Here is a 72,089-nt window from a genome sequence, read left to right as displayed (position 1 = left end):
ATAAAATCTCTCTAAGGAAGTCAGAACTACTTGTGTGGAATTTCCCTCCTAAATTTCAGAATGGAACAAAAATAAAACTAAAAGCATCAATGAGCAGGACAGCGGTGAACAAGCTTTAAAAATACTCTACAGGAAAACAGCACAAAAGCGAGACAAAACCCACCAAATTAGCTAAATTGAATAAACAATTTCAAAACAGTTTGTGAGAACATGCCACAGCTGGTGGTGTCATCCTGAGTCATATAATGGCTTATTAGACAAGTTGCTGGGGCATAGCAGAATGGAGCAGATGTACTGGTAAGCCTTGATGTACAGTGCAAGAAGACCAGAAGAAAGCTCTGGCACAGAGCTGCAGAGAAGCTTTTGCATGTGCAGGAGAATCATAAAAGCTCTTGTGAGGAGAAAATACCTTGACACTTAAATCTGCTTTTCCCACAGAGCCTGAACTTAACTGTCCCAGCCCATGGGAGGTGCAGCCAGAGCAGGCACTGATTTGCTGATACCTACCAGGTGCAGGTTCATGCCCTGCAAGTAGGAGGTGTGGAGGGAGTAAGTCAGGAGTGCATCACCTTGGTTAAAGCCCTGCTAGCACTTGTTATGGAATGACCAAGCTTCACTTAGATGAGATCCACTGCTCATTCTCACTTCAGCCTTATTTACCCACCCTCATCTTTGATGATGAGGGTCTTGTGCTTGGGCAGCTGAGTCCAAGAGATATTTGTGCACAGCCACATATGCCTGATAGATTTATAGAAGCTCACTCAGCCAGGCAAACAATTCATCAAAAATACTAAGAATGGTTATTTACAAGAATTATTAGAAGATAGATAAATAATATTTCAGTAAAAGCGGGTTTCATTTTCTCATGAGCTCTTCTCCAGAATCATTTTGCAGTAATAAATAAAAGAAGCCAAATCAGCTGTCAAAAAAGCTATTTATTTCTACCTGCATGTGCATCTGTTCAACTAATAAAGACATCACATGAGTGTCTGACCTTGTAAGACTTGTCCTAGGAAGAAACACAGGGAAATTGCACATAAATCATAAGTTTCTGTCTCTGAAAGCTTTTCCTCATTCTGAAAGACCATTATTAAAGTCAAAAACTGAGCATGGAGACATCATATGATTCAGGTTTTGAAAATTTTTTAACAAGTATAAATAGTTGCTTCTGTTATGAAGCCTCAGGTGCAAAAGGCACACCAGCTCTGTCTATGCTCCACTGCCAGCTGATTGCACTTTTATCTGCAGGCTTCCCATTCCTTAGGCTTTGTAAGTGCTCCCCACAAAACCTCCCTATTTTGTCTCAATGGAACCATAAGCAATAAACCCCCAAAATATTAAATAACACAATCTCCTCTCTGTCTTCCTAAATGTATGCTTCTGGATGGGAGGCAAGTTTTAGAAATTCCATTACCAGCTTTATTGTAATTCCATTACCAGCTTTTTATTGTAAACCTTCTGCTAAAGGCTGTGCTAAATTCTCTTGCAGTCTATATACAGGATGCATATAACCTTACACTCAGGATTTTCTGTTCCTGGTGTTATGTGAGGCTTGCCTACCCAACACTTTTTCTTATTACTGCAGAGTGAATTAGAATGCAACTTGCAGCATATTACGAACTCTGCACCAAATCTTCACGTGGATCTTTACCTAATGATGTATGCAATATATATTGGCTTGCAGTGAGAATTATGTCTCCCTACCATCAAGGGAGAGACAGATCCACCTGATGCTGAAGCAATTAACTTCTAAGATGTTGCTGAACCTTAAGGACATTAATATTGCAGTAAGTAATAATTACAGAACAGCTAGGAATTAGTTTGTTGAAATATTTCTATTTGGTATACTTGAGATCTCATGCCTGTGACAGCCATGGAAATTGATTATTTAACACTTACCAAGAATGGTCACGTATAAAGGATAAAGTCTTTTATACATCTACTTGTCTTCATTAAGACTATCAGAGCTCCACAGCTCACCAAAAATTTAATTATGGTCTTAATTACAATGAACAAACTGACCTTGGCAAATTTGGTCCTTCAAACTTCTACTCCTGTCAGGGATAACAGCCAATAGGATATTTTGAGCACTGACATTTTCAAGTCCTTATAGGAGATACCCTAATAATGATGTTCTGTAAGGTATGTTGCTCCCACAGACACAGAATAATTCTTCCCTGCACTTGATGTTCACTTATGGTCCACACACTGAATCAGCAAAGGGCAACTATGGATCTGTAAGTTAACACTACAGCTTGTGCACTAAATTCTCCATGCTGACAAGCTCCAAGGTTTCAGATGAGGTACACAAAACAATGGTAGCACAGCTGTAAAGTGCAGAGGGATCCCTTTAATCTAACCAGCCTCAGTTGTGATATGAAAGACGTGTACATTGGGAAGAGGTGAAAATTTACCTTGTTAATGTGTCAGATAAGCCTGGTTTGACTTTTGATGAAACATTCATGGGGGCAGGAGGAATATCCAAAAGACAGGCCACCACTAACAAGGTTAGAAATTAATTTAAGAAAGTGCTTACTCAAAGCATATGGTCCTAGAAGATCTCCATATTATTTCCTTTACTACCTTCCAGAGTGCTTTGTGTTATGAACTTCAATTATTTTTCCAGGAAAAAAATTTAAAAAACATTCAGAAACTGGAAATGAGTTAGCTGTGAAACAGGTTATTTTGCCTTTGTGTAGCTAACAGCCCAAAAGAGTCCTTTAATGCATAGAATGATTGTTTAAAAAAGACAAATCTTGTTTACAACCCCCACATGTACTAGACTTAAGAGAGGGGAACATTACATGTAACAAAGACAAGGTGAAAAGGACTTACTGTAGAAGCTACCATACACAGGAAAGTCTTGCAGTGGAAAATGTTTGAGTACTCAGGAGGCCACAGAAATATTTAAATTATTTCTGAACAAATTCAGCATTTTCATTGCAGAAAGACAGGTTTATAAAATGCTAGTCATTTACTAACTCTTTCTGTCAATATACAAATCCATTTCATGGCTTTGTGGCATAGGGTCTCATCTTCAACTCTTAATGTTAGAAGAAATCTTATTCGTTGCATAAGATCATGCTGAAAAATATTATTCACATAATAAAGCCACCATCAAAGTCAGCTCAATGTCAAACACTCAGAACAGAAAAAAAAAATTGGTTAGGTGAGGAGTTACAGGAAAATAATAGCAGAATAAATATTGGGCCATTGTCACAAAAAATATGTATTGCCTCTTCAAAGATGATGGGATATGCTATTACATTTGTGCCAAAGCTGCTGCTGCACAACATGTATTTCCATTTTTCTTTTTTGAAGGGAAATAAGCAACCAATTGCAGAGCAGCTCAGCATGCCTGAAATTGCCTTGTGTTATGATTAGATGTCCAGATCCCAGAAATTCAAAGCCACATGGTTGCAATGATGGCAATTACAACAGGCAGGACATAAAAACATCCAGCTGATCTCCCCATTGATTTCCCCCCTCCCAGGTAGTAGCTCTGTTCTGTGTTAACTCAAACAAACTCAAGGGGACATTTCTTTATTAAAAAGACATTCTGAGTGATCTGAGAGAGTTCAAGTAGTTCTGATACATTTTCTGTGGATGAGAAGACAGGATTTCATGCAGGGGAAGTATGGACACTGCAGTTGCTCGGCGGTGCTGCTCCTCTGCAAGTGATAGCACTTCTTGAGAGACCAGGATAATGAAGAGTTTGTGCTTCCCTTCATCAACAGAAATCTGTGAGGTCTCCATAGATCCACAAAGTTGGGACAAAGTGCATTTCCTCCTGGCAGTGAGAATTTGTGATAATGCATCAAAATGTCAGTGGTGCATCTATATTACTTGGGGCTTTTCAAATAAATTTCATCGATCACAAACCCATGGAGGGTGCTGAGAAACAGAGCTGAGTTTGGAGGGCGGGCAACAATGCTAAATGCTGATACATACCATGGCAACGTAGATATCATTTATTCTGTTCTCAGGTCTGCAACAGAAATTCTACCATACATAATTTCAAATGTTGTGGAGTACCTACAATATATTTATGACCAGTTTCACATAGCAGTTTGGCCTAAATTTTATGGAAATGTTTGATTTACATCACAAGAAATTCTCTATTTTATTGCACCCAATAGATTTAAAAATAATGAAATTTATTTTGGAGCTTATAAATGTCAAAAATTTATACATAAAATGCATCTATGTATGCATAAAATACTCCAGCATTAAACCTGTAAACAGCCTATAAAAGGAGAAAAATATTTACACATTGCTCACAATAGATTATTCTTGTCAAGCACATAACTCCACAAAAATTGCTGCTAGCTGAACCTTCAAAAGACCTCCAAAGGAAACTGGAAATTTATTCAACAAAAGAAAAGGAATTGTGAGCAACAAATGCAAAAAAAAAAAAAAAATACAATACAGAAAAGATGCATTTTTTTGTGAAAATATGGGGTATTCCATTCTGTATCTTTTCATCAAGATCCTATAAAAATAAGAAGAAATTAGTGTGAAATATGCAACTACCTTCCTAAATAGTCTTATATTTGCATCACCTAAAACAATCTATTATGCAGTAGAGGATTTCATAGAGAAATGCTGTATGGCGTAGAAAGGATGAGAAGAAGCTTGGTTTTCCTTTGAAATGGAAAATGTGTTTATTCAAATTGCTTCATTACCAGAAGCCAGCAGCAGAAATGGAGCTCAACACTTGCACAACACAATTGTTGCAAGAACCACACACAGCTCAAAACCAGCTCTTATCTCTAGAGAAAACCCAGCAGATTACAGCCTTTCCTTGCCACCAGATGTATTTTTTCCTCACCTAACCATCCCTGCAATCCAGAGAATTGATCAGTCTCTTGGTTAAAACCAATGTCATTGCAAACCGTTCGCAGATAATGCATTAGCTGCGGCTTACATGGGTGACTCTTCTGGCTCTGTATGCTTTAGCTTTCTGACCCACACGTTGGCTGTTGGACCTCTTTGTCTACCCTCAATGTGTTAATTACCTGTTATTGCTCAGCCCAGGGTTTCTGCTCCAGCACAGGCTGACTTGCTGGAAACTGACTGTTGCTGTTCTCTTCAAGAAGCAGGGGGATCTGAGACTTGGGCTCTCCCTAAGTCCAGTGCCATGGATACACACTGCCAGTTTGCAGCCCACCTCCCACCCTGAGTACACCTGTGCTGGGTAGGGCCAAGCTGACTCAGCCCAGGGAGGGCCAGAGGCCAAGCAAGGCAGGGTCCAGCAAAGCCTGGGTGGCAGAGAAGGGCTCTGGTGTGTGTTTAATGGGTGTGGAGGGCAAGGACTTCTCCCATGCTGTGTTACAGCGCAGATTCAAGGCTGAGGCCCCTTTCGGGTACTCCATTTGCATAAGGTGTCTATTTAGGGTAATGCTGACAAATAGATCCATCAGAGGATGTTTTGACCAGAATGGCTACTTTCCTGCCAGCTGTAACATCCAGCTTATTAAACTTCTTTCATAATTACATCCGTTTCATTTTAGCACTGCTTGCTTACCTTCCCAAAGTTGCTACAGGAACTTACTCTGTGGTACATGCAAACTGTCCTCTTGTATCAGATCAGTTACTGACTTTTTCTCCATGACTTAACCATGCTTCATTATACTTGTGTCATCTTTTTCCTTCGGTTTAAATAATTCTCCTCCCTCCATAATAGGCTATATTCGCATCCCTCCTCAGAGGTATACATCTCACTGCTAATACCCTCAATCTGTCTCTGCTGTCCCCCATCCTGACTTCATACAAGTTTTTCCTCTTCCCGTACTCCCATTCTCCAAGAATTAAAGTGTAAGTTATTTATCAGAAGTCTTTGCCACGTGAAGCCTTTCCCTTCGAGAGTCACACCCCAACTCCCATGCCAGAGGGGAAATTCAGAGCCAGGGGCACAGGTGATGTGAGTGTGATGTTCACAGAAAGGCATGCCCCGCACCCTGCATCCTGCAGCAGCACAGCACTGGGAAGTCCCAATGTGAGACAGGAGAATTAGACTCACTCAGCTTCAAAGTGCAGCCCCACAGAGGGAGGAGATGACGGCAAGTGCAGGGCAGCATCAGGTGGTAGAGTGAAGGATTTCCCTTATGAGGTCATTTTGGTGCCCTTATCCACCTGCTTCCATGGTGATTCTCTACTCTGCTTAAAACAGCTTCAGACTACATGCAGAAACTCCAGAGAATGAGCCCTAGACCACAAGGAACAAGACTGGTCACCTGCTCATCAAGGACAAATTGTTTATGGCCTTCCTATTCCCTGTTCTCTGTTTACTGACCTTTCAGGTCTTTATATCTTCTTTTTAATATCCATGACAACTATAACGTTATTCATCGTACCTTTGGGTCCTCCTACAATGTCTAGAGCTACTTACAAATCCCACAAAAGAGCTTTGTCACAGATTTAATGTCAGGCATTCCTGTAACTTCAGCTGCATATAAATCATACCTGATACTGGCAACACAATTTTCCTTTCTCTTCAAAGCAGTATAATATTTTTATTAGGGTATGTAAATCTAGATGACACATGGCCTTGATCTCCCATTCTGCTGGTGTTCTTATACCATAAAAGCTCTTACTTTTATTGGATATGCCAGAGTTCTCTTCTAGTATTTTTTATTGGGGCTGATTCAGTATTCACTGGGCAAGAGACAGTCTGATTTCTGATTTTTACATGTTCCCAGGGAAGCCAGACCTTTTGAACCTTTGTCAAAAAATCCTCACCTAGCAGACAACTATATAATCATCTCCTATTCCTTTACCCTGCCTTTTCCCAAATGAGATAGCAATCATTCTTTTCTCATTTCTTGATTATTCACTACCACCTCAAAGTCCTGGGACTTCTGATTTCCAAATTTTCACCTCCACCATAACAAGGAAGCAGAGATGCTGCTGGTGAGTTATTGTAGCTAACCATGCCACCATACTCTCCCACACAAAACAGAATTTTCACATTTCAGCTGGCACAGAGTAGTTGGCTTTCAACTGGACAGCTTCTTCCAGCTCCTCATGCTTGCCCACTGATTTCCATACCTGTGGATTTGCAAGCTGTGGCCATTCTCACTTTGGGGCATTAACACTGGAATCTGTGCATTCCAGAGAAAAGACACGCCATTGATCAGAAGACAATATTAAATGCTTCTTTAACAAAAAAACCCAATCAAAGCCAAAAAACAAAAGGCCCCACCCTTCTCACATTTGTTTGACTGAGCAGGATGCACAGTGGTGCTGCAATGACCCTGTAGTGACTGTGCAAATGTAAACCTGTCACCCAGCTCCACATGTGGCCAGGAGTTCCTAAAGTATTCCCACAACATGAGCAGAAACTTAGCACCTGCCAAGTCACAACATCAGCTCCAGTGTGATTTGCATTATCTGTTTTAAATAGTCAATAGCTGTCCCCACACAATCTTTCAAGCAATTTTCTGCTGAATTACTCCTAAGCAAAGCTCCAAGGAATGGTGAGAACACATAGGAAAATATGTTTTTATTGTTTTTGAGGTCACAAATGTCCTTCTTCCAAACTTCTCCCCTGAAATCCATGTTTAATTCAAACATCCTGGTGAGTGATGGGTAAATTTGTTGCATAATGTGGCAATCCAAGTAACCTCAGTGGATCACAAAGGTCATTCTGCAGGGCATCATTGACAAGGCTATTGAAAGGACAGCACCCTAATTCTGTTGAAAATATTTTTATTTCTGGCTATACTCTGGACAGAGTCTTTCTTTCACTGCTGCAAAAGGAAAACATATTTTCCCATACATTGATTGGCAGTCAGTCCATTGAACAGAAGATCTTCCAGACTGAAAGGACAGTTTCATCTCCTCTGCAGAGGTGTAAGTTCCCTAATACAAGAAATGTAAGATATTTTCAAGATAGTGGAGACCATACACTGCTTCTTAGGGCTCTAGTTCCACTGCAAGGCTTTGGTGGCAGGCTGAGGGCAACATGTGGGGAAAGAATAAAGCCAGGTCAGACACCTCATAACCCATGAGAGAAAACTAATATTTTGCCTCCTCAGATTTAAAACTGACACAAATATGTTGAATTGCTGAAATCTAAAAACAAGTCCTAGACTTTGATATTTACATTGTTGCAAGGAAATTCTTGTAATTTTTGTAAGCATCCATGGCCCAATCAAACCCTGAAAAGATGATGTTTTGTCCATTTTTTTTTTCAATTGATGCTAAAGGCAGGAGTGTATATTGGTGAATATTCAGAATAAATGGAAATCTAGAAACGGCATTCATATAATCTATGCTGTTTCCACACAAAAGGAAAAAAATCAGTGCCTGCCATATATTTATGTCATTGCTAACTATGCAGTTGCTGGGACTGCACTAACCTTGGCTCTATTTCTGTTGCCAAGGGGAAATGGATGTCTAAATCTTTGATGTTTGTCTTGCCTCCTTCATTCTGAATATTTCCATATGATGCCCAGATCCATCTTTCTCTAAAAAAATCCTCACTGCTTCTGGTTATTCAAAATTTGACTTTCAGTTAGAGGACTTGCCACAGTTTATTATTATTTTAAGATGTTTGGAGCTTTGTAAGAGGTTTGTAAGAAGTAGGAAAATGTCACCTGGATGTAAAACAAGATGTGTTGCCTGACTTCCTGAATTTCTCTTTGGGCCTATTAAAAATTTTGAAGGTAATGGCCATTTTTGTGTAAATTTCCAGATGGAAAAGGGAGATATTTTGGTGTTCATTAAGATTAAAAAATGAGATTTAAAATGTGTTTTTTAAAAATAATTCATACAATTTAAAAAAATATTGAGCTCAGATATATAAAATTAATAAGTAAAATACCCCATTCCCAGCAATACTATTTTTTTCCCCAGAGAACTGTTTGCACCTATATTTGCCAAATGAATATGAAATTTTGTAACATTCATAAATGCATGTTTTAGACCAGGCCTTTCTTGAGGAATAAGTCTGATGTGTTTGTTGAAAGAATTAAAGTACTTCTTTCCTCAATATAGTTACAATTTTAGAACTCTATTACTATTGAGTAATATTAATAGCTGTGTTCAAAAGTCCAGTGTTGTTTTTTCCTGGCTTATTAATAGTAAAATTAAGTATCTTTCAGTTGAATATGTAGAATATCTTTCTGCCACCTTCACTCCCAAACTATAACGTAAAGACCAGGAATTCTATGAAAGAAAAACCCTATACGTAGTCATCAAGAAAATAGTTTGCTTTGCTATAAGTCTTATGGAAGGTTGCATTTATTTACTTCTTTTTTCTTGGCCAATGGTTATTCTTCATTGCATAAGTTGGTAGCATTTCAGAAATTGCTCAGGTAGCAAAAATACTCTTTTGTAAAAACAATCAGAGCCTAGTCCTTCTCCCTTTAACCTGTATGGAGGAAGTGTATTTCATTCCCCCATGAGAATTCAGTTCCCTGGGTGCTGGGGGATGCTGTCCACCAGTGGGGAAGGTGCTGCCAAGCACATTGGGAAGGAGCAGGCTCTGACATCTGCAATGTGCAGACTTCACCAAGAGCAAAAAGGCAGGAGTCTGCTGGTGACCAATGGGCTTATTTGATACTTAATTTTTAATGATTTAAAGAAAGACACAAGCATTAAAAATCTCAGTATTCTTCTCTTTTTGAAAAAATGCCATGATTTTCTTTTTTTTTTTCCTCAATGTTCCTTTAGTATCGAAAGAAACTCTCATGCATTATTTAAATAGTCTTTCTTTATTGCTTGAATGTTTTTTCTCATCTTCTTGGCAAAACACTAATTTTTGAGTTCTTATTGTTTTGGATACCCAATCTTTGAATCTAGATATTTCTCAATTTTTATAAGAAAATAGCCTATATATTTTTTAAACATCTTAAAATCTCTGTCAATAGATATTTCCTCAATGCTTGTCTGATGTTTAATGGCTATGATTTTCTATGACAACTGCAAGATCTGCACCCAGCCATCTTCGTTGCATAAGACATAACTGACAGCTTTGCCTGCTCAAATTTTTGTAAAGGATTCAAAGGAGGAGATACTATGACAATTAAATTCCCTAATTTCAAGTTTTCCATTACTCTTTGTGGAATAGCTTATCTTGAATGATGGGCAAAGCTGAAAGCTTTTAATGTCTTTAGTATCTTCAGCAATGGGGAGTGAGTTTTAATACCTCACTAGCTTCTAAAAGACACTTTGCTTGAGGGCTTAAAAAAACTCAGAGTAAATAAAGCATCTTTAGCCAACTCTTTTGGGGTGGGGGGAAAGAAAAACAGAAACCAAAGAATTATTATGTTATTTATAATTTTAATTTTTTTCTTGTCATATAAATTCATAAATCCAATTGATGTGATAACAGAGTGGTTGAGGCATCTATGAGCAATGGAGAGAGGACTTTCAAGATACAGGAAAAAAACTTTCTTCTATTACAGTTTCAAGCATTGTATGTCTATCCTTTTGTAATGGATTGAGCATCGCAAAAGCTGCACTGGCTACAGCAGAAGAAAGAATTCACATCCATTTCAACAGGTGTTCTACAAACAATGATTAAGGCTCACCCCTGTGAAATGAATGAATGCTGTCACTTCCATTTTACAGATGGTAAAACTAAGCTACAAAAGAACTGTAGGATTTGCTTACTGCTGCATGCAAAGTTGAGACCCTTGTCTTGTAATCTGTCTCCTAAATAAGTAGACTGCACATTCTTCCTAAATAAGAAATGCTGTCTGGACTCTTTAGAGATATATTGACTTGGCAAGTCATATTCTGGCAAAAATTCTTCTGTGAAATATATACCCTGAAATACTTCTGAAGTCAAAGCAGAATTTTTAACACAGACCCTTTTTTTTTTCACTCACAGATTTCTTATATGTTGAGGAGAGAATTTTTAATTAGTAAAAGTCAGATGTAAACAATGGAGGTGATTGAATGAAAGGTCTGTACCTTTAGAGGCTCATAGAAGATACATAAAAGCACACTATTTGAGGAAAAATTCCCTGCCCCTCATAGCTACAAAAAACCACCATGGATCATGACACCACCATTTGTTAGATGCTGTTTCCCTGATTGCTTTAGACTCCAAAAGTTACCATAGCCAGTAATGACCACTCTAGAATGCAGCATCTGTAAAACAGACTATGAGTTGATTGGTTCAAATGTCTCAACACATGCAATTATCATCCAGCAAATATTCTTATTAGAAGTTTATCTTGATCCATGCTGCAGTCTGCCCTGTTAAACATAGGCCATTCTGCTGACTATGACCTCTTAAGCAATTTCCAGGTCATCCTGTTCATGGCCATTGGGGTGGGATCAAGCTGGCCATAGCTGTAATGCCTGATCCTGCTTGTTTGGATGCAGAATGTTTGCTGCAAATTTACAACCAACAGACAAAAGCAGGAATATCTGTGTTGCAGCCAATTCCATCTTAAAGACAATTATCCTATGTCAAATTTAAATAGGCTAAGTGAATCACCCAATAGGCTCCTACTTCTCTCTGCAATTTGGAAATCTGAGCTTGCACAGCTCACTTTTGCCCAGTGAGAGGGACCCCAAGCCTGGCAGCTTTGATGAATTATGTACATGGTTTTACATTTTTCTTTACATGTTTTGTTTTGATTTTTTTCCTGACAAATATCCTGAAGTCCTGATAAGCAGTTGTCCCTTTCCTTCTTCCACATGGAGAACTGGCAGACCAGATCTTGGAAATCTGTAACTCCCTCCTATGCCACCCACTAATGGCAGTCACTACCCCAGTGACACATTCCTGAATACACACTCTATTTTGTTCCCTTCCAGCAGGACAACCTCTTTGCACTTTCATGTGGGAAAAAAAAAAAAAAAAGAGAGTAGGGGTAAGTCAGAAAGGTGAGGACAGGAACATAGAGAAAAAGGAATGATAGATGAGAATCTTCTTGCAGGCACTGAACTTCAGCAAGTTCAGTGCAACAAGGCTGGTGCAACTTTAGTGGGATGCATTTTGAGAAACTTACCAGCAGCTATTTCATAAACAGAACATCCAAGCATTGACAACTCCCACGTGTGTCTTCCTCCTCTGACATATTGCAAGTAGAGTTATCTCTGCTGATGACCTGGTTAAAGAAGTTGAGACATTTAATTTTCAAAATTGGTGTCACTACATTCATTCTGGTGGCTTTTATCAAGGAAGGCTTGTCAGAGTAGAGCATCTAATTTTTCTAAGTTTTTCAAGTTCAGGACAAGCATTTTTTCCCATTTGATCAATTTCAGGTGTCTTTTTTATTAGATCTGACAGGAAAGTAATGTTGTCAATCTGCAGGGAATGTCATTTAAAAGAAAATATAAGTGCTTTTGAACTTATTCAGGCCAAAGTCTGTGATGTTACCTGAAAGAAAGATAGATGTTCCATGGATTTCTAACTCTGGAGTCCCCTGGGCAGCTCTGCCTGGCAGCCTGCTCCTGGATTACTGATCTCAGAAGCTTGTCCAGCCCCTCTGGGTGCTCTCTTTTTAGTCCTGCAATGGGCCAGAGGAAGAAATTATACAGGATTGTTTAGACTGTTCAGAAGTTGCTGCTGAATCAGCTTTAACAGTGCTGAAGCAGGAGCTCAGTAAATTGCTGTTAGGGTGCTTGTTTTACTGATATATCTCATTTGCCCTCAAAAGTCTGCAGCACTTCTAATACGCGGCACAACGGCAGGGTAACTGACTAAACCAGAAAGAAATAAAAATGCTTTTTACCTTTGGTCCAGTTTCCCTCTCTGCAATCAACAAGAGGTTTGTCATGACTTCAAAGGGAGAAGAAGCAGGTCTCCTGTTTGAAGTTTAGCTTGCATGATTTTGAAGCATTCTGGGATGGCTCAAATGCTAGACAAAAACTGAAGGATTGAAAACCTCATTTAAAAAGAAAATCAACAACCTGAACCCTTACCTTTAAAGTCATAAAGAAAAGCTTTGGCTCTAAAGAATTTCTCTGAAAACCCTTCTGGGACAAATTATTGTAACTGCTAGCTTTGCATCAATGAGCAGTCACTTCCACTGGAAAGAAAGAAAGCAAAACAAAAGGAAAGAATTTTCATCTTGATTTTGTTGATTCATCATTATTTAACAGAGAAAATAGAGAGGAAGGAAAAGGAAAAAGAAACTTCCTAGCTGCTATAAGGCAGCTGACTTCATCTTCTTTAGATCAAAGCAAATAAAGAAGAGACTTATCTGAAGTGCCCTAGTGAGGGTTCCTCTGAAATAAACAAGTGCCCCTGCAGGGAGAGAAAGAGATTTTCTTCTTGCTTTTGTTAATCCCAATTCCCTCAAAGAGGAAAAGAGAGGATGGGAGACAGTGCTCTGGCATGCTGTTCTGTGTTCCTCTAGCCCAGCAGAAATGTTTCATGCTGGATTACCCTGGCTGGCACAGACTCTCCTGCTTTCTGCTTGGCTGGGCTCATGGCTGAGGGAGCACTCATTGGCTCCTTCAAGATTTTCCTTCTCCTTCTTTCTTCCATACCCAGTGCAAAAAGGATTCAGCAGAGAAGTGTGGCCTGAACATAGGATCAGAAAACTGACAATGGTGGGAAATATTTTAACATATTTGCACAGACATTGTCTTCTTAGAGGTCACTGTGTGGACTTTACATGGGAAGGAAAAGACAGAAAAAATTGACCAGGATAAATGGTTGCTATTACTGAAGTCCTTGCAGGCATTGCCTTTGACATCAGAGAAGGTGTCTCATCTGAAGGGTAAATCTGTTCATAACAGCTATCAGAGGGCTGATAAATAGCAGCCAAGGTGACAAAACAATTATATAGTAATTTCCATATCCTTTGTGTTTATTTAGTAGCACATTTAATCATTTTGTAAACTATTGGTGCATCTGAGATAATGAACACTATATGGAGATAGATGAAGGGACAGTGATGATACAACAGCCTATAACATATACAGCAGTCAGCATTAGTCAATGAAAACACTGCTATGATGAATCTGAAAAGATGTTCTTCCAAATACTTTCACTTTTCTTGAGAAATGTGTCACAACTTCCAATATTCCAGCTTGGCAAGACATGACAAATGAAGTGTCACTGCATGATTAGTAATAGAGAAGGGCAATGGTTATGTTAAATAAAATTTGAACCACCATTCCTGATGTAAGCCCTGTTACTGAGTGTCTGAGAAAGACCAAGACACTCATTTTCTGTCATTCCCGGTTGCATCATCCTTCACTGAATCAGTCCCCACCCACTCTCCACGCTTAGAATCATCTGCTTTCAGCCCTGATTCTCCTGCATATACCTTTCCTTTTCATGGGGAGCGTCATGACCTTCGGGAAAAACCTCTGCTGGGTCCTGGTCCCCATCAGTTTGGAGCAGGCATCCTTCAGGAAGCTAAAACTAAACCAAAACTGCAGGACCCAGAATGTACTGTCTGCAACCACAGCTTTCCAAGCCTGTAAATCCCTGTTTGCCCCCAGGATGTGCTAAACAGCAGCCCAGCATGGCGTTTTTCAGAGAAATTAGCTGAGAAGTTGCAGAGAAGCAAAAAGGAGACGCATAAGGAATTTGCTGTAGAAGGTCAACAAGAGCCAGCTGAATGACTGGCTTACCAGCAAATAGTTGACACTGAACAGACATAAGAGAAGAGAAACCTTGAGATTAACCTCTAAAGACTGGAAGTGAGAGTAGGTATACATCTGCTTGCATTTGTTTTTTCCCAGGTGCAGAATATAGCACAGCTGAGAAAACAGTTCAACAAATGCTGCCATCCTTAATATTATTAAGTTAATTAAAAATTAAAATTTATGTCGTTTCTACTACCTTTTTACTAGTTTTCCTCTGTAGATATTTTTCTCTTCCTTTCACATCATTAGGAAAAAGTGTCCAGCTTTCAAAGAATTCGTTGCCAGACTCATTTTTGACGAATGATTTCCATTTCTTATTCACTACCATCTTGCAGATTATTCCTGAGACTTGACTAGCTTCCCATCAGAAATTAGTTCAGCTCCCTTTAGGCACCTTTGAGAGTATTAGAGTAGAAGTAGGTAAGATTATTTTTTTTTAATTTTTAGTTTATAAAAAAGGAGGAGTTGGGGAAGAGAATCTTTTAAAAGGGAATGGAAGTATTATGCTGGGAAGAAAAGTGAAATATGATGAGTTTCCAGGATAAAAGAATAAAAAAGGGAAAGCATTGAAAAATTTCTAAGATTATAAAAATCTTTTGCCTCTGTTCCCTCCAAATTTGAAGGACACTCTTAAATGCTGTGGAGGCACACACAATTCTGAAAGCAGTTCCCAGAACACTAGCACATATTAATTGGTAGAACTGGGAAAGAGGCATCCCACCCTGAATGAATAGGAGCATGTGCTTCTGGCCCTAAGGATTTATAGTAATGAGGGTAAAGTGGTGTCTTGTCTCACCAATGCTTGTCCTTGGTGCTGCATAAATAAGTAAGCCTCAGTGTTTCAAGTGCAGGATGGTCATTTGATAGTCATTGATAGTCACAGCATTAGGTGCTACCATGCTGACCAAATTGTTTTCTTTGAAGACACTCTTTTATAGATCAGTAAATCTAATAACTTTTTTTTCTGGGGCACTTCATCTCTCTCTAGGTCAGACTTATAAATTTTTAACTGCTTCTACCCTGTAGTCAGATTGGTAAATTTATAATTGCTTACATGGTGCTCCACTATAGTCATCTCACATATGACGGTACAGGTTTCTGCTGGTTTCACAAGCTTCTTTATCTTAGTGTCATATAACTTATGGCTTTGCTGGCCATCAATTCATCAGTTTCCATTTTCAAAATAACATAATCATAGAATTAAAGTTATTATCATGTTTGTTGTTGCCATTAGATTGGTCTTCTATATATAGGTCTTCTGTATCGCTGAATTCCTACTCCAGCAGAATTACAACAAATAACATTTTCCCTATGAAATATAAATAATACCTTTTTTGTCTTCAGGTCTGAAGCCTTTCTACACGTGTTTCATCTCCTCTAATTTTAGGAATTTTCACTTGACAGATTGACACTAAACCCAGATATTTTTAATCCGTGTGTTATCCTTTTCCACAAGCATTCAAGTTACTGTCTCCAAACACTACTGTCCTCCACTTCATCTTGCAAAAGGACCCGATAGCTGTGGTCAGGAATAGCTCATATGAAGGGATTGTATCCTCATATCCTACACAGCAACACAGAAGGCCCACTAGCTGCTTTTAATCCACTGAGTTTATTCCTACTCATCCCCTTCAATTACTTTCTTCAGTGTTTTTTCCAATCCTGCATGATCTAACAATCTGTTCTTTATTCTATACACCATGAATAGGCCATCAGCCAATTTTGGCTCTCCTGGGAGGAAAACTATGTCTGTCTAGAAGGATAACATCTAGATTTTATAGCACCTTCCTGAATTTATTGTAAAAAAACCCAATTATTTACAGCATCACGTTAAAAAATCCCTTCTGTTATGTCAGAGTTCTAGGCAGCTCATTCCTACTCAACTTTAATTTGGTTCAAACATTTTCTCAGTTAAAATTAACAAAGCACACAGATGCTTCTCCCTCTAACCCTCTGCCCCCAAAACATTTCTTTTCTTTCTTTTGTTCATATTTTAACATAAAAAGCTTCATATCTTGCCATTGAAGACAATAGATCTTATAATATTCAAGTCTCATTTGAGAACAAAATGCAATTCATGATCTTCTCTAGCATAGCAGTCCAATAGGGGCAGAGATATTCTATTTCTTTAACCCATTCCAACGAGCAATCTCATGCTACAGCATGCAACCCTACTGCAAAGCAAAGGTGGGACAGAGAGCACCCTGGTTTTACCAGCCAGTTCTTTACTGTTTTGAAGGTGGTTAAACTTCTTCCAATAAATGTTAGTTTTAGAAGAGATTATATTTAGATAAAACTTTTTTTATGTCACATTTTTCCAAGAAAATTAAAATATAAAAGTCTATTTTTTCAACTCACTCTTTTGCATGATATTTTTTTCAGTACAGTAGAGAAACAGACAAACAAGGTGGAGGGCAGAAATGGATGTGGAAAAAGCCTCAGCTTTGTAAAATCTCAACTGAAAATTTCTGGTTGTATAAGCAACCGTTTTCCAGACTTGTGGAATAAAAATGTTGACAATTTCAAATCATTCCCCCTAATTTTTGTTTTAACCAGATCAAAGAATTTTCTCTGGACCTTAGGCAATAAATGAGTTAATTCTCGTTTGTGTTTAATTTCTAATGAGATAGATCCCTCAGCCTTTCTAAATGCAAATCATATTTGTTATATAAGAAAAACTCATTCTGCAGTCAAAATAGCCTGAAAGACAGGCCAGGTATTATTATAAAATTACTTCATTTTACTGGAAATAGTTACGCCTGGAAAGTCAAGAATAGATTTTGTCAAGAAAATCAGTCTATTCCTAGGTCTGTGACAAAGATATATATTTCCTTTTTTAAAAAACCTTTTCAACTAAAAGGCATGTGGTGTCAGTAAGAGACTTAGAAGAAAAACATGCTAAATTCAAGCCAAATTGGCATTTTCCGAGCATTTGTGTGTTCTGAAAAGTATAGAAGGACACTGAGCTCCCACAGTCAGCTGATGGCCGGGAAAGAGATAAACCAGTCCATGAGATGTTCTGTCTGAATGAATAAGCTGTCCAGGGCAGTAGGGTGAATTGGGCCAGGGTCAGCACTGTGCTAGCTCCTCTACCCTTGGGGCTGGTGCTGGCACCTGCAGAGCATTGTCCGGCAGAGCATGGATGCATTCCTTAGCTTGCAGCTGCCTTGGAAATGCTACATGATGCTTTTCTCCGTGTGCCAACCTACCTCTGGAGCTGCTGTCTTCTGAAATACCTGTGTTCAGCCATCTAACTTGAATTCCTGAACCCTGATGTGATGCCACAACTCTAGTAAGTCCTAGCTCACTTCAAATTATATGTACATTCCCGAGTTTTATCATTCCTTTCAGCAAATACATCACTTGAAAAATGGATGTTAAACCAGAAAGACAAAAGCCAAACATACAGATTTCATATCTCAGTGGAAATGTTCCTCCTGGCATATGTGCATGTCTCAGCAATATTCAGACCTCTTCTTGAATTTTATGTTTTGACTAAGGAGAATATTATAGCATTTGATTTGGAAATCTGAGAATATATCTGACAGGGGAAGCAGCAGCTCCACCCCACACCAGTGGTCCTCAGTCTTCTCAAGGTCCCAATTTCCCTTCCTTAACAAAACCATCAGAGGACCAAACAAGCAAAGTAAACTTACATAAAAATGTATTAAGAGCACCACCTACCAATTACTGTGTCTGCAGCTTCTACAAGTGAGTCAGCATCAAGTAAAACTCTGCAACTACAAAAATGTGGAAGTTGTTGTAATGTGTGAGAATGGAGGTGCCCCACCAGGTTGTTTGCAAGGTTCCACACTGGCCAGGCTCTGCAGGTGACCCTAGACAGGAAGACATTGTCCACTGTTGTATTTAGCTTGTCACTGGGTGTTCAATTGGTGATGTGCCCTTGGCTTATTTGTAAATTGTTGTAGTGATGCACTAAGGATGTACAAGCAATTTGTCTTCAGCAGCAAGTCTCCTTCTTGTCCAGGACTGCATGGAGGTTTGGGGGTAACTGCTGAATGCCCCTTTCACTTTTCTTTCAGTGAATCTGTATGCCCACTCTAGCATACCAATTCAGTTTTCTAGGCCATGTAAAGTCTCTTTCAAGGAAAGAATGATCCTAGGGTACTTTTCTTATCAAATTTTTTCCACTTGGCAAATTGTAGCAGCTCCTTATATCCTGCATGGAAGCATAATTTTACAGGATCCTTGTTTCATGCCTCAACACTTAAAAATCCAGCCACCACTTTTGTCTTCCTGTTTTCCTCAAGGCACTGAGACCTTATTCATATGTCCAGATTCTATGTTTTAAAGGCTAGAAAGCCTGTAATTCAAAACAGTGTTTCTCTGGAAAAAGTCAACAAGAGAGTGACAGCTCTCTAGGACAGTAGGTGCTGAAAGGTCTGATATAATGGCATGAAGAGACAATCCTCTGGTTTTTCTTTTCTCCCTGGTCATCTGTGTACTTTCTATAAAACTAAAGTGCTTTAAGACTCCTTCCACCAGCATGGTACCTCTGTATCAAATAGAGTACAGGTCAGAGACAGGGAGTTATTTAAAACCTCTGAGCCTGAAAGTTCAATTCATTCTTGTCTGTTTTCAAAACCATATTTTGCAGGAAAGATGGAAAATGTTCCATTCTTACAATAAAGACAGGATTCAAGAGAAATATCTGCTACCATACTCTGAGCTTTCCTTGTCAGATGAAGAAGCATGAGCCACAGAGTGTATGAACAAATTCAGAAAGATAAACTATTCTTCACTCTTTTACCAGAGACTATCCTCTGGCTTTAGCATATGGCCAGGATATCACACAGAACAACAGTTTCTTAATATAGATTAGGAACAGCACTGAGCCAACTGCAGTTTCAAACCCATCTGCCCATGCAAAAATACTTTTTCACTGGGATCTTCCTTCTAATGCTGAATTATTTCTGCCCACAAACCCCTTCTTCCCAAATAACTTATGAAACAATGCACTTTAAAAAAAATTAAAAGAAGCAGAGGGCTCCTGCTACCCAGTATCCCTAGAGTGGCCTGTCATTAGGCATGAGGCTCACAGTCTTCCAAGGTCCTGTCAGGACAACTTCATAATTCTTATTGTCATCGTGTTGATTCTGCATTCTGTGAATATCCATATGCAAGCTTTCTCCTGAAATCAGATTTATCAGAGCAGACTAGCGTCTAGGCAGAGTCCCTCCATAGTCCGTAAAATTCAGCATCTTTGCAAAGATCTATGGCACTCCCCGGACCTGCATCACTGGGCCATTTCTTAATTTTCTTGTTGCCTATCCAAGATTTCTCTTTCTAAGGAGAAAAAAATTGTGCTAGCTTTTTCAGGTACTTGCTAGCTTTTTTTGTTTTTCCTCAGTCTGACTGTTTTTTGTTCTGTGGGGTGTTTTTTCCCCCAGTTTTCCTGTTATTCTTCCCAGACTTCTGCTATTCTTACTCAACATTTCTTTTTTTCATGATAATAAAAATACATCCACCATATTTTTAATCTCTTCTAATCATTATCAGCTCAAAAGTAACTACATTTCCTTCCAACAGAAACAAGACTTATTCAACAATTTGTCGTGAGTTTAAATGTTTCTTCTCTAAATTGTCTGATGAAAACATTACTCATATTTGTAAAAGAGAGTGAGGGTGTGAGATTAGACAGTTTAATATGACTGCTTTCTCTTTTGCATTTTGAATTCAATACTGCAGATCAGGCACTGCACTGCAGCATTCTTCCCAAAACTCACAGGAGCCCAGCTCTCATCTCTCTTCTTTTGCTGCCTATTGGTTTAACTCCATGCAAGCCTAAGAGATTATACCAATAAAAACTTGAGACGACACATTAGAGAATCAGGTCTATATTAACTTGATTTTTACAAAGCCAAATCTTTTTCTAACTGAGTTCAAAGCATTCAGAATTGTTTCTAGCTATTCTTCCAAATTATTCCCTTCAATTTGGAGCCTGCTGTTGAAGTACCTTGTATATAGCTCAGCCACTTCTGTGCTTTTGCTGCATTTTAGTGAGCTGTCAATCATAAACATCACTCCCAAAACGGAGAAAAACTTTTTGGACAGGCAGAAATGAAGCTGTATAAGCTGAAGTTGCTGTATGAAGCTTCTTACTCATAGCTAAGTAACCCATAAGGAAATTGAGATTGAAATCAAATACTACATTAACAAGTTAACAACCTATGTAGATCATAGCTGGCCATCACCCATTAACTCAAGAGTATCTATTACAGAATCCATAAACTTGCAAAAAAAAAATTAGAAATGAATCAGAGGCTCAAAGTGCTTTTTAGTAATTAAATCATTGTCTAGATACACATTACAGATCCATTGAAGAAGGATGAGATTTATGTTTTCCATTAGCTGTTGAAATGGTCCATTAGCTGTTCTTGGTTCCCAACAGGAATACTTTGTAGGTACACAGTTTGTGGCAGCTGGGGGTGGGGCTGAGACCAAGCTTCATCCCCAATGGGCTGCAGCTGTGAAAAGCAAGTGAGCAGTATTGAAGGTAATGAGGTGCCCAGGTGCACTGGTCAATCACCAAAGGTAACAGAGGGCACACAGGTGCGATGCACGGACCATGAGGGGTATAAAAGGCTGGGCTAAAGAACAAGGGTAGCTCCTTGAAGCTTTCTGAAGCAGTGTTGGTCTGTATGGGTTGAAGTCTTCTGAAACTGTGATGTTGCTCTGTTTATTGTGGCTGTCTCATCTGCAACATATGCTGCAACAAAACTTGTGAGTAAATAAAGGTAAATTGCTGCAGACTGTAGCTTGCTTTACTCTCCACTGAGTAAAAAACCTGTCTGGATGGCTGAGCCTAGAGAGTGCTGCTCAGTGGAGTTCCAACCAGCTGGTGGCTGCTAACAAGTCGTGTTCCCCAGAGTACAGTACTGGGGCCTCCTCTGTTTTGGAGGAGGGGGTCAAGTGCACCCTCAGTCAGTTTGCAGATGGCATGGAGTTGGGCTGGACCATTGATCTGATGGAAGGTAGGAAGGCTCTGCAGAGGAATGTGAATAGACTGGGTTGATGGGCTGAGGGCAACAGTATGAGGTTTCAAAAATTCAATGTGCTCAAGGGTTCTGCACTTGGGTCACACTGACCCACTGCAGCACTACAGGCTGGGGGAAAAGTGGCTGCAGAGCTGCCCAGTGCAAAAGGACCTGGGGGTGTCGGCTGACAAGTACCAGCAACGGAACAAGAACCAGTGTGTGTGCTCAGGTGGCCAAGAAGGTCAATGGCTCTGTGTCAGAAATCGTGTGGCCAGCAGGACCACCACCAGCCGGGCAGTGATTGTCTCCCTGTTCGTGGCACTGATGAGGTCACACCTTGAATCCTTGTTCAGCTCTGAGCCCCTCACTACAAGAAAGACATGAAAGTGCAGGAGCAAGTCCAGAGAAGGGCAGTGGATCTGCTGAAGTGTCTGCAGCACATGTCCTATGAGGGGTGGCTGAGGGAACTGGGAGTGTTTAGCCTGGAGAAGAGGAAGCTGAGCAGTGACCTTACCACCCTCTACAACCATCCTAAAAGGAGGCTGTAACCAGGTGAGGTTGGTCTCTTCTCCCAGGCAAACAGTGACAGGAAAAGAGGCAAGTCCTCAAGTTGTACCAGGTGATGTTGATATTAGATATTAGGAAAAATTGCTTCATCCAGAAGCTTGCCATGCAGTGAAACAGGCTGTCCAAGGAAGGTGGAGTCACCAGCCCTGGAGCTATTCAAAAGACATGCAGATTTAACATTAAGGGACATGGCTTAGTGGTGGAGTTGGCAGTGATGAGTTAATAATTGGACTTAATGATTTTAAAGGGTTGGTTTTTTAACTTAAAGAACTTGATTACTTTTATTCTGGCTTTTTATTTTTTAGGGCTTTTAAGTAATAGCAAGCTTTGAAAATGATAGCTTGTTTGAAAAATATTAACTAGAAAAAATTATTAGTTTTTCTTTATGTTGGGGATATGTCCTGAGACATATGACAAAACATAATGCAAGTCATAAAAAAATGCATTTTAAAGGGGTTTCTATCTATTCTGAGAGGGTTCTTTTCCATTCAGACCTCATGTGCTCATCTCAGCTTCTGTTACTTGGCCTAGGTAATTAGCAGACATTTTAAGAGATGACAACAGAAGACATTTTCTGCTTACTCCTACCCTTCTCTATAAGAACCGAAATGCAGAGGATTCCTTGTGACAACCCAGATCCAAAATACACTCCAATGAAAGATATCAGGTCCAGGTTTCCAATTTCCCCTCAAAAGAGATCAGCATATAACAATTTTAGCCTCATTTCCCCAAAAACTGAGAATAAAAAATCACGTGGCCTATGTGCCATACCAGCCTTTTACCTGGTAACTATTGACCACAGTCACCTATATTAAAAACAAATTATTAAGGATAAATAGCCAGCATTGTATTTTATTCCTAAGAGTGTGAGAAAAGAGGGAGGCCTTAAATTGGTGGTGTTGATGTTAAGTGCAGCAGTGATGAGACATACATGACTTATCTTTTTTACTGTGAGAATTTATATAACAGTAAGAGTATAATATTTGCCATTGGAATATTCCAGAGTAAAAAGAACTGAAAATGTACTTAGGTATGTACATGCCTCACAAAGAGCAGATTTAACTCAAGAGCAAAAGTTCTGATGGACGCAGCCAGAATGGGATCTGAATTCCTAGCATGCAGGTGGTTAACTGTATTGCTACTGAACTCAACAGGAAGCGCCTTTTAGGAGGCTTCAATCCCATGACTTATGGAGTCTCCTGGGCTGCACTTAGTGAGTCTTAAAAGAGAGGAAAGCCATTTACATAGGTAGGAAAAACAGGGTAAAGCAAAGACATACTAGGTCTTGCCTTAAAACTTGTGGATACGTACTCTGCTGTATTTCACAGAATTACACAACAATTGAGGTTAGAAGGAAGCTCTAGAGATCATCTGGTCCAGTCCCCCTGGTCAAACAGGGCCACTTAGAGCTGACTGCCCAGGACCATGTCCAGGCAGGTTATGAACATCTGCAAGGATGGATGCTACAATGTCTCTGGGCAGCCTTTGTGACCTAGAGAAGTTAATTCTTAGGTTATAAAAAGATTCTGACGAGCACATCCAATTTTTCTCTCCAAGGATGATATAAGGAGGTTTGTGGTTTATTTGTCAGTAGTTCAAAAATATATAGAACTATACTCTAAAAATCCAGTTTTTACCCAAGCTGACAATACACAACCCCTTTTGACCAGCCTTTCAGTGTTTTCCATCATATTCACTCAACTATGCACTTTTTTCCACTTATCTAGTCAACCAGTAATTTTTTTAGATACTCATCTTTCTCCTTAGTGATTAAATACAGCCATTAATGAAAGATTTGCCAGAATAGAAAGTGAACAATTACTGCTCTGTACAAAAGCTAACAAGAACATTTCTTAAACAGCTGGAATAAAGTACATGGGAACTGTAAATGTCAGTCTTCTGCAAAATAAAGATAATTACAGCAAGATATGCACTCTTGAACTCTTTTAATGGGAGGCCTGAAAGAGTGATACAAAGCTTATGCTTTTCATCCAGGTTCTTACACCCTTCATTTTCCTTCTTTTGGTGCAAGTTCTCATGGTGAGGCAGCTCAGCCTCTGCCTCACCTGCTGCAGTGCTGGTGCTAAGTAGGGAGAGCCCTCTATTCCAGCATCCACCCAGCCTGATTCCAGCTCTGTTTCATCTTTCTCTTCCTCTTTGTGTCTCCAAGCATTCATAATACCTCTTACTCCTGGGGCTATCTGCATGTTCTGGTTGCTTAGAAACCATTCCTGAATGGCTACAGAGGATTTTAAAAAATTGTCTTCAATAATTCTCCCACCTCTTTTCTCATAGTGGAGTACTGTTTTAAGTACTGTAAGCAATTTTTTTTAGCTTCAATTTCCATTAAGTTTAATGCAGTGGTTGTTAGGTTGTCCTCTGATCTTACAAATGCCACATTTACTTTTTTTTTTCTTTCCTTTTCTTTCATCCTTATGGTCCAATGTAACTTTCAGCTCCATAGTTCTGTAGTATCCTTCTGATGCAGAGCAACTGAAAAAGTCATCACAGCCAGAGCCTTGGAAATGGGATTTGTCTGAAGGGACAATGCAAAATCACAAAGGTCTAGTCCAAAAAATGTCATAAGAGTATAAAAAAGAGCTGCTTCCTTTATCCAGGCTAACTTGATGATGTCATCAAATGCAGAGAACTGCAGGGCCCTCCCAGGCACTTCTGAGGCTGAGAAAAAAGAAGGGTGGTGAGGTCATACCAGATTGGCACCTTTATAAAGATCAAAGGCTAAAATAGGTACCAGATCCATTGTGAGAACCCAAATAAGAGCAGAAAAAAGGCAAAAAGGCTCTTACTCTTTGCAAAGACTTAAATTGACAGAACATAATTTACCAGTAGCCCTGTAGCTATAGTTTACTTTTTTTATGGACACCACCTAAAAATGCATATTTTATGCTGTATATTGATTTTCAATTTTCTGAGACAAAATGACCAGTGTTATACGTCCATCATGGGATCTTGTAATACACTTTATTAGATCTGTGGACAGAGCTAATATTTTCAAAAGGCAACATATTTCTTTCATTTTTTTGGAACTCTTGAATCTATACCATTTCCTATAATTCATTGAGTCCAATATAAAATTTACATTATTTTGCACAACGAACGTGGGTATGAGTCTTATGGATATAATAGCTGTCTAAAAAATTCTGTGAACAAGAAAGCAATAACTTACTGGTAGTAACAGGCTATTTTGATTGTCCTACATAACCTGGATCACAAATAAACTCTTTGGTAGCTGAGCAAATAACTGCCCAATTAAAACAACTGTGGAGAAGTTTTTGATTAACACCAAGAATAGTGACTACCATTGGTTGTGCACATTCCTTATCATCCTTGCCTGGAGTCTGATCTTTCCCAGAATCCTGGCACAGGTCATTCTCTGATACTTTGTAGTTGTAAGTGCTGAAGGATTTGCAGATGGACAGACTTGTGTGAAGATTCATGAAAACACCTGGCTATGCTAGTGCAAGCCAGGGCTAGAACTCCCTCTCTTTATTGCACACCAAGATACACTATTAGTTTGTTATTTTTCTTGGCTGTGTTTTATGGTATTCCAAAGCCAAAACTACTGTGTCAGCTGTGAAGCTTCAAGAGCTCAGAAGTCAGATTTAGATAAGTAAATAAAAAATATTTTGAAAAATGAAGCTATTAGTGCTAAAACCAGAAGTGTGTTTGACGCCCCTCATTATGATTACAAAAACTATATCCCTGCCTGGGGGCAGCTATGTCTTCAAGTGAAAACACAGCATGATGGACCCTCACAAAGGGTCTCCCAGACTTCACTTATGCTATTATGATTTCCATCCTGCAAGATCTGCTTCCGTAAGCTACAAGAGAGACAACGTGATTCTTCTGTCCTTCCCCTGGAATGTCACATATGTCTTGCACTGCACAAGAGCAGGGAACAGACTAGCCCTTAATACAGAGGAATGTCCCCCTCCCTACCATTTGAACATAAACACTCAGCAGCTCTTGTTTCTACCACTCTTCAAGTGATTTTATTGCTGCATCGTACCCCTATCTCAAAAGCAGTACTTATAAGCAGCATACTGTCAGGGTTTTAAATTTGTACATAAGCACCAGTTTAAGCATGGTGAACTCTTCAACAGATCTGAGACAAATCAGTGGTCACCTTGTTGTTTTGGCTTAGTCCTGTAATCCTATTACTTCTCTTACTTTTTCTGCTAACATTTTAAAGAGCAGCTGAGTGCTTACACCTCAGTGTCCTATATGCTGGGGAAGGAGGGAGAGGGAGGGAAAACCATTAATTTTGCTGCCTTTATTCCCATGAGAACAACTAATCACGTGGGAGTAGAACAACAAGTTCTGCTAGGCACACAGAATCTGCTTATGAGACATCTCTGCATGCTCTTGAGATTTCATTAGCTCAAAGTGGATTTTTTCCACTCCTCCAGATCATTGTTATTTCAAAACCAAATTTATTCAAACTAGGGAAAGACACATCTTTTCAAGTATGTCAACTTCAAACTCAAGCACAAAATGTACTATATGTATTTTTTCAATAATTAAAAAATGCATCAGTTGCAACAATAGGTTTATGGAAAAGTCTCTTTTCCTGCTGTAGGGAATGCTAATAATTAGCATGATTTCTGTCATCCTTCTAAGACACCTCTGAACCAGGAGTTATTATGGAGAAATATTTTTTCTATACAGGGTGTCTTGCAAAAATAACCAGTTCTGTGTTTGTTATACGATAGCCAAGGGAAAGAGTAACACAATAGCTACACCCAATGGCAACTTTACTAACAGCTAGTTTTCAAGGAAAACTAGAATTTTCTTACCAGGGGCACAACAAACAAGGTCAAATATAGGTACTTAGGCCAGTTTTAACAGTTGTTTTTTCTTGAAGATAAATGCATTTTTACATGGTGATACATTGAGTAATCTTTGATAATTCAAATTTTTTTGTAATTTATCTTTTAATACACAACAGTGTTGTACTTTTGCCTGGTTTATTATTTTCACTCAGACTAACATAACAAATTGAGCCATTTATGCTTCTCCTTACCAGATTCTCAGGTTTTAATATGCATATTCCATTGTTGTAACAAAAGCAGCTTTCAGATTTTTAACCACAGGAATTGATCCTATGTCACATTGTGGGTTTGCAAAGAAAACTGTGATGCTCTAACATGCATAAAAAAAAATATGTCTCCAATTTGGTAGACTAACACATTAGCCCATGAGACTATAGAAACCAATAAAAAATAAAGAAGCCTAGTTCTTGGCTTCTGAATTTTATTTGGACAATGATTTTTCCTACTGCAATGTTAGAAAATTGTCATGGAAGTTAAAAACTTCCATTTTGCTTTAAGGATAATGAAAAACCATATTACATTGTTTCTCAGTAGGTACAGAATTACACATTGAGTAGAAAGAAGTACATTTGGGAGCTTGCTACTAATTGAACCAGACCAAGGAAAAATAAAGTGAAGAAAATCATAGTCTGAAATTTTAGAGTCAACAGTGCATAGGACACAATTTTGACATCATAAAATTAATGTCAAAGAAAGACCTGAGAAATAGGAAGCAATAAAACAATGGATTTGCAACCAGTGCTTCTGGTGAAAAGCGGAGACCTCCATACTATGATTTTTCTAAATTTTATTTTTGCATCACAGCTACTTTAAGTTTGATGGATTAACTTTTGCCTTAGAAAAAGTGTCAAAATATTGAATTTCAGTTAAGTTTCACTACTAGGAATTTTGGGATAACTTCTCTAAAATTTAACAAATGAAAGGCTAGAATTTACATATGTCCTTACAGCTTCTAAACTTGTATAGTTCATACAAGTTTATACATTAATTTTCTAGTCACATGCTGCACCAGTGTGAAAGAAAGAGGATTCAGGAGCTGCATCATGATTTCAGAGCCATGAAATTCAATGGAGAACTGATACCAGTCCCCTGCTCCCCTGAGCAGTTCCATTTCATGACATGTTGCATGTCACAAAAACAACAAGGATGTTCCTTCTAGACACATAAGAATTGATCCTCCTCTACAGCAAAGACCCCAAGATATAACGAAATATAAGGGCAGAGAAGGTGCAAGGGATTAGGTCTGGGATTAGCCAATTTGCTTCCCCATACCCCTACTCTAGGAAGAACCCAGAGAGATGCCAAGAAAACCAAAATGACACCGAATGATTGAGCACAAGTCATCACTCAAATACACCAATATGTTATCTAAGCTTCACCTCCACAGGCTTAGAGGGGCACTGAAGCCTCTGCCAAAGTCATGCAGATACCTTCCTTTGAAAATATCTTCATCATTGTAAAAAAAAAAGTCTTCATCATTGGCCATGAAAATAAAACAATCTCACTGTTTCAAGGCATCTTTCCATACTCAGCCTACATATTTGCTCAAAGCTTGGAACTGCTCTTTGGTTTCATAGCTGTAAGTTCAACCCAGCTGAATATTCACCCATGTGGAAAACTTAAGTCCAAAGTTACTTGCTTATTAGCAGGAATGCTTTTAGAGAGAATCTTGTAGATTGTACTATTTAACCATATGTAAGAGCCTCCCACACCACATTCCTCAATCCAATTTCTGCTGAAACTAGTTAGGCTTACTGCAATTTGCTTAAAGGACAGTTAAAGGTTGCTGGTAGGATGTCAGTGTGTCTATTGCTGGAATATATGCATTAAAAGACGAATGACAGGCAAAAATATAACAGGAAAACTTCAAAAACAAAAAGATGTAATCAGAAATCCCTGTTTTAGCATCAAAATGATAGCATAGAGTTTTCATTCCCCTGCATACAGTAAACCACTTGTTACATAGAAAGATCCTTGAAAAAGCATTTTCTTCCTCAAGATTTATCACCAGTGTTAGCAGACACCTTGCAAGGGTGGCTCCTCCTCACACAGCAGTGTCCCCATAAGCAAAAGAAGCAACTTGGTTCTGCTAAGCACGTGTGTTCCCAATGTCAGGAACAGCTCTTCTTCAGTCATTGTCATTTATGGAGACAAATGGGAGGAGTCTCTGGTGAGACTCATGACACCTCAGTGCCTCAGTTTTAAATGCAGGGCACGCAGAGATTACCCTGTCACCAATCTGGCCAGCACAGCTTCACTTCAGGCTCTTTCAGATCCTCAATACAGAATTCATGCAGAGAAAAACAATAAGAAAAAAAATAAAGGAGAGGTGGCAGGGTTCTAGATTGAGGTCATCTATCCAAGCTGATAATTACCTTACCTATAAAGAAGCTGATGCCTTAACAGCAAAATAACTTCAGCATTCAAAAGAACAGAAAGGACTCTGAGCTCACTCCTTAAAACTTTCCCAGCAAAGACACTGTTGTGGTAGGTCCATGTCACAGTCCTTTTCCTACTGAAGTGAATTAATTCACAGAAGCACTGTGTTTAGGGAATTAGACCTGACAAATCAAAATGCCCCTTTCTTACACTTACTGAAGACAAGAGAAGAATCACCACTGGCTCTGAGACAGGAATTTTTTGACTCATCAAGCCTAAATATCAGTTTATATATGCAGCTTAGCATATTGACTATGACTAACCTATTTGCTAACTTGGGGAACAAAGCAGCAGCATGAGCAAATCGCAGTCCATGGGCATGCCCTGGTTTTACCTCTTTTTCCACCTATGCTTCCTTGCACACCTCCAGATTCATCCTGGGAACCAAAGGCCCCTTTTTTCATCTTTTTGGCTAGCCTTCTTATTTATGGCATAAAGGTCTTCAGGACTGAGACCACACCCTGAGACCAAGCTTTCTCTTGAGTTGCAGCAATCCGTGGTCACGAAGGGTGTTTTACAAGCACATGAAGTGACAGCTCCATAACCTAAATATCTGACTTTTTATAGCTGGCTTCACACAGCAAGGGTCACAACAGGGAATGACAGGGTTGAAAAGAAGATTAGAGGACAGAATTATGAGGAGGGAAGACACTGAGATGAGTTTGGTGTTGTGTGTCCACTGTGGGAAGGAAGTTTCTGGGAGATGTTGCAGGCACATATATATGGGATTTTTTTTCCCCCCCAGCATATAGCATTGGCTGATTTTGGTAGTTCTCCTCAACCTAAAGTAAATCAACATTTTCTTGGTAAAAACTGTGGAGGGTTCACTTAATTCCTTCACTCAAAAGGGTAATCAATTCACAGATACCACCACTTCCTTCAGGCTACTTCTTGGCATGAAACTAATATAACTGGTACCATCAAATAAGCAAAATCATTTCTCTGAACTGTTTTATTTTTAAGGTGGTGGTAGGGGAATAGCAAAGATCTGAGTCAGCCCCACACATCCCTGGTGGCTGTTTGGTCAGCCTCACATCACTATTTGTGTTCGTGCCTGGCTGCTGCAGGCTGTAACACCTCACTTTCCCTTGAAAGTGAGCAAGCATTCAGAATACATTACTCACAGGCTGCAGCTCCTGGCAAAGTCACCTTCATGCCACAACTTGCAGGTAGGAAACACTGCACAGGGGCTGTAGCTTGAGGGAAGTCCTCAAAACCACTTGCCCAAACTCCTGCACTATCTTGTGGATAACTACAGGACGAGATTCTACTTGAGATTAAGCAGCCCATTAACTGTGTCCTGTTAGTTGTCAGCATAATAAAGACCATTACAGCCTTAAGATTTAATTTTATGCCTATCACAGAATGTGACAAATGTCCAACTTTCTTCTTCTGAGAAGAAGAAGAAAGTTTCTTTCTCCCTGTGCTCCTCCTACAACCAAGGGAGAAGGATGCTCCTAAATATGGCTATGAGTTCAGACTCCTTCTGTACCTGATTTATTCCATCTCCTCTGACTATAATGAGAGCCCAGTGAGATTAGCCCCACAAAGTTAATAGCTTTTGCAAAGATTTCTTAAGCACGCTTTGTTGTCCATTACTGAGCTCAACAACTCACTGAAGTGAACATTCATTTCAGAAAGGCATCTGTTCTTGAATTGAAGGCACTACAGATAAGATTATCTGATTGATATCTTTGTCTCAGCCAGTCACCGTCCTTTTGCTTTCTAGTCCTTCTAGAAAAATAGAGCATGCAAAAATACTTTGGAGAAATGGTACTGTGGAGTGCCTTGAACATAAGGAATCACTTTCAGAGGCTCAGATGAGATTAGTCCACCCCAAACAATGCTGAATACACCACTGCTTCACTGCTTTCATTATCCCTAAAATTTAATTTTCTTTTTTCACCTGGTTGGAGGTTTTTCCTGATAGCCAGAGAATCACAAGCAAGTAAATATCATCTTTCAATAAAAGAGAGAGACAGAGAGGCTTCTAACCCATGTATCTGTGCAGACATGCTCATAAACATAAAAAAAACTTGTCCTGCACTCTCATAAATGTGGAGGTTTAAAATGTCAATACATTTTAAAAATAAATCTCATGATTTGCAGACCTTCCTAATCTCTGAGCAGTTAAGGTTGACAACACTGTAAATAGCAGCCTCTGGGCAAAAACACAAAGCAAATTTTAAAACTTAATGCAGAATGACACAAAAAAATAAATAAAGATGACCTTAAACTTCTGTCAAAAAGTTCATAAACAAGATAAGCCATTCAGGAGAAAGGTATCACATTTGAAAGGTCTGCTTACACCATAAAACAATCTTTCAGATCCACAAGGCAGATTAGCAAAGAGTAGTAATACATTTCTACCATCTGCCCCAGTGCAATGAAAAGAGAAATATGAGACTTTGTCAACAGATCCAGAAGGAACTCCAAAACTACAGTCTGCACAGCAGATAAAAGACAAGAATTTAAGTTTGGGCTGAGTCTTCAACAAAGTCACCAATCCATTATCATGACCAAAAGCTTCTTCCAGTCAGGTTCTCTTTGCAGAGAATCATTCCTGTCGTTAGCTCATTTCCAGAATCTGTCCACCTGGAGCTCTAGGCTCTTCTTCTCTCAACCCAAACCTTATCCCTAGACCAAACCCTAAAAGAACCAAATAGATTGCCCTCTTTCAAACCCACACTTCCTACATTATCTCTACTATGCCATCTTTGTGCAGACTGGGTGCATAGATTTCGTGAAGGAGCTGGGAAAGCAAACTGCAGCACGTCAGGCTCAGCTCCTTATTTCAATTGCCTCAGGATAGTTATTTGTCATACACCTGGCATTGCCTTCTTCTTGGTGCTTATACTGCCCTCTTCAACAGATCTTATGTGTCTCCTTCAATAGTTTTGTATGATCTAACCCTCCAAGTTTTAATTTCCAGGTGTGTCAGACCAGAAGATCCCTGATGTGCATCCAGGTTCTCAGAGAATTAGGTTTTAAGACAACAGGATACGTTTAAAAGTTCATTTACATAAACAGAAATAGCTCATCCTGAGAAGGTAAGCACAGGGGAAGCCTGCCCTTTGAAAGTCATTAATTAGATTTATAAGAAGTTTTTCTTTAGAAAAACTGAAATTTTTTTTCTCCTTTATTTAGCATTGATTTGTTAATCATTACTATGCACCTAGACTGCATTTTCAGGACTTTTCCTTTGAATAAGGTATTTAGAAAATAAGAAAGGTATTCTTAGACACAGATCACTCTAGAAGCCTGAACTTTGACATGGTCATCACATACACAGAATAAAAATGTGTTTCCCATTAAGTGCTTTCATCTACACCTGCAATGAAGGATGAGACATGAAAGAAAGTGAAGAAGACATTACCTTCACAGATGCAAAGCACTGATCATTCAGAGGTTTACTTTAGTTAGCAATACCAAATCATGACCGTAAATCCCTATATAATTATATTTTAAATTGGTGTACTGGGTCTATTTGAGATGGGGTTAATTTTCCTCATAGCTGCCCGTATGGTGCTGTATTTTGATTCTTCAATTTAAGCAGTATCAATAATACACCCATGTTTTAGCTATTTCTGAGCAGTGCTTACTCAAGGCTGCCTCTATTTCCCACTTTGCTCCCCCAGTGAGTAGGCTGGACAGCTGACCCAGATTGACCAATATGGTATTGCATGTCATGCTCAGAAATAAAAACTGAGGGGTGGGTGGTTTCGGGAAGCTACTCATTGCTTGGAAACTGGCTGGGAATTAATTTGCCCGTGGGAGGCAGTGAGTGACTGCCTTTGTATTACTAGATTGTTTTTAATTTCTTCTTACTCTAAGTTCTTTATCTCTCTTTATGTCAACTCATGAGTTTTCTCACTTTTTGTCTTCATATTCTCTCCCCTATCCCACTGTGGGAGATAAGCTGACATCCAAGGTCAAAACACTGTCATCAGGATCAATTTGAGTCTGGGGAAAATAATTCCTTCACAAATCTTCCTGCAATGATGCCTTTTGCCTTCAAAAGTCAGAAATTGTCCAAAAGCCAACAAGCCCTGGTTTGCATGTGTTTACATGCACTTGTTGAATGCAGGAACATGACCTCAACTACTGTAGGAAACAGTCTCACAACGCATGGACTTGTGCACAGCATGAATCCAAAGACGTGAGCTAATAATATGTACTGTGTGCTCATCACAGGCTACTGTGGCTACAGGAAGTTGAAGAAAAACTTCAAAAATATTCCAGTTGTATCACATGGACCACTGTCTACAGTACATGTGCGGATGCCAGTAGCAGGGGAGCTCTGGAATGACCAGATCCTTGGAAAAACAGGTTAAGTATGATGATTAGACCATGCCAATGACAAATACCCATGAAGTTTCTCTGGTGACAGTGCACCCACATGGTGTTGGTGGGGTTGTTCCTACTGCTGTCTTCACCCTGGGCGGTGTGATGAATCCAAGCAGGTCACATTGCCTGCCTGTGCTGCTTCCAGCCACAAGCAGGGGCCATAACCTCCCTTGCACACTGCCTTGATGCCTGAAAGTGTCCTGGGCACAAGCAGCCCATCTAGGAACACCTGCTGTGCACTTCTGGTAGATGACAGTGCCCTGGCTGGAGGTGTTGCTGGCCCAGCAGATGCTGAGAAACAGCCAGAGGGGTGGCTGTGGTAGCAGGGAGGCTGGTGAGAGAGCCCAGATCCCACAGAGAGGATGGGGCAGCCGTACCTGGTGAAGCAGCCTCTCAGGAGGGCCAACAGAGATCCAGGGGTGTTAGGAATGGCGTGGGAAGGAGCCAGGCACTGCAGAGAGGCAGCAAAGGCAGGTCCTGCATGGGGAGACAGAAATGGGGACCACGAGGCTGCTAGGACTGTGGGAGAGGGGTTCATGCTGATGGCTAGCACAGGATACCATCAGGGTCCACACTCAGCCAGGGCCAGGCAGTTACCCCCCCTGGACAGGGGATACCCACAACAGCCAGGGACAGCACTGAGCCATCAATGTCACCCTGTGCCAGCCTGGGACCCTGGGATCCCCAGAGGCATACCCCAGAGGAGACCCCATGTCACATTCTGTCCCCCACCAGGCAGCACTGGCTGAGAAGCACCAGCCCCATGGCGCAACCTGGCTCTGCTCTTGCAGGGATGTTTCTATTCATAGAGTAAGGAGAAGGAATTAAACACAAGGGCCACGTGCAAGTGTTGGTTTTCCTGTGGTGCTGTAACAGGGATTTACAGCCCAGCTCTGTAAGACCCGAGAAGAAGGGCCCTGGGCTCAGCTTAACAGTAAGGAAGGATGGGCTCTTGTTATCGCCATCACTGCAAACAAACAAGGTTTTGATCCTTCTTCCACACATGAACTGCAGGACAAAACCAGCTCTGAATTTACTGACAGCTGGGTACAGATGCTCTTTAACCACTTTTACTTTGACCCTCAGCGCCTAAAGTGCTTAATTTAGGTGGCACTTGGACTGCAAATGACCGCTCAGAGCTCGGTGCCTTTTCCTTCTCCGCAGCCGGGTCCTCTCATCAGACCAGCGCAGCAACAGCAACATCTAGTGGCAAGTGGGCTGGTGGCTGCAAGCACCGCAGAAACCACCTCCCAGTTAAGGAAGGATAAACCAGGCACAAACAATCAAGGCTAGAAAGTAGCAAACAGAAAACAAAATTCTGCATTAGTTTATATTTCAAAGTTTTATCATGTTTGCATGCATACATAACATATAGAATATATATATATATCAAAAATAAACTAGTCTTAACTCGTTCTTGGCTTCACACGACTGACACTCACTACTTCAAACACCAACTGATTTGATGACAATTTGTTTATATCCTATTTAACATGCTTAGATTTTACACATCAGAAGCATAACAGCGGAATTTCAAGGGAAATTATACATGCAATTATGGTTTTGTTAGGTACTCAGTCAGTGAACAGTATGATGCCTTAAGCATCAGAGAAACATTAGCCGTACAATAAGACATTCAGTTCTCCTGCAAGGACAGGATTTTACCTTGTCTTTCCTATGCAAGTTTCAAAACAATTTTTTTTCCTCTTTTTCCCTTCTGGCACAAGTCCTGGGTTTTGCATGCCAAACAACCATTGTTCAAGATTGGTGATTTTTTATTTAAAACATACACTTAATCTACATGTCCTCATTGCCATTGTACTGAGTCTGGCTGGGATGGAGTTAAGTTTCCTCACCGCAGCCCATATAGTTCTCTGGTTCAGATTTGTTATCAAACCACTGTTGATAACACAGGTATATTTTAGTTATTGCTGCACAGTGCTTGCACAGCATCAGAACATTCTTTGTTTCTCTCTCTGACACCACACTGATTAACCTTGGAGTGGGCAAGGGGCTGGGAGAGGACATAGCAGGAACACAGCTGACCCAAACTGACCAGAGGAATATCCCATATAATGGAATTTCATGCTCAGTTGTAAAAACCTATGGGTAGTCTTTCCAAGGCAGCTGCTGCTGAAGAAGTTGCTGGGCATCTTCTGCTGGTAGGAAGTGGAGAGTGATGGTTTTTCCCCCCCTTGGAGTTTTTTTGGTTTGGTTTCTTTCCCTTACCCCTTTCTTTCACTTGTTAAACTGTCTTTATAATGACCCAGAAGGTCTTTCTTGCCTTTCCTCATTCAATTGTCTCTCTCTCACTGTTGGAGGCAGGGAGTGAGCATGCAGTGGGTCTGTTGTGTGATTGCTGGTCAGTGTAACCCACAACAACCAAGCCTCCTTTGCTTAATATCCTGTTTTAAATATGCACATTACCCTGTTTCCAGAACTACCCAGTGTGATATTTCACATACTGATGTGATATTGCTATGAAGTTCCCAATTTCCACAAGTTAAACTGTACACTAAAGGAAATACAGCATCGTTTTTCATACCATTTCTCATGTCTTGGCTTCTTCATTAATTCATCCCTGGACACTGCCTTTCCCTTGAATTGATCACTTACAACCAAAGTTTCCACCCCCTGAGATTATCCCAGCAAAACTCAGTCTGGACTTGTGTTCCCCCAAGTCCATTCCTCATCCATGGTCCTTTTTCCATGAAGAACATTTTTCACAGATGAGAAGAACCACAGCAAAAGGTCACCTTTCCCCTCTATTCAGTTTCTGGTTAGAGTAAAACTGTCTTCAGCAGCAAGGTTCCTCCTGAAATCTGGTGTATGTAGGCAATGCATATACAGAAATCCAGTGCTTAAATCCTAAGGAGGGTATACAAAGAATATGTTTATTCCTCTAACAGCAAATCATATTACTAACCCTCTCCAGACCTTGTGTAAATGCTGTTCTACACCCTGCACCTATATGTGACACAAAGAGACTTAATTAATTTGCTAGGTTCTTTTATTTTTTTTAATTTCCTATATCAACTCACTCATTCCTATGCTTTAGGACAGAATTACAGGTTCCAAAGAGGCTCATCACAAGGAGTTAGAATTTTCTCTGTGTTGTATCAGTCCACAGGGAATGTGAAGAAACTGGGAACTCACTACAGTGAACACTTTTATTTTACAGGAAGCAAACAGAGTACAATTTGAAAATTGTCTTTGGCAAGTACTATGTTAATGTTGGAAAAAATAGGGGTAAAACGTGAAGCAGAGACTGTGAACGGATAAGAAACTATAATCTCTCCTTGGAAGACTTCTTTTCATAGGTAATTTCTTATGGAAAACATGTTAATTTATTTTTCCTATTCTCAGAAAACAATCTGTATGTGTTCAACAGTCAGTGTTTCTACTGACAATGTGTCAGCTTACCAAAGGGATGATTGCCCTAAATAAAAATTAAGTGGATGGCATATTTCATTTTCCCACTTATGCAGGCAAGATGGCAGAAAAAAGAAGAGACAATTATTTACTTCCTAAAACAGCATCATAGAGTTTTCCAGTCCTCTTTACTTGAATCACTCCAAAGCCAGCTGCCTCCAGGAGCTTGCTGTACTCTGCTGCTGTTCTCTCTTTCCCTTCAGTCTGCACCAACATATTCATTGAATACAGTTGGGTTCCTACAGGCCCACCTTCTATCTTCATTCAGAAGGGATTCAACCAGCAGCACTCCCCCACCTGGTGGAGAGAAGAGAAAGAAAACACAGCCTCAGCAATGAAATATTGCATTAAGTCACATTTCAGCATCACAGAAGACAATGAAAGAGCCAAAGCACCAGAGCATGTCTTTGCTTGGCCATGTAGGTCCCAGGGAGGAAGGGGGTGCTAGCACTAGGATAGAAATTTCCCGTTTTGCCCAGCTGAAATTGACAGGACCTTACTGGTTTTGCTCACAAGATGATTCTGTAGGCAGTGCTTTCAAAGCTCCTAGGGTTTAGTTTAATGCTTAATGGGATTTTTCTATGATGTATATACTTGTCTAACAGCACTGTGTTATGATATTTCTTCTGAGAGCAGTTATTTTTGAAATAAAATACCACAAAAGATTAAAGTATTAATCCTTCTCAGAAAAATGTCTTTTAAAGAGTTCACACATTTTTCTCATAAAAAAGGCACAAACATTGGTAGACATTAGATTACCACTCTGTTAAATTTCATTGTCTTGTACAAAAATAAGCTAAAAAATATGGCAGCTCTACCTGAAGCACAAAGACTGCAGGGTCTCTCCCCCTGGAGATGGCTGAACCTCATCAGAGGCACCTATGGAGCCCTCACAGCCAGACATGCAGACACAGAGTTCATGAGAGCAAAGAGACAAAGGCTGATGAAAGAGAACTGTGTCACCTCCAGCCTAATGGTAACACTCTAAATGGTCCCTGGCATCAAAACACTGGCAATCACCACTTTGGTATTTATAACGTGAAAGGAGTCACTGCAGACTAGCCTTCTCTGGCTTCCTCTTTCCAAGATGGGAAATTAAAAAACAGAGCCACTAAACCAGGCACTGGGAAAGCAGTGATGGAGCCCACAAGGGAGCCATATGACTCTTATGAATCCTGGCAGTGCTCAGCAGCACTGGGACAGCAGTGTAAGAGGCTTCTGAGAGTCTCTCAACCTAATGGCACTGACTGAAGGGCAGAAGGAGAATCTGGCACCAGAAAAATGTATCAAGCAGGGAAAAGAGAAAAAGCCACAGCTGCCATGTACGCAAGGGGATAAACCACTACTCACACAAATGAGATGGCAGAAAAACATTGAGCTTCCTAAAGCTCTCATCACTATCACATTCCTCTTTTTATCCCAACCCAGACAGTAAAATGCCCTCTTTACAGCTTACAAGATTCGGACATATGTCCTGTTTTCCAATGCCATACCTATCATATATTATAGAAGTAATTTTTTTCTTGTCATAGTTTGTGAAAGACAGTTCAGAGGCTTGTTAAAAAAGATCTATTGTTAGTCACATCCCAGATCACAGACCTACCTGAAAGGGAAAAAGCATAATGCATCAAGAACATCTCTACCACATTTATCCACAGAGTTCTGGCCAGTCATTAATTTCAGCATTTCTATTCAGCAATAGTTTAATTGGAAAACAGTTGTTTTTATATCCTTATATGGTGGAGCCCAAAGCTACACACTGTGCTCAAAGTGGGATTGCACCTACCCTGAGTGTAGTGGGCCAACCACTTCTTTCCACAGCTCAGTTACTCTGTGCTTCACGCACCAAATGAGGCAGTTGTCCATTATGGCCACCACAGCAAACGGTGGCTCCTACTGAGCTTACAATCAACCAGAACCTCCAGACACCTTCCTGCAGAGCTACAGTCAAGCCCCAGTTCCCCAGTCTATAAATACATCCAGGATTACACCATCCCAAGTGCAGAATCTGGAATTCGTCCTTCTAAAATTTCATACAGTTGGTGCTTGCACAGTGGTCTCATCTATCAAGAAATCTCTGTAACTCCTCTCTACCCTCAAGGGAGCCAATGCTTCCCCCTAACTCAGCAACATAAGCTACCTAGTTTAGCATCATTGCCAAACAACTTGGTAACATCCATCAGAGGGAAGACTCTTTTATCTTCAGTTAGGACATGGCTGAGATCACTTCTCAAAAACATGACAAGAATGCGAATTTTGAAATCACTATATATTGCTAATGAGGAACATCCAAACTGAAATTGAAAAGAGGAATTTTATGCAAATGCATATACACACAGGAAAACAGCATCAGCAAACATTAAGGAAATTGAAACTGCTCCCTGTCTGCCTTAATGATATGCTGTCTGGGGGAGAGTCATTATTAGACACTCTGTATTCACAGTCCCTTCCATCTGAAGGGACATAATATACAAATGTTTTCAAACTTAGCCATCTGCATGGCAAATTAGGAAAGGGAAGAAAATAGGTGAAAAATCTTGTTCTTTGCATGGTATAACAGAGGGGGAGAAAGGCAATTGAAGTCAGCCCTTTGTTTCTCAAACTTCAAAAATTAAAAATGGGAAGAAATCCCACCATGGAAGAAACCTTCCACATTTAAAGCAGTCAGACATCAAGCCCTCATGTATAAACCACTATATTTTTAAACCTTCATGCAGAGAGGAGGTCTACTCAACCAAGCCTTCAAAGGTGAGTGGGTTCTCAATAAATGTTAGGTCCATCCTGAGGACCTTAGTTGTTTGCTGGGGTTTTTTCCCTTTAGACTTCTATCATGCTTGTTCAAGTTCAAAGTCAGTTTACATTATGATGCTTTATTATGAACTATTTTATTGTCAGAGAAGAATGTCCCTGAGCATTTCAGTTTCAGACATCTATATAAGACTAAGTTATATTTCTTACCTAGGGGACTAAAAATCCACTGATGTACTGCACAATGATTAGAGAATAGTCAAGGTCTTCTGTCAAATTCATCTTTCTGGCCTGAGACACAGATTTCCTAGCTCTCTTAATTTAAATAAGCTTCTTTCTACCAGACAGAGCATCTGATCCACATAATCTTATTGCTTCTGAGAAATACACTGGTTACAAAACATGCTATTTGGCTTTGATGTGTTCTTTTATCAGGTTCAGCTGTTTCTTCCATCATCAAGTATAAGGCTAAAGAAGCAGTGGATTAAAGCTTGTATTGTCAGTTCATCAGTCAGCAACATGCTGGCACCTCAGAAGCACTTGAAAGCTTGTAACAAGCAAAACAGGAATCAGTACAGAAGAATACCAAGAACCTGAACTCAGCATGATGAGCCAGAGTTCATAAACCAAAGCAGAATATTACTTTAGGCTTGTTCAAAAGCATAGATTCTCCACTGAACTGGCTTTTGGTGTGGGAAGGCTACACAAAAAGAAACAGAAGATAGCAAGGCATAGAATGTAATATGAAGAAAACCTTAATTGATCTGGCATGCAGCTCAGCCAGACAGGTGTGGGGAACAGGAGCTTGCAAAACATGATCAGTACATTTTCCCCCACCTTTTCTCTGTTTCACCAGGCTGGTTCCTCCCCTACCCACCTTGATTCCTCCATTTCCCGCCTTTGGCCCTTTCTCTAAACATCCAATTTTCCCACAAGTCCCACAGTAATTGCCACAAGCCCACTTTAACTTCCCATGATGTTTTCACTCTGATAAGCCCTTTGATCATTTTGTTTCTGCCTTTCTTCTCAGCTAAAAATATTTGGCTGAACTTCTTCATGGCTTTATGGGTATCCTCCAGTAGTCCTCCACTAAGAGGACAAGGAGTTCTAATATTTGTCACTGTGCTTCCCATTGCCTGTTTGCTAGCTTTTGTACTTAGATGTGGTTGATTACTGCTTTTGTCTCTTGCCTTTGTCTGTGAGGCTGAAGAGCCCCTTAACAATCTGTCTCAAAACTCAGGTACCCTCACATTATGGATTTCTTCATATTCTTAACATTCAAAATGTCATAACATATACAGCTCAGAAACAGTATCTGTTTCCCAGCTTCTAATACTAAAGGGTCTCCTATGTCACCAAAATACTAGGCCTAAACATACAAAAATCAGAGCAAATTCCAAACTCTAAAAACTGTACAGCTCCTCATTCTGGACAACATAGCCCAGAATCTGTGAAGCTTGCATTTAACAAAACACCATTTTTAATTTTTGCATGTTTTTAATAAGCATTGAGAGGTGAACAGTTTTGTCAAGCCATGGCATCCTTAGCATTCCTATCACAGCCTGGAACTGCAGTCTTACTTCTGTACTATAAATGCTGAAAGAAGAAATCAGCAAGGCATAACACAGGCACTGCTTCATTCATCACACAGAAGGTTTATGGGTTTAAGAGTGTATTCCATTTCAACAAAGCATTACCTGTTTTAAAGGTACAAGACACAGCACTGAACAAAGACTTAATATGTATCCTTCTGACAGCATGAGTCTTAAGTCATTGTCAAGCCTCATACTGAGATGTTGGGAAAAAAAAACAGTTAGTTTTATGTGCTTTAAGTCAGCCCCTGACAGCCTGATTGCACCAATATGTAACACAGAGACCTATTTCCTATTTAAAGGGATCTGTTTCACCCTGTAACAATTAAATTGCCTTTAGCAAGCCTGGACATGTATACAGCCCCCTTTCAAAAGCTGCAGGTTGTGAGAACACCCAGTTCTGAAAAGGCCACTCTGCTGGCAGCCTTTCGGGAGACGCCGTGCTCAGGGAGTCACAGGCCACATCTGCTCTTAGGACCTGAGAAACACGTGTGCTATTAAGGTAATCTGTAATCCATAAAATATTTGGGAAAGGTGAGCTGCAGGTGGAGCAAGGAATGGAAAGATTGATCCTGAGCAGGAGCTTTTTGTACCCGCAGGAGTCGGTGGGGCCCGTGGCAGCTGCCGTGCTGCGTGCCAGGGCGGCCTCAGGCCTGGGCTGTGCCGCAAACAGCCCTCAGCTGCAAGGGCTCAGGCGGCTCCTGCTCCCACACTGCCACCACAGCCCTGCCTTTAACAGGGCAGCAACAAGTGCTTGTGAGAACAGCCTCTTTCTTGTGAGAAAGTTATAACCCAAACGACCCAAAATGAGGCGTTTCCTTCCACGGACAGTGTCTGTACAACATACTGTGGGAAAATCCAATCCGCTGCTGGACGGAGCATGGACAGATGCGCCTGGCATCTGAAGAAACACCAGGATTTACTTGCTATCTATATCCCTCTTCTTTCTTATTAAAACAGTGTTTTATCGAGCCATTTGTCCCAGGCCTTCCTGGGAGTTCCAGAAAGCACCCCTGCCTTCAGCCTAGAGCATTCTCCATAACCCTGAGAGAGCTTCATTCAAAACGTCGCATTCATTCAAAGTGCTGCTTCCTTCAAAGTGTTGCCCTACACTAAGCTAGTCTGCAATAAGGCTTTTTTGAAGCATTAGAAGGGAGAACTGTGGAGAATTCTGGGGGGAAACCCCACGCATTTATAGAAGCACACACAGTTCAGGACAGCCTGTGGACAGGCGCCCGGTGCCTCAAGGGCTCTCCACAGCAGGTCAGTGGAAGAAGGGAGAGCTGAACCTTGGAGCCAGCAGGGAACCTGGAGTGTGGGTCCTACTGTCCCACAGTGGTTCTACAGCCACAGATGCCGTGGGACAATTTCCCACCCTTCTGCCCTCCATTTGAGGTCTGCTTTGGTGAGATGTTTCCAGGCAGCATTCAGCCCCCAGCCTGATCCTGCTGCAGTGGGTCTGTTGTCTTTCTAAGCAGGGATTCCTTACTCTGTGCCTCTCCTGCTACTTTCTTTCTTAGTTAATGTTTCTTTTGTTATATTTGAAGCAGCATTTTCTTAGGGCTCAAGATTGTACTTCTTCAATGACCCACAACTATCAGCAAGTTCTGAAAAGCAGCAGCAGCCACCAGCTTCCAGTTAGCACATTAAGATGGCAAATTTCCTGGCTTTTCCTGCCCTCTGCTCTTTCCTTAACTCCCAGGACATCAGGCCAAGGCCCTGCTGGAAGTTTCTGTCCTCCCAGACAGAGCAGCCTGGGGAGCAGCTGACTTCACTCAGCCCAGCCAAGCACAGCCAGCCTCAGCTGTTTCCTGCTGTTTCCTGCCCCGGGATTCTGCTCTGGGCTGATTCCCTCCAGCTGTGGCCACCTTTCATTCATTACTCCTAAGCCATACTGGAGCTAGAAAATATATCTCAGTCAATATGGCAAAAAACTCTGCGGAAGAGGTAAAGGACTCTATTGGCAGAGCCATCTGCTTCAAATAGAAAACCTCCCACTGCAGCACCATGAAAGGGCATGAACTTGAGAACAGCTTTCATTACCCAAAACATGGGTAACTTGGAAATCTCCACCTTCATTCCTTTCTTCTGGCACAAGCTTTTTGAAAGTTAACATATCCAAGAACAAGCAAAAACAAGGACAAGAGACCTTATGTATAGCAAGGTGTCATCAGAAATGTCTGTTGCAACACGGAAACTATAAAACAAACAGGGTTTTAACTTGCCTGCATATGACAAAGCACTTATTTCATGTTCTTTTCACAGTGCTTGTCATTTAGAAGAAAAAAAAAAAAAAAAAACAATTCCCCAAAACCTAACATTGCAATCCTGCAAGCTGTCCCACCATGTCTCTGTAATTGCAATGGTATTAAAGCCTTGTGTCTCTTGTGTGTACTGAGGCTACTTTCTTCCTGTCCTTTTCCTACAGTCACATGAGTGGGGGGCTCATGTAGATAGATACTGAGTAAACTTTATCAAGCTCCCCTAGTATCAAGCTTAATGGGCAAATACAATTAATATTCCAGAAAAAACTGCAGAGTGATTTTCAGTGCCTTCTCCAAATGTTTCCCTCTTCAGTAATGTATTATTCTGCCTCCAAGAACTGCATGGGTAATGGCAGACTGTGTTTGATCAAATGATTTTTAGAAATGGCAGGAGACATGCGGTAAGGACAAAATAAGTACATAACAGAATGACTTGGCTGCATCTTCTTCCTACCTGTCTTGTAATAAGAATCCCTGGGCTTCAACCAGTCACTAAAGTATATCACCTTTTCATAATTTAAATCAAAGTCTAGAGGAAATAAAATATTAATATAAATTTTCATGCAAAACTCCCCAAGGCTCAGACAAGGTTTCTCCTGGAACTCTGAAAAGACCATAAGGAAACATAATTTGGTCTGATTTTATTACATCAATATTTCAGGAATAAAAATGCAGGCACAAAAGCTCAGTACAGGGATTAGTTTAATTTTGCAGGAACTCAAGTACAAATTCAGCTCTGCTTTTGTAAGATACAGTGTTAAAAATCAGAGAGACTGATACAAGCTGAAGCAGACACACTACACATTACTTCTGTGGATTGTTTCTTGTGGAACAGGTGCTGATTTCTTTCTTTTCCTCACAGATCCAAAGGCGAGCCAAGCCAGGCTTCCAGATTTGTAATACATGCATGTTGAAAATCTGTTATTAGTGAGTCTTTGACAATGTACCAGCTTACAAAAAAGTTGGCAGCCTTAACTAAAAGCTAAGTTGATCATTGCCCACTAAGAAGAATAGCACATTTCTTAACTTCTTCTGGTTTTGTTACATACATAAAACACATACTACTATTTACTTCCTAAAACAGCATCATAGAGTTTTCCAGTCCTCTTTACTTGAATCACTCCAAAGCCAGCTGCCTCCAGGAGCTTGCTGTACTCTGCTGCTGTTCTCTCTTTCCCTTCTGTCTGCACCAACATATTCATTGAATACAGTTGGGTTTCTACAGGCCCACTTCTATCTTCATTCAGAAGGGATTCAACCAGCAGCACTCCCCCACCTGGTGGAGAGAAGAGAAAGAAAACACAGCCTCAGCAATGAAAAGGTGAGCTATTTTTGAGCTGTTACTAGGACAGATCCTAACCTGACTTTTAGGAAGAAGCAGTTTCTACAATAAGTCACATTTCAGCATCACAGAAGACAATGAAAAAGCCAAAGCATCAGAGCATGTCTTAGCTCGACTATGTTGGTACTGACATCCCAGAGCTGAAGAGGGTGCTATGGCTGGGATGGAAATTTCCCATTTTCCCCAGCTGAAATTGACAGGACCTTACTGATTTTGCTTTGTAGGCAGTACTTTTGAAACTCTGAGGCTTCATTGTGATGCTTAATGGGATTTTTTGCTGTGATGTATGCACCCATAAAAACAATACCCAAAATTCTCAGTTCTTACACTTAATGTCTTGAAAGAGGACTCCACGCAGAGGAGACAAAAAATGGGAGCCAGACAAAGAGGTCCTAGACAGTGTGCTGTTTTTCTTAGCTGCACATGGCTGGCTTAGGGAAAGAAAATGACTAAACCAAGGAACTCCTGCACTGAAACTCTTGCCCAAACCAAACATCAAGACTGGTGTGCTTCTCACTGCTGATAGGTAAGAGTCTCTCTGCTCTTCAAGAGTTCACACCTACCAGGTTTGCAAGCTTTGTAGACTTTTGCCAGCAGTTGTTTGCATTTGTCATCATCCCAATCATGCAGGATCTTGGATAAAATATACAGTTCAGCTTCAGGTATTGAATCATTAAAGAAGTCTCCTGTAAAGCAAGAATACATGCATTATACAAATCCCCACAACACTGAGAGCTGAGTAATGCAAATATTTTCAGTTTGTTCAATTCCAGGCTTGCAATGTCCCTCAGACATATCAGACAGCAATGGAGGTGCCAAGTGAAAGTTGCACTGCATAGGGAATTTTGCTCTTGATCAGTCTCCAGATCTGAAACATATAAAGGCAATAACTCATCCTGAAACAGAATGATGCACAGGAAAGCATTTGAGTTTAGGTTTTCTCCAATGACAGAAATTCAAATTCATACTGCACTAGGGACATAGGTTCACACAGTTCCTGTCATGAGAAAGAAGGAAAGAATATTGCCTTCTCTAAGAATGTTTTCAAAGATCTTTGGTAATCATGGAATTACTACATCTCTCTCACCTCCTAGCACTAGCTTTGTTATTCCTTTTGTTTAGCACCTGCTGTACTGCATTCAAAGTTTTTTCTCAGCATTTTACTTTGTCATTTCTTCTCCCATTTTGTTGCATCTTTGTTTTTATACACTCCCTTCGCTCCCCAAGGCTCCTTTTCTCTCTCTCAGCTTTGAGCAATTTTAAGCACTTCCAGCACTTTGAAGACTTTTGTAAACATTGAAAATGAGATCTCCCTATACTCATTTTCCTCATACATAGTACAAAGACTATGCAGGATCAGTGGTCTGGGCAAGAGGAATAGGAGCTAGCTCACCCACTTTCATGCTCTAAAATATCCTAGGACTTGAAGATGAATCAGTTGTGACCAGAGAAGGAAAAACCGTTGTTCAGAGCAGACCTGGCATCCCTCACATCTGCCAGGAGGTTCACACAGGAGAAAAGAGAAGTGTTAGGAAGATTTATAAAAAAGCACAGCAGATTTCAAAATTGCATGATGCTTTCTTTTTTTTTTTTTTTTTTTTTTGCCAATGTACCCTTGTTTTTAAGAGATGAAATAGTTCTCTTCAGGAGTTATTGTTGCTGAATAACTGAGTTGTGTCTCTGACAGCTGCTGGTGGACAACTGGGACAGCTGCAGAGCTGGGCTGGAGAGGCTACAGCCTGAGACACTGTCCCCATAAGGAGCAGCTGGAGACCTGAGCCCCACTATGACATCTCTGAGCAGGGCCAGGGCTCCGGAACAACAGCTGTGACAACACCACACCACTGTCTCTCACTTACCTTCGTGGAAAGTGATCTGACGCTCCTCGGGGGAAACAAACTGTTCTTTGGCCACCTGCACAACTTTGGGCAGGTCATAAATTGTGACAGTGGAATTTGGATACAAAGAAATACACTCTTGGGCCAAAGCTCCTCCACCTCCTTTGGGGACAGTAAAAGAAGGTCAGTACTGACACAAACGCAACCTGTTCAGTGACACCCCCATGAAAATATACAGGTGATGGTGCATTCAGCCTCGTGGAAGCTGGTCATGTACATTTGCACCCCTTGAAATACCTCTTCCCATGTTGCTGGGAAGGGAAGAGGAGGGGCAGGAGAAGTCACTGTCTCCATGTGTTCTGCAGGAAGGTCTGGGGCCTGCAGCACCCAGGCATGGGGGGTCAGCCCCAGCCCTCACCACTCTTATACCCTCTCCTAGCCAGACCAGCTGCAGGTGCTGGAAGGTGAAAAATGGAAAGGAGAGTCACTAAACCAGGCTCTGAGGAAGAAGCGAGGGAGGCCAGGTGGGAGCCTGCCTTGTCCCATGAATCCTGGCAGCACCCAGCAGTGCTGGGACAGCAGGGTGCTGCAGGATAAGAGGCTGTAGGCAGCACCTCAACAGTGACTGTAGGGGAAGAAGGAAAGAGTCTGGCACTGGAAGAATACATCAAGCAAGGCATGGAAAATACTAAAGCTGCCACATCCACAAGGGTATAAGTGACTGCTTACATAAATCAGACTGTAGAGAAAAACATTCAGCTTTCTAATGCTCTCATCACTCTCATATTTCTGTTTTTAACCCAACCAAATCAGTAAAATTCTCCTCCTATTGCTATGTCCAACTTTCCATTGCTTAGCCCATCATATAACATAGGAGTTGTTTTCCCCCGCAGAGCTTATCAAAGACAGTTCAGAGGCTTGTCAAAGAAGATCTTCTGACACTCACCTCCCAGGTCATATATCTTTGTGAAAGGGGAAAGGTCAAATGCAGCAAGAACATCTCTGCCACATATACTCCATACTGAGTTCTGGCCAGCCATGAATTTTACCATTTCTTCATCTGATCTAGCAAGGCAAACAGAGACAGCACAGACAGAGGGTTCCTTACCACATCCTCAGAGATTCCTGTAATATAACTGCTGCTACATGTTTTAGCTTAAACAAAAATCTCTGGTTTTATTGACACAGAATATGTCCTCTTTGCATCTAAACCTACCTTGAATATTTCTGTATCAGGAGTGTACAGCTATGAATTCATGCATTTAAATAGGGAATTAAGACTAGTGAAATCCAACAGTGTATTATGCTGCTCATTCTCGAAATTTCCAAGGGACTTTTTTTTCCTTCAACTACCATTGCCTCTGTCAGAGATCTGTGATGTTTTTCAGGTTAGGAAATTATATACTTCTATTCTAAATATCAGACACTTTCCCAGTTATTGGTATTGTTGAGAAGTAAAAACGTTGCATGACACTTATGAGAGGAATTCTCACCTCCTCATATTTAATTGTCCTGAGTCATAATTAAAAACATTACTTTTATCCACAACAAGAAGAATAAAAATTCTATATTCTAATGATTACCTGTACATTGCTCCAAAAGGGTCTTTAGATGAAACACCAAAAGCCTTTTCATATTGGTTTCTTCCTTCTCTAAAATAGCAATTGATAAAGCCTATGAGAGTGCTGATATATTTCTCAACCTCTCACAAGAATGACTGTTTCTTTTCAAGGTCAGGGAGGGATGGCACTTTGAGCAATCTGATCTAGTGAGTGGCATCCATGGTAGGAAGGTTAGAACTAGATGATCTTAAGGGCCTCTTCCAACCCAAACCATTCCAGGATTCTGTGATTTATGGGAGCATACCTGAGGTAAAACTGCAAGACTGATGCAATCATCACCATCATCTACACCATGCTTGGTCACCAGTTGCATGGACTGGAACAAGTGAGACTCCAGACCCATATTAAACTGCCCCTCTAAACCTTTGCAACAGAAGGACCTTTAGCCACCACTACTCATTATTTACTTGATGCCACGTCCAGTAAGATCCACTGTAATGATAAAGTGCTTTACTGAAGGTGACACAAAGAAATCTGATTTCTAGATCATCTCTAAAATGACAAGGAAAACAAGAACATACACAAAATGAAAATGGGGCGGGGGGGGGAAGCACACATATGGCCATGTTAACAGCTGAATTATCTGTTGCTTTTAATTTCTGAGAACCAGCCAGCATATTTATTGAGCTCTTCCCCAGAAACACAACACTCAGAGAAGTGACAGATGCTGCAAAGCACCAGACAGCACACAGGACTCCTCCTTACCTCACAGCATCAGCCAGGTACTGCCAGCACAAGTAGACTGTGTTGGAATAATACATCATAATATGATACTGAGATTTTGGACTTGATTTTGTTAGGTAGATATTGGAAATTTCTGTGTTTCTGTAGAGGGCTAAAGGGTAAAATAAATATATTTACTAACATGTATGATATATCAACTTGCCAAATCTGTTGTGCAGCTTGTTTATTATCAGAAGATGTCTATACAGTCACATTACTTCTACAACCAAAGCCTTCCACTGCAATGAGCAGTATGTGAGGGCTGCTGAAATGTGTTACCCCATTCTGTCTAGGTAAACACCATCTTCCGATGCTTACCTCCAATCCCAAACATTTCTTTCAAGGAGAATGAAAAAAAATGCTTTTTAAGCATTATCATTTACATATAGGCTTCTGCTCTCAGAGGAAGTTTTTGGTGTGCTCTATTTAAGTGAGAACTCTTTGCAGACAAATCTTTTTCCTGATCAACAAGGTCAGCAGGTGAGGGGAAAGTCCCCAAAACAGCAGGCCAGCCACACCTACCCTCCCTCAGTTCACTAGGACAGAGCCTTCTGCAAACAGAAGAATGCCTAAAGGACTCCCAGAAATCTCCCCCATTCCCTCCAATGCATCTGCAATGGCATCACTCACCCACAGGACTTGCATACCAAAGGAATATAAAAGATAGATCCTGCTCTCCCCAGACTCATTGGGCAACAGCTATAATCCCTAAAGCAGAGCATGCCAACACAAGGCAGAGCAGGGGACACAACTTGTGAGACTCTGGCAGGTCCTGACCAGCTGTCTGATGGCTACAGATCCTTTCTGTCCAAGTGGATTCCATGTTTCTGACATAAGGAAAAACTTTTATCACCTCTCAGTTCTGATCAACAACCTAACAAAATAGTTCACATAATGGTAAAAACCCTAAGAAAAACAAAACCTGTTTTAAATCATGCTGTTACCATCTACCCCAGCATTTTGTTTTAAGTTTAAAATCCTGCTCATACCCCAGAGATTTCTTGAGATAAGCTCCACAGAGCTTGTGGAGCTATCCTAAATATCTTCTCCAAAGTCACATGAGGCTCTTGTACAAATATATTTAAAGATATAGAGGCCTGTGCCTGTGTTTCATTTTATACTTGTGATCATGCTGACATTTGCCTCCTCTTTCAGCCGAAGAGTAAATCCTAAGAGTGATTCTCTCCTTCTTATAGCTACACTAAACTGACTTAACATTTGGTATCACCTTTGCCTACACATCTTACTTCACTTTCAAAACCATCAGAGGTTTAAATCTTGCAATTTATTTCCATTCCTCTGCCTTTATTACCTCCTTCTTGTGTCATCTCTACTGCCAAGAGCTTCAATCCCACACAGGCATCCAGCAGTCTTCTCATCCCCATGGTGCTGGCACCCAGACCTGCAGCAATGGCATCTGAAGACAGAGGCTTTCCTGACTCCAGAAGAAGATCAAACACCCCCAACTCACAGGCAGTGAACATAACCTGGGAGTAGGGAAAGATGGGAGTGAGGGATTAGGTGAAAGCACAAAGCCTACTGCATTTCACAAGCTGCTTAACTAGGGAAAATATAAATTAAATAATATTTATTTCCAATAAACTTTTATTTCACATAAACAAGTCCAATTATTAAATTGTAGTTTATCTGAGCACCAATATAACACATTATGCATGTAATGCACTCATTAATCTTATTTTTTTTCCTTTTCCAGTGAAGCCAGCCAATGCTTTTTGGTTTCCAAAAGTCCACATTTAGAGACCAGATTTTGTGTGTAAATGCCCCTGCCTCTTCCTTAGTTTAGAAACAAATTCTCACAATCTCCTAGAAAGAACAAAGGCAAGTCTGGGTGGGGGTGCTTGTTGTCTGTTTCTGTTCTTTAACTAAGGATCTAACACACGCTGCAGTGAACCCTGGAGACTCTCCCATGGCTTGCAATAGGGGGAATATCCCATTCTATGGACCTTGTTTTCAGGGACCAATGTGAAGGACTACAGTGATCTTCCAGAGGCAGGGAGATTCCTCTCATCCAGAAGAACTGCTTCATTTAACTGAACAAAATTGCCCAGTCTTTCCCTAGAGTTGTTTAACTTCTCCAGCAACATTCGTCAACCTTCAGACAAACAAAGCTAACCATACATTAAAATAAAAGAACCAACCATATTTCTTTAGCTATACACAGTCAACCTTATGAATATCAGCCCATTACTCTGGTCACATAAAACTCCTGAAACAGTAACAAAAACATCCATTTAACTGACTGCCTTTTATCTACAACGACTTGAGCTACAATGATTCCTGTACAATGAAGCTCCTTTTACTCTGAGTAAGAACATGGCTTAACATGGCCTAAGTTGAAGTTGTTTCTCTAAAACATAGTACTAACAGTGTTAATTTGGAAAGCATTGGGCACTCCTTTTTCTCACAAAGTGATTTTTTGTTATCTATTTTTCCTCTTGTCAGTTCTGCCTTTCAGGAGCTTAAGGTACAGAAGTATTTGCACAACTCGAAGAGCATTTTTTCTGTTACCATGTTGGTCAGAGGATCAGCAAGGGACAATAGGAAAGTATTAAATGAGGAAAAAATCATCCACTGCACTGGATATTATAATTTTATGCCCATGTGCTTAAGCAAATAACATCAGCAAACAATAAGAAGAGTGAAATTTATAGTTTTGCCTTAAAAATGTGTTTGGAAAAACAGTCATTATAGCAGTGCTTTCACCTCTTCCAAAGACTTACATTCAGGACCTAAAGAGAAATCCCTGAATATTTCTTTCTGCATACTCTTTCTAAGAGTTATATTTCTTACCTTTGATATTAAAAATCCATTGCTGTATTGCACGATGATTTGAGGATAGTCAAGGTCTTCTGTGGAACCCATCTTCCTTCTGGACTGAGACACAGATTTCCTGGCTCTCTTAATTTAAATAAGCTTCTTTTCACCAAACACAAAGCACACCAGCTGATCCACATAATCTTATTGCTTCTGAGAAACACACTGGTTACAAAACATGCTAGCTGAATTATTTGGCTTCGATCGGTCTTTCTACCTGGTTCAACTGTTTCTTTGGATCTTCCATCAAGTATAAGGCTAAAGAAGCAGTGGATTAAAGCTTGTATTGTCAGTTCATCAGTCAGCAACATGCTGGCACCTCAGAAGCACTTGAAAGCTTGTACCAAGCAAAACAGGAATCAGTACAGAAGAATACCAAGAACCTGAGCTCAGTGCAGTGCACCACCATTCATAAACCAAAGCAGAATCTTACTTGGGACTTGAAACTTGCTGTGGGCACAGTCCAGGGGACCCTGGGCTGGCAGTGGTGTACACCTCATCCCTAAGTGCAGAAGCAGCAAGTCCAAAGAGAAGCTGTAAGAATCTGTTGCGGTTTTCTTACTGTGATTAGTTTGCTCTGATGATGATCACTCAGATAAAGCCTATGAGGAATTAAATCTACATTTTTTACTTTTCTGTACTTTGCAGGTCCTCCCACCCACCCTGATACCAGATTAGAAAGGAATACCTGGAGCACCTCAGCAGGGTGCTTGTACTTTGCCATGTTTTGACAGAGCAGGGTGCTGAGGGATGACAACTTATTTTACATTTTCCAACTGACTACTACAGTTTTCCTCCCCTTCTCTGTGATACAAATCATGGGCAGCAGAAGGCACTTGGGAAGGAACAATGAAATCACTGCAAAGTGCAAGATGGGGCATGGATTTCAACTTCACACAGGACATACCTCATAAAATTAAACCCTTGGATTACTTTCCTGAAATCTTGCTGCCCCACTGTTCATTTCTCGGTCTCTGTCTGACATTTTGCCCATCTCACCTTGAGGAAGATGTAGCAACACTCAGGTGAGGAAGATCCTTTCCATCAAGGAAAAGACTCAGATTTTATATCACACATTCAGTGACCCAGGAGACAATGTTAAATTAAACCTTATTTAGGTAGTACACCAAAGGCGAAATGTGACAAACCCTCATTTATTTCAGTGGCAGCTTTCTCCAGGCTTCAGATTCCACTGTATAATCTTTCTCTGAATCTGTATTTTCTAACTAAATTGTACATAATTACATATCACCAGCCAAAGATAACTATTGTTAGCCAAAAAAAATTATGTTGTATGAAAGCTGTATGAAAATTTAAAAAAAATCTGTTCTAAAGGCCAATTCTACGTGCTTCTGAGAAACTGGTGCAATTTCATGCAAGCTTAAGTATTTCCCACTCCTGGGAACAAAACAGCTATTCAGCCCCAGGCCATAAAAGCACTTCACTTAAGGCAAAGTTATATGGTACATGAGTCTCCACTAATAAAATGACCACACAGTTGATTAAATACACTTGAAGTTCTTTTTCAATTATAACTAAATCTGTCTGTTGAGGATACCAGTTATAATCATTCTAATGGGATTACCACTAGTAGTGAGATGTAGGGGAGGAGGCTTGCAGATAACCCACACCAGATTGAAAAAAGCCACATACACAAGCTGTTTCCAAGTAAATTGTTAGTGAGGCTTAGAGTTTAAGCTCCTTTTAAGCTAGAAATGCATTCATGAAGATGAAATTGCAATGGCTTGCTTTCTATGAAAACCCTATCAAGATTTCTCTCATAGGGCTTAGACCACATGCAGGCTAAAGCCCTTTTTTACCACCACAGCTCTATTTCAGTGATGCATTTTTCTTTGTCTAAATGACTCACTACAATCAAATGCTATACAAAAACCAATTATGTCATTTTTGCATAACATTTGAAAGTAAGAAATTATCTATGAACAAAGGAGATTTAGTAAAATGAATGTGCCTGCCAGTGAGAAATAGCAGATGACACTATCTTCTCACACAAAACCTTCCTTATAAGCAAATACTACAAATCCCAGGAGTGTGACTACAATGATTTTCAATAATGCCAGTAGGAAGCAACTGTGCCTTGCTATCATGACTAAGTCTGTAAGTATGCCCAGTTTATAACATATCCCCTGGAAGGGCCCTAAGGTAATAGTTTGTGGTCTTTTTTTTAACGATCCTAAAAACCCAAGATACTCAGTATCATACCTTTTCTTTGAAATAGAATATCAAGTTTTAAATGCTCCTTTTCTTCTTTGTAGCTTATAATTATTCTCATATTTTACAATAGATGCATTTTCCTAGTAACATGACTATTATTTCCATTGCTTTTGACACACATCAATTTTAGTTTTTCCTGTTTTCATCACATATACAAATAGCAAATATTTGGAGTGGGCACAAAAACCTGTATATCCAGCTCATTTTCTAAGCAAACCCTCCCTTCTCTTTAGCTTCACTTACAGTAAAAACTCTGAGAACATCTTTTAAAGTGTATCTCAGGCAATGCAGAGTTGTTCTTAGTTTAACTTGTAGACTGCAGATAATCTCTTAACAAAAAATTCAACTAAATAATCATTGAGATTTCTATCAGAGGAAAGTCCCAGCAGATAGCAGTCATAGTCTTCCTGAGGATAGCCAGCTACACCAGCTAGAAGTGGTAGATGCAGAAATCTTAGAGGGACAGATACAAACAGAAAACCAAGATGGATAGCAGCTGAGGCAGGCTCTGATTTCAGAATTTGCTTGTGTTCTGTCCCAAAAACACAAAGGAAAACCATGGATATACAACTGCCTTTGAATAGGCCATTTTAGAGGCTTGGCTTTGTTGGAGATGGCAGGAACGTCTTCCTGCCCAGGGGAGGTGGTGAATAAATTCTTCGTTTTGCCTTGCTTGTGCATGCAGCTTTGGCTTTACCTTTATATTGTGTTTATCTCAATCCATGAGTTTTTTTAACTTTTACCCTCACAATTCTCTATCCCATCCCACTAGGGGTGTGTGAACACCTGCATGGAGCCGAGTTGCCAGATGCTATAAATCCCAGCAGCAAGACATGTGCAATGAACAGAAAAGATTTTTCCTGCCCTTCCCTTTTACATGGAAAGTAGAAAGTAACAGATACTACTAGGCAATTCTTCAGAGTGTTGACATGTCTGGGATCATATGCAGAACTGCAGGGGAAATCTAATGTGAAGGTGATCAATTCTTCAGACACTTTGCTGGCAGTGCCTGGGAATGACATCCCCTCATATTGTCCTACAAATAGTCCAATATCATGGACAGCACACCTGAACATCCCATGCAGAGCAGGTAGAGCTTACCTGGCAGGTGCCACAATGCACATGCAGTTAGATTAGTTATCAATTAGAGAGCAATTCCAACCAGCCTTAGCCCTTCAAAAATTTCATAACATAAACATTAGCCTGAGCTAACCTATGAATTCTTTTTTTTCTGTCAGGCTGCAGGAGATTCGGGTGCAGCATGTGAGACGGTACAGACCAAATTCATTTTCTGTGCGGCCACTAAAGAAGAAAGGATGGCGGTGCACATCACTTCAAACAAGCCTCAAGAGCCCAGTATTAGATCAATATAGGACACATGATTCATTCTGTGCACCCAGTTCTGAAGCATCAACCCAGTTCTGAAGAATCAATGGCAACTAGATTGCTGCTTTATACAAACACTAGAGACAACTGCAAATTTACTGCGAAGCAGCAAAAGATACTTTCTGCAAATAATATACTCATTAGACTTGGGAAAGGCCAGACCAACAGAATGCAATGTAAGTTTACTGAAATGGGTGTTGTATCCAGAATAACCACACTTCAGAAGCAGGATACCAGAACAAGACACAGGCAATGCATAATAAACACAAATTTGATCTGTATAGTAATACAAGAGATCAGTAGCCAATTTTGCCCACACATTTATACATTAAGATATTTGCCAAACTAGTTGGTTTAATTGCCATCTTATATAGAATGTAAAATCTCTAACTCTGCCATCAAACATGAGCAGCCACAATAGTCTGTTATAAGATCCTATACAAGAATTGTCCTAAAGCTGACGTTGGTGCGAAATCCAGGTAGTCCTGATCACCAATCAACTCTCACTAGTTTGTCTTTATAGCCTTGTGGCACTGATAGAACCTTGTGTTCACAATTTTGGGAGCAACTGAAAAAATTCCCCTTTTCTCTGTCAGCTTTAAAGACGATGCTTCCAGGTAACATAACATATTCTTATACACATACCTAATTATGCCTATGTCTTTATTTTAAAACACTGAATAGATTACTCTACAAAAGTAGAGACAATTAGAAACAGGATTTGGATATGGTTACAGCTTTGGTAATAATTTTTACTTATATAAATTACTGCTGGCAATTTGACTCACACATTAGCAAAATTCCTTTACCACAGTGGGCAGTAATCAGATGGAAAATATCACAATAATCATATTGAAGGGCTTTGGCCTTGCTGTTGTAGCAAAGCTGTCGTTTGACTAAGCTGCTTCCCAAGCCACCTAGTGCAGGCTGAGGCCACAAGATAAAAAGAAAATTGCAGGTCAAAAGGCTGGTACATGCAGGGGCTCATCAGTCTTCAGACAGATAAAAGAGGAGACATACCTTAAGGATAAAACAGGACTATGCAGTAACACTGTTCACAGCAACAGGAACTTAGATTTCTTACCCCTTTGAGACTGCTGTTCTTCTTTGCTTCACAAGGGTAGCAGAAAAACCATTCCTGGTTGCCACTGCCAACAGCTATGACGAGGCAGCAGCACATGCAAAGAACACATGCACCAGCTCCTGCCCAGAAAAGGGAGCCCAAGAGCTTTGGACCACAAACTTCCTACCCTCTTCAGCTCAGACCTTGCTGAAAGCAGTCTGTGATTAGCAGGGTTCACACCTCCAACACGAAGAGGTCACACACTCCCTTGTTACACTAGATGATCAGTACACTTTAAAGCCCTACGCATTCTCAAGAGCAAATAGGGTTCCCACTTGATCCTACCCTTCTGGCAAGGACATAAAGGAGACATTGTGGTGTCAGATGTAAAATCTCTCCTGGAGTCAAGCGCAATAACTGAGGTGCATTCTCACAACCAAGAAACCTTTTCTCCTGCTTCATGATGTGAGTTAAGAATGATCAAGAATGACAGCAGAACACTGCAATAAATGCTGGGCATTTCTTGGGACTTAGTACATGAAACCGGGCTCAGATGTCTCTTTCCCAGCTGCCTAGACTTTCCAGCAGGCATGAACACAGGGCTGTAGCATGAAGGTGCCCAATCCATGGTTTAACAGGATTTATGCCCTGTATTTATGCCACACCAAACATGCTAAATGGGGAAATTTTTCCACTAGTGAAGGAAACAACCTACCAGTTAAGAGTGAACCTGAGCCTTCCCCAGCAACAAAGCCTGATTTTAAACTACGCTTAAACTGACAGGTATGGCTGCCTGACACAAGGCAAGAAGCTGGGTGAGTTCTTGACTTCACAAGGGAAGATTTTGGAATGACACAGAAGAAAAAATACTCTCCCTTGACCAGATGGCAACACAGTAAGTGATGTGCCTCAGGACACAGCTGGCCCTCCTGGCTACACTGAAACCCACGCTCAGCCTGCCATCCATCACAACACCCAGGTCCCTTTCTGCAGGGCTGCTCTCCAGTGTCTTGTTCCCCAGTCTGGGTGTATTTCCAGAGCTGCCCCATTCCAGGTGCGGAATCCAGCACTTGCCCTTTGTATGGCTGGTGATTGCCCAGCCCTCTGATGTGTCTATGCCTCTCTGCCTTCGAGGGACACAACAGCTCCTCACAATTTAGTATTGTCAATGTCTTACCTTTTCTGCCCACAGCTAGTAACTACAAAGATTTCAACAGCATGGTCTAGTAAGAAACAAACCCACATGGATTCTGAAAGTAAAGCAGACAAACTCAGTCAGCCAAGGATCCAGCTGAGCTGCAGCACTAAGGTGCTTCTCAGACCCTCCAGGAAATGGATACACTGTGATTTCATGCATCAATGTGAGGAAAATGGCATTTGAAGGCTGTAGTTAAAGAGCACACATCCTGCTGAATTAAGAGTTGACACAGCTGCAAGATAACAGGACCATCAAAAGAGAAGCTGAACTCTATTATTCAAATGTGCTGAGTGATGTTTTCAACAAACAGGTTCTTAACACAACACTTCTGCAGATTTTAATATACTGACACATGAAAACAGCAACTTCAGTTCACTGGAAACAGTTTTCTTTTTAATTTTACCATAAAAATGCAAAATAAACTCTTTCACTGTAACATTATAGCTTTTAATATTCCTGAGCTGCATTTTAAAAGCAAAAGTATTTTTAAATGGATTTAACAAGAGACACTGCAGCCTTACTTTTCAACAACACAAGTAAAAATAATTTAGCAAGAAGGCCCCTTTTTCAAGACCATGTCTAGCTCTTTATGTACCTGAAAAAATGTTTCAAGTAGTCCTATGCCATCTGAAATAATTACAAAGCCAAATATGTCAACAAAATATCAGAACAACTTTCAACCATTTTACCACTGCTTGTTACTTCATACACCAGATGTGCCTCTCTTACACAGAAAGTATTATACAAAGGCATTACACGCCAGAATAATTTGGGCCACAAAGCTTGGCATCATACAGACATATGAAGGAATCCAAGCAGTTTAAAAGGTATCCTGCATAACTTTATCGTCAGTCTTAAGAAAAAATATGGAAGTCCTTCTATCCATCTCAATCAATAAAAACTCTACTTTGTTAAACATGATTTCATTGAACGCACCAGGAAACACTTTAAATCAAATCTGTATGTAATAGCTTGTCACCTCTGAAGTTCCTATAACTGGCACCCTGGTATTTCTTAAGCCAAATTAGGTGATAAAAACTAAATACACTAAAATTAAGGTTTAGAAAACTGAAACTGAAGAAAACAGGTTGGCTTTTAGCACTTTAGGAAGAACTTCAGCACAAGCACAAGTGATTATACCTACATTATGGTAGAAACTTAGAAAGAGACAACAAAGGAAAGAAGGTCAAAAAAATCAGGCATCTCTTTTCTTGATTTCGAGGACTAGATGCAAGCTAAGAATTGGTTGAAACAATTGTGTCTTCCATAGCAGTCACACCGATGAGGTCTGGTGTCCAATTCTGTGGCCCTTGTGTCCTACCAGAGCCCCTTTCAAAGGAGCCAAGGCCTCCACTACCCACTCTAAGTACTCCTTTGCTTTACTCAGTGATCATCTCCGGTGCCTTCGTCTCCTGCTCACACTCCTGCGACTACGACTCCTTTCCCTTCTGTCCCGCCTGCGTTCCCTACTGCGCGTTCTTCTGTAGCGGGAACGTCTGGGGCTCGCGCTCCTTCGCCGAGGACTGCGGCTCCGGCGAGGGCTGTAACTTCTGCTGGAGTGTCTGTAATACCGCCTGTCCTTCCTATGCTTTTCATCCCGGGAACTCACATCTCTTCTGTGTCTGCTGCTCTCCCGTCTACCCTTACTCTCATCACTGTTTATGCTGCTACATGAATGGCTCTTTCTTCTCCTTGGCTCTGTTCCACGTTTGTCCTGCTCACAGAGCAAGTCCTTCTTGCAAGTGTTCTGGTCATAGTTAGAGAGGCTCTTCTGGTCCTGGTTATCAGCAGGAACACATGAAAGTACCCCTGAACCTCTTTTGTCAGAACACCTCTCAGAGTTTGTAGTATGAAGATTCTGACCTTCTTTGACATGAACTTTGTCATGAATGTTGCCATTTAAATACTTGCATTGAGTGTTTACACTTTCAGGGGATGCTACTTCTATTTGAGAGCCAGGAGCCAGTTTGGCTGTAACAGCCTGTCCTGAGGTAGAAGTGATGCAGCTGGATGACACAGTGTGGGGAACAGCACTAGGGCTTTTCAGCATGTCAGTCTGAGATGCTTCAGTTTCTTCTTTGTTTTGATTAACTGCATCCATTTTCTTGCTCAGAAGATTGTTCAGTAGTTTCTCCCTCAGTTCCTTTTCTTTTCTCTGCAACCCCAGTGCTCTCTCTTTTTCCTCTTCCACACGTTTAAGCTCAGCCTCCTGGAGCCTCCGTCTCTCCTCTAGCTGCTGAAGACAAATCTTTTCTTCATTCTGTTCTTGCTCCAAAAGCTTTACTGCCTGAAAGACAGTCAAAGGGAAGAGTAAACAAAAAATATCTCCTCCTGTTTCCAAGTTACAACATAAAACAAAGGCAGCAATGTGGCAAGAAAATAAAATCTAACCAACAGAACTTAACCATCCCAAAATAAAATGGTATTTCCTTTATAAAGGAGACAAAAAATCAAAACCAATCAACCAACAAAACCCATTAATCCAAAACTGCTGTAAGTTGAAACAGTATTTGTCCACAGTTCTTGATAAAGTTCTGTCTTCATGGCTCCCAATATAACAAAAGTAATAACATGTAAAATCTGCACTATTGAAATACATTCATCAGGATCAAAACTTGAAGGTTACAGTCAAATTTAAAATTTCAAAATTCAGTCAAATTGAAAACGTTTGAAATTTTATTGAAAATTACTTCTTTTAGATGATTGCCCTCTGTGGCTCATAGATAACTTTACAGTAAGTCCACAAAACCAGCAAATAATTAAATGGACAATTATTATGTAGAAACTGATTGTCATGCTGTCAACCACTAAAAATTCACAATACTGGAAAAGGTTCAAACCTTGTTCTATTCTGACCTAGTCAAGTGGCTTAGTATAGACCTCAGAATTCTTTAAATGAAAGAAACCCACTCTCTGTTTCATCAGACAACCTTTCTATTCCACAGCTACAAAGTTAAAAAGCCTGCAAAAGGCATTTCTCCCTTCTTCTAGTATGTAACTGATCTGTAAGTTCAAAAACACTCCTGAAGTGCACTGGCATCAAGGAAAAAACCTGTGCTTTTCCCCACAGCTTTTCATTTCTACAGAAAACATTTCACATTCAATACACCCTAATATGGTTTTATTCAAGTCTTAAGCTTCATTGTTTCAGTGAAAAAAAATAACAATACTGTTATTAGAGAGACAGGATCTAACATTTGAAACCTTTGCAGACAGTACTTTTCCTACAGAAGAAACATTCTGTGCATTTCAAACACTGACTAATGGAAGTTCAATCTCTGAAACTGCAAAGAACAGCGAACAGAATTGCTGCAAGGCAGATGGGAAACAGCATGTAAATGAGAATTAGAAAAGGAATCTGGCAACTTATTCTTTGTGGTTAGCTCACTTCATCATGCCCACACATTCTTCTACTGGACTTAAGAAAACCTGACAATTAATTTACAGATAAAAAATGCTATTCAGGACTATAGGTTCAAGCTCACTTTTCATTTACCTACAAGTGCATATCTTACCAACAGAGAAATACTGTTTCATTGTGCTTTTTTGAAATTTTGGTCTAAGGAATAGCAGCTGCAGAGGTAGCAAACCTTGTGTTTAATGAACAGTGCTCCCCACCTCCTCTCAAGCCAGCAAAGGACTTTGTTCTGTTGGGTTCTTCATTAGCTTCTGAAATAAATATTGAAATTACCTTTGCTCTGCTTAGCAATTCTGCAATTAGTCTAATGGACTGAAGATTTCTCTGAGCTAACAGGAGCTTCCTTTCTTCTAGCTTTATCTTCTCTTGAAGTTTTCTCTGTTCTTCAGCTTGAAGCTTTTCAAGTTGCTTTTTGTTCCGTCGAACTTCACGATCTTTCTGTTTCTGTTCTCTCTTACGTAACTTCTCTTCTCTTTTTCTCTCTCTCTCATATTCTTCAAGCTCTCTCTGCTTCCTAAAAAGAGATAAATATTTTTGCCTTATCTAGGCAAAGCACAATTTCAAACTCGTACTGTATGTATAATACATTTTATGCTTCAAGTAAATTTGTTTCTAAATAAGTCATGTTGATGAAGAAAAGTAGAAAGCTGAACATTTTAACCTTTACTTGTGACAGCAAAAAGTCATATTCTATCTATTTTTAACAAGTCAGAATTCAAAGAAAAAAAATTGCTCCAGCAAAGAATTTATTTAAACTTTGACCAGAGACAATAATAATGCATGAGGCAGCTGGGTAGAGAATTATCACAGCCACAAGAATACCAAGCCAACGAATGTGTGCAGTGGTGGTGGGTTCTCTTTCTGTGATTAGGTAACTTCTGCTGAAGGCCAAGGGTCTCTGAAACTAGGTGTCTAAAGGCAAAACTTTTAGGAAATTGAGTATTTTGCAGGTTTAATATTTTGAACTGAACATAAGCATAGGTGGTAAACTAAACCACACTCAGCTTTTAGTGCTTCATTTTAGCTAGAGACAACTTGTGGTTTTTTATTTTCTATCTTTTGATGGTGATATGAAGGAGCAGTTTTCTTATGCCTGATTGTTAAAACTATAACTGGAAAATAAGTGGTAAATACCTTTCTTCTTCTTTTTGTTTTTCCTCAGCTTCTTTCTCTTTACGTTTTTGTTCTTCTCTCTGCTTTTCAAGCTCTTGAAGCTTTTGCCTTTCAAGTTGACGCTTCTTAATTGACGCATCACTGAGGTGTTTTGTTGAGTCAAAAGAAACCTTTACAGGATACAATTGAAAACAGTTTTAGGAAAACAGAAAAAAAACCAAAAACTGCAACCTGATAATTTTAACTTAGACCTTGGTGTAAGTACAATCAGATGTGTAAAACCTTCTTCAAAACAAAGGGAACTTCTCTATGTGCCCAGAGAAAGCACCATCTATTCTAATCAGGTAGTTGGGTACTACACGTGTAGCAAAATCAGATACCACTTCTATGTCTCACAAAAATAAACCCCAGTGTGGCTGAGGCTCTGTCTGTCCAATGTTTTCAATGTGTCAGAATGGGCATATAAAGAACTCTTAATTAATGCAGGCTGTTTGGGACTGTACAGCACTATGAAGAAATAGGTTTAAATAAAGGCCTTCCTTTCTACCTAAAACTGTGATCCTTCAATTAAGCAGAAGACATAGTTCTACAGCATTCAGCACCTGGTTCAAGCCCCCCCCAGCAGTTCTAAAACCAAGATTCTTAAATTGAGGTACACTGGCAGAAGATCCCAAGTCATAGGAACAGAAAGAAAAGAAAGACACACACATCTGAAAAATGAGACTCCAAAGGCGCTCAGCTTCCAGGATATATGAACACACCTTGGTCATGTCCAGCTGCATGCTGGAACAGGACACCACCAGACATGACAGCCCTGGTATCCTAATTTCCAATTCTGAGTGCAGGCAGGGATCTATAACACACTTCCACAGACCCGTGGTCATTGAACCATGGGGCAGAGAACAAGGAGCACAGCCTCTGCAGTTTAATCTACTCAGGCTTTATGCAAAATGATGTTTCACTAACAGACTGAGAGGACAAATAGGTACAAACAGACAAGGTGTGGTGACCTTGTGTAACAGAGAGCTGCTGTCCTGACAGGGCAGCTGCCAGGAAGGCCTGACTCTTCTTGCACAGCCATACTAAATTTGGGAACCCTGATCCACTGCACCTAAATGACAGGTTGAGTTTCACCAGGTCGAGGCACAGTTTCTATCCCACAACTGACAAGCTTTGATAACAAGATAAAAGATTGCAGTATTTTACTTACACTGACTAAACTACAATTTGAAAAATATCTGTGCATTCCCACACTGCACAAAGTAATACTCAAGGTTTTTTTTCTGAAATACACTTCCTGGGCTGATGAATGACTAATGAGCATACCAAAATACATCCACAAACATTTCACTTAACCACTATGTAAATGCACAGTCCACCCCCAAACAGAGTAAGTTTTCTTGAGGCCGTGCTTTCAGAAACACTACATCTGAACAGACTGCCTTGTTCCCTCCTGTCACAGCTGTAATTTCTAAGACAATGAGGTTACAGAAGATTACTTCTGGAAAACTCCATATGCAAACATTATGAAATAAGCATAGGAAATTCACAGGAAGCTGTGCTACAAATGAAAATTACCATTTAAATTTTTGTGGGGCCTTCCTGTATATCAGGTACACTGACGATTAACTGTGTATTTCCCAGACCAGACAGGCCACATGCTACTAAGCCTTTTAGTTCTGACCTTCGACTGGTAGACCTAGCTATCAATGCAGGGACCAAACACAGACACTGAGAAATTCTCCCCCAAAATGTCTCTCTGCACTGAACACATGAAAGAATTATGCACTTTACAGTCAATCTTCTGGTGAAATTTGTCTGAACTTGCTCAGAACTGGAATTTTAACTGAAATGGAGATTGATAAACACATATTATTTTCTAAAGCAATTTAGAAAATCGTGTTCATAAACCTGATCCTTCCATAAGCAGTTCTAGAACCGTCTTGTTTAGGAAAAAAGCAAAACCCCACTCACTTTAGTTACACAGTCTAACAAGACATTTTTCTACCAACACTTTCCTTTGAAAATTGTATTATGTCTGTCCCACAAAGCTACATTAATGCTGTCAATGTCACCTGTTGCCATCACTGTGATATAAAGATAAAGGTTTCAAGCACTATGGAAATAACATTTAGTTGTACTCAGACCTTCATGGGGGCTCCCACGCAAAAGGCTGCAGTCTTTTATATTTTATATGCTCACCTTTATATTGCAAGCCACAGCTTTGCCATCATCGCCCTTGTACATCAGCTTCATCCCTCGCAGGGCATTCATGGCCTCGATGAATCCTGCATACTCCCGGTACTGAACATAGGCTTCAAAGTTTAAATGGCCTCCAAAGCTGAATGTGTGAAAATTCCTGCCAGTCATCTCTTCTCTGTAAGGGTCCAGCATGGGTATGTCCACATTACGGATTTCTCCAAATTTCTGGAAAACTTTTATAAGGACTTCTTCACTTGGCTTTTCCGAGCCAGTCTCCTTTGCTGCAAACCACTTACAAGGCAAACCCTCCAGGTGAATAGTGTCTGGCCTTTCCCCAGGTAAGGTTTCGTTCATATCTTTTGCATCACGGAAAAACGAGTCCCAGTCATGTCTGGTAGGAAAGTCAATCTTGTATTCCGCAGCACGCACTTTCAAAATGTCAGAGAAGCCGCTCAGCTTTATTGTTTTGCCATCAAGGCACGCCAGGAAAGATTTAACCAAACTTTTGTTCTCGACCTCTCCTTCAAACCTAATGAAATCCATTGTGCTTTTAGAAATCCGAAGAGTGGAAAACTGATGAGTTTGCACCATCCCCTTCAATCTTTCCATCACTTCCCAGTTCGAAATGGATTTTCCCGGTTGCTTCAGCTGAGGAAGTGCCACACTGATGGTCATTTTTGTAATGGGTTTAAGGTATAACCCACAGGGAGCACAGAGCTCTACAGCTTCTGATGTATCATGAACTATTGTTGCAGCAGCCATAACAAAGAAAAAGCATAGGATAAAAAAATAAAAGATGCAAGTTTAAGTTGCAGGCCAACAGTAATCAAATAAAATAGCCCTTATCCATAAATAATTTAATTCTTTGGTGATTTAACCATTCCCAAGTTTAAACGATGTCTCTTAACACAAGAGTGAATTAGGTAATTACAACCGAGTAGTACAAACATCTTAAATTACTTTACAACCACTAGAACCTATAAGTAATTAAAACTCTGTAAGGCCTCTGAATAGAAAACTAGAAGCTGATGACAGTCTTAGGAATACATGAGGTTGGTATGTGATTGCTCAGAAAGCAGCTACCCTTTCTCAGGAGGGAAGGGACTGGCGGCGCGATGTCACACCGCTCCCAAATCTACTTAACAACCATTGAACCCCAGCAGGCTGGCGCCGAGGCGGATCTCACGTTCTCCGGAAGGAAGACCTGGAAAGTGTCTGCAACGAGAGAAAAGCGCCCCTTTTATTTAAAAGCCCGAAGCCCCACCGCCCCTCCCTGCCGGCAGCGCCGAGCAGGCTCCGCGGGACAAGGCTGGGTAACACCGCGACTCACACCGGAGCCAGCGGCCACCGCCGGCAGCTGCCCCAGGCGGGCGGAGCCCGGGCGGCGGGGAGACACCGCGGGGAGACACCAGCGGGAAAAGCGCCCCTCGCCGATGCCAGCGTCCACCCGCAACCCCCGCCGCCGGCTCCTGCGCGCCCCCCGGCAGGCAGAACCCGGCCCCGCGTCCCCCGGCAGGCAGAGCCCCCCGGCAGGCAGAGCCCGGCCCCGCGTCCCTCGCTCCCGCTGCCCGGACGGGACGGCCCCCCAGCCCGCCTCACCCGCAGCCGCCGGGACGCACCACCCCGCATGCGCCGCCGCCGCTTCCGCTTCCGCCTGCCGCGAGGCCGCGGCCTGCGGGAGCGCCTCGCTGCGGCGGGACGGCGCCTCCTGGCGGCGGGGCGGGACGCGCGGTCCAGGGACACGGGGACCGGGCTCTCCCGGGAAGCACGGCCCGCGTTCCCGGCCCGCGCAGGGACCCTCCGTGCGCTGTGCCGTGCTGTGCTGTGCTGTGTGTGGTGTGCTGTGCTGTGGTGTGCTGTGCTGTGCTGAGCTGTGCTGAGCACACACCTGGCGTCTGGGGACAGCTGGAGCTCGCTGCATGGCACTGATCCCCCTTGCACAGAATCCGCTCGGTGGGAAGAGCACCTCTGAGTCATCGAGTCCAACCTCTGGCTGAACGCCGCCGTGTCCATAGCCCATGGCGCTGAGGGCCGCCTCCAGCCTTTCCTTAAATCACCTCCAGGGACGGTGACTGCGCCACCTCCCTGGGCAGCCCATCCCAATATCTACTCATCCTTTATGTGAAGAAATTCCTCCTAATATCCAACCTAAACCTTTCCTGGCACAGCTTTAGCCCATTTCCTCTTGTCCTGTCACTGGTTGCCTGGGAGAGGAGGCTGATCCCACCTGGCTACAGCCTCCTTTCAGGTGGTTCCAGGGAGTGATAAAGAGCTTCCTTTTTCTCCAGGTTAACAACCCCAGCTCCTCAGCTGCTCCTTACAGGACATGCACTCCGTGGGACATACACTCCGTAGGAAATGCGTTCCCTCTGTCAGCCCAGGACACCAGGGCACAGCCAAGGCCACCCTGACCCAGGAAGGCAGAGCAGGGCTGACTGTGCTCACCTGCCCCCGCTCCACCACTTTAAAACTGGCTCCAGGTCCAGCCTTGGATAGAATTCCACCATTTGAGAAACTGTGACTGCAGAAGCCTTCAGCAGCAGGCTGGATGTAAACAGTGGCTTTGAAGCACCACTGACCTCAGTGCAGGAGCTCAATCCAGCAGCTGCAGCAAGACCGCAGCTGTTGTGCAGAGGTGCTATTTCATACCACAGGTGTTGGTAACTGCTGGCCCTACTCTGCTTCTGTTATGGTTAAGTAGCAGTATAAACACAGAATAAAGAACTACTGCTACTGACAACATTTGAAACAGTGTGTGCTTTGTAGTCTGAGAGCCCCTGCCTTGTATGTCACACCTTCTCCTGCAAACCTGCCCTTGGGAAGCACACAAAGCTAAGCCAGATATATTCCAGGGAGTTTCAAGCAGCAGCACAGGCACGCCCTGCATATGGCAATGATTTTGAATCCTGTGCATAATGATAGCCCCACTGCTCAAGACTGTGCCAGAAATCATTATTCTGTATTTTAAACTCAAAGACTGGAACAATGCTCTGCAAAGTTACAAAATACCAGCATTGATGTTACTTATGACAGGACATCAGCCACAACTTTAAAAGCTATCATGGACTATTTTTCTGATATACTCAAAATACCTACTACAAACATTATATTTAAATGGGCAAGAGGAAGTATTGATAATGTACACACTTTTAAAAGAGGTAATCAAGCATCAGTACTGCAGTATAGAAAGCATAAACTGTCTCTGTTGAGATGCAGTCCGTTACGTTGCGCAGATGTGTTAATCTCATTTTCATTTTTTCAGTGAGATACTTAAATGAATAAATGAAATGTCTCCCTTTGGTTTTCAGAGTCTGAAGTGAAGGTCAGTAAAGGATATGACACCAACGGGGCAGAAGGATGAGCCAGCAAAGTAAACATCTGTAAGGGACAGTATCTGAGTGCAACTGTGCATGTAAATCTGGTTTTTACTGTAAGACATTGCTTTTCCCCAACTCTGTCAAATGCATTGTGCTGTTGACCTTACAAACCATCTGTCATGTCTGAAAGCTTTTACCTTTTTTCTGACTTCAACAGAGAGTCTTATGGAAGATGTCACTTCTGCTTATTCACTCTGTTCTGTACCTTCCATATTAAAACACCAAATCCCACAGAAGTTCACTAGAGGGAGTGCTTGTTACTTACATGTAAGAGATCTATTCATAAACATAATTCAAATAGGCTATAAACAGCAGATACTAGGTTTTGTATTCATGCCAGAATACAGATCATTCTTCCTTTCTTGGAAGAGGATATAATTCTCCCAACTACACACAGTCCTATCTGGGTACTTCTCCTGCTTTTCCTGAAATGCACCATTTTCTTGACCTTAGTGGTCATTGCAGAAATGCATGCAAAATGTTACATGGTGTTTACATAAAATAAAACAATACCCCCAGTACAATTCCATTTCCTTTCCTTCTATCTTCCTTCCTTTCTGAAACACACCAAAGAAGAAGACCTTTTTTTAGTATAAAACATAGCTGTATCTCTTGGAGAATGATTCATCTAAATGTGTTCATCTAAATCTTTGCTACTACTCTAGAAATGCTCCTGGTACATATCTTTTCTGAAACAGAGTATGTTGCACCTTGTGGTTCCTTTGGATATGATTTTGGTTTTCTGTTGTCACTGATCAGGGGATATCTCTTTCTTCTCTCCCACAGAGGGAGAACTGAATGATTCACTGTGCTGTTGAACAGTTTATGAATGGAAATTGGAAGTGGAGGCAGGGGCACAGAAGAATTTCTCAGATTAAATGATTGCATACGGTTGAATAGACATTACAGTGTTGATTTTAGGCTCTAAATAGCCTCTCCCCACAAAGCAAAATTAATCCCTGAAGTGGGTAGGAACAGAGGAATGAACCTGAAATATATGGGTTTATTTCCCATGGTAAGAAACAGCTCCACAAATAATTCTATTTCCTTTCATTAGCTTTGCTCTTTCTTGTTTGGATTGTTCCGTGTGTCAGTGAAGTTTGTGGGTGTGACAGATCATCTGTCTTGGAAGCAACCATAACATTAAAAGTAAAACATGTGCTGATGTAGGCAACTTCAATTAACTAGAATTAATAAACACTTCCAGGGCCTGGTTCTCTACAAGCCTAACTATTGCATTCTGCTTAAAGCAATAGAATATGACAAGATAAATATCCAGTTTCACTCTCTCTAACACAGCCTTATGGCAGAGAATCGGCCTTGAAGCACTGTGTAGGATGCAAAGCAGATAATTTTCTACTAATTGGTCTCTGTGCCTGTGCCCACTGCCATCTATCTCACACTAAACAGAACTGGCAACATTTCTGCTTTTTGCTTTCACTGAGGCAGAATTGGCATCTGTTGTGGTATTGGTTTATGAACTGTTTATGAAGTGTGCTGTAGCCTATAAAATATAAAAATTAGATTCAATTGCCAAGACACATTGTACTATATTTGTTAGCACAATGTGTTTTTTAAAAAGTTTTAGTGCTGTGCTGTCAGATGCATTGGTGGTTATTTCAGTTTTTATACATGCATCCATGAAATGTTTTCCCATAATGACAGATTTCAAGAACTATCACTTAAAATAAATCAAAATGTATATTTTTCCTACTTTTTTTCCAATGTCTGTTTAGGGAAAAATAATTTGATTCAAATTAATGCTTGAAAATGAAGTATTTCCTCCATAGTATTGCATATTACAGATTGACACCAATCATGAAAGCATCTCATGCTTTTATGTACACTTTTTGAATCCAAAAATTTTCTAAGTAATTTATGGAGTGAAAAGCAAGAGCTGTTGACCTTTCTGAAGCAAAAAGATCATCAGGTTAATAACACTAACCTTCCTCAGCAGGATACTTCTTTTGACAGCTTCCACAAGAGTAACTTCAAATGCAACCATTGACACCATAAAGAGTTTGTTTGAGTTCTTTAAAGCCATAAAACTGTATTATTAAAATTGAAGAATTACAGTTCTGAAGAAGACAAGACCTTTTAAGCAGACAAGATCCCCTCTATAGGTTCAGCCTGCCCTGCCCACTAAAAGTCTCACTAATCCAAAAAGACCAGAGATGTTTTGGTAGATCTGGCATAAGTATAAATGACTGGCATCAATTTCATGTTTCAGCAGCAATGTCTGAGCCTGTTCCAGTGCCCCACTAAAGAGGAGTGAAATACAAGCAAAACACAAAGAATGCATAAGTAACTATACTATATCATTTAGCTTATGTAGATAATGGCCGAGAAAAATATTAATATTCAGAACTGAAGTTTCACCTTGAAGATTACTAACAGGAGAACAGCTAATACAGGAAAACAGGAATGTAACTTAAATTGAGTGACTAAGACTCAAGAGGGATGAGGAGTGCTAGGCATGGGTGCTGAAGCAGAGACTCTAGCCCAGAGAAAGAAAGAGGGACATATCTGCAAGTAAAACATTACTAAGTATTACTAATTCAGAACTGCATTAATTATGGGAAATTATTATTAGCACCGCTATTTTTACCAGGTACTTCTAATTTTTGTCAAGATTTATACAGATAAAACTAACATTGAGCTTTTGACTCGATATTAAGAACTCTGAATATATACTGGTTTTAATCATCAAGGATTTCTGACTTCTACTTCTTGGAAAGCCCCAGCTTACTTCTCACTTCTGAATCTTTTCACCTCTGATGCTTTCAGATTCTTGTATTTCTTGTTTGTGTAGACAAAGCTGTGCTGGACATACGGATTTTTTTTTCATTTTTACTAATTTTATGAAAGCTGCTGTGTATATTACTACTCCAATCTATTTTACTTCTGTCTTCTACTGCTTAATATATGATGTTTCCTTAGAGGAGCTCATGTTAAATGGTGACTCAGCATGACTAGGTTGGAAGGGACCTTAAAGACTGATCTGCTAAGGAACAAATGAAAAGCTGAGATAATAATTTCTTCAACATCCCAGCTAGACCTCAAAGAGGACAGCCTTTTCCTAGTCTCAGACATTTGCACCAGTCAGGAAGGATTCTTGCCTGATCTGTTTAGCATGGGGCACTACTACCAGTGCAGAGAAGATCTCTGGTTTAATAAATTAGGAAAACAAATGCAAACACTGCCATTTGGAGGAAGCTTTAGCACAGAAATGGATTTTACAGGAACAACAGAGGTCTAAGGAGCCTGCAGGCATTGCTGGCATTACCTAATGAGATGTCTTTGTTAGTTGTCTCCAAAACAGGGTGTCTGGTTTGGACCTCAAGGTGTCCAAGACCTTTTGTCTGTTTTTACCTCAAGGTGTGTGAAAGACAATACAGGGGAATGCAGGAAGAATATGTTTTTGTACCATTAACAAATTAAATAAAAATAGGAGTTTTTAAAGTAGTGTTTCTTTCATCTTTATCTCATCCTTTTTAATTCCTATTTCTTGTAGGTTTGATAATATACATAATATGTTATTATAGTAATACATCTATATAACTTGTTTGTAAATAAACATGAATATATTGAGAGATTGTGCTTAAATTTTTTTTTACTTGAGTTGCATGATCCAAGAAGTTTGGAGATCTGTGTCATATTGGAACCATCCTGCACTGGACATTTGTCTGATCAGATGCAAAGCATGATACAGATCGGGACTCCTCATGTGGCCAGACTCAAGTCACACTATTGAAACAGTTACTTGTTTTTTCCATTATGGAAAATTAATCCAACAAGGACAGATCAGACTGCTAATATAGAGGCACATATTGTTTCCCTCATACACATCTCCATCTTCTTCTTGGATAGTACTTAATATTTTAATAAATTCTTTGCAGTTTTCCTGTCTTTAAAGGGAAGTTACAAAT

The 72,089-nt window shown here is 40.6% G+C and overlaps 2 protein-coding genes across 3 annotated transcripts; both read right to left on the bottom strand.

Moving 5' to 3' along the window:
* Positions 1–44,872: 44,872 nt before the first annotated feature.
* ASMT (acetylserotonin O-methyltransferase) lies at positions 44,873–52,216 on the bottom strand (the record flags this gene model as incomplete). The annotated part of the gene is made up of 8 exons (XM_084226511.1): positions 44,873–45,084; positions 45,714–45,836; positions 47,010–47,150; positions 47,935–48,053; positions 48,572–48,640; positions 49,316–49,445; positions 50,646–50,820; positions 52,145–52,216. 8 exons carry the CDS (start codon positions 52,214–52,216, stop codon positions 44,873–44,875), a joined length of 1,041 nt encoding a protein of 346 aa, XP_084082637.1.
* Positions 52,217–58,495: 6,279 nt separating this feature from the next.
* AKAP17A (A-kinase anchoring protein 17A) lies at positions 58,496–66,396 on the bottom strand. Of its 2 annotated transcripts, XM_084227088.1 has the most exons (6): positions 66,383–66,396; positions 65,867–65,998; positions 64,784–65,526; positions 62,603–62,751; positions 61,742–61,982; positions 58,496–60,337 (listed from the first exon to the last, which is right to left on the bottom strand). In XM_084227088.1, exons 3-6 carry the CDS (start codon positions 65,456–65,458, stop codon positions 59,441–59,443), a joined length of 1,962 nt encoding a protein of 653 aa, XP_084083214.1. In that variant the 5' UTR covers positions 65,459–65,526; positions 65,867–65,998; positions 66,383–66,396; the 3' UTR covers positions 58,496–59,440. The 2 variants fall into 2 exon arrangements, with proteins under 2 accessions (XP_084083214.1, XP_084083213.1); XM_084227087.1 differs by having other exon boundaries at positions 64,784–65,998.
* Between the last annotated feature and the right edge of the window lie 5,693 nt (positions 66,397–72,089).

This window comes from Fringilla coelebs, assembly GCF_963513975.1.
Source record: "Fringilla coelebs genome assembly, chromosome: 2".
NCBI classification, from domain to species: Eukaryota; Metazoa; Chordata; class Aves; order Passeriformes; family Fringillidae; genus Fringilla; species Fringilla coelebs.
Note: the sequence above shows the minus strand (reverse complement) of the source record. Positions and strands in the feature narration are given on the sequence as shown.

Excerpts from the sequence above, each read along its gene's own strand:
- AKAP17A (XM_084227087.1), bottom strand. The coding sequence starts at position 65,545 with ATGGCTGCTGCAACAATAGTTCATGATACATCAGAAGCTGTAGAGCTC. Across the intron at positions 62,752-64,783 it reads CTGTGGCTTGCAATATAAAG|GTTTCTTTTGACTCAACAAA; the intron begins GTGAGCATATAA and ends TATCCTGTAAAG. Across the intron at positions 60,338-61,741 it reads AATTGCTAAGCAGAGCAAAG|GCAGTAAAGCTTTTGGAGCA; the intron begins GTAATTTCAATA and ends ACTGTCTTTCAG.